Here is a 58,863-nt window from a genome sequence, read left to right as displayed (position 1 = left end):
CCTCCAGTGCTGGCAGCTTTGGGCAGCAATTCTGAGTTTGTGAGTGGGGCAAAAAATAATCTGAGGTGAATGTAAAGACTCCCAAGAGGAGCAGTGAAGTATAGAGGAGAAAATCGGAGACCCAGAGTCCTAGAGGCTACAGCTTGGGGTCAGACTGAGCCTGCCTGACAGCGCCAGTAGGAGCAGCGTGTGTGCAGCTCCTCGGCTGTTGTGAAATCCTTTCACTCAGCGCTTGGCACTGTTAGAGCCAGCACTCCTCGAAGAGAAGAAGCTGTGTGGAAGCACCATGGAGGCACCTGCCGGGAGCGACCCACCCCTGTGAAACCAGGACCAGGGGGCAGCCAAGGAGCTCCAGCCTGCCCGAGGACAGACCCGTGGACAAGCAAGGGGGCTGCAGCAGGCAGGAGGGCTGCGTGCCGCCACCCGGGAGCTGATCGGTGAGCGAGGGCTGCAGGATCCCTGCAGCAGCTCAGCCGCCCACCCGTGAGACACGCCAGGCCCTCTCTCCGGCCCAGAGCCCCCTCAGCACCGAGGCCCGGGTGAGTACTGCTGCTTCCCCACCCGCCTCTGCCGCACCTCCTGGCCACCCGTGACGGGCAACGAGCACGGTGACGGGCAACGATCACAGCGTGCGGTGGCGTTTCCACCCACCTCAGCTCTGCAGAGGCATCGGGCTGAGCCTGCCAGGTGAGAGCAGCCCCACGAGGAGGCCGGGGGGGTCTTGGCAGAGGCACCAGCCCAGTCTGGCTGTGGTTTGCGAGCAGCACAGCCTGGGCACCCAGCACTGGCTTGGGCTGAATCCACCGAGTGGTTTGCGTCCTCCTCTCCAGGTAGGGTGAGTTCCTCTGCTCCCCAGCCCTGTCTCGGCCAGTGATGGACCCACGGAGGATGTGAGATGCTTTGTAGGGAATGAACAGGGGATGCTCTCTTTTTGTCTCTTCGCTTACAGGTGAAGACTGCTCAGACCTTTGAGGTGTAATGTTTTGAGTTCTCTGTTAAATTGCTTACTGTCGTGCTGAATTAATTACCTGTCTGGCTTTTCTTGAGTCCTGTTTATATGTGGCCTTGAGAGTTTCCTATTCCAGCAGCCAATAAAGGGCACTGCGTGGAAACAGTAAGATCTCAATGTTTGCTGCATTGTGCACTGCCTATTAAATTTTGCACATGCGATGGGAGAAGTTCCTGTGTTTTCACTCTAGTTCATTTGCTGCATTATAAACTTTAACCTCCAGGTCATCAGCTCTTTATTTGGTAAACCTGTTGTGCTGCTGCATTCAATCTTCGTACTGTGTTTTCCTGTGCTTTAGGCATTCACCCTATCCTTTTTCAGAGGTCATTTTTTAAGTCTGGGATGGCCTTTTTGAAATGCGGTGAATGATACTGCATGTTGTGTGGGAGGCTGTTGTGTGTGCTAGCAATATTTCCAGTAATCTTCATTTTCACCTACATAACAAAACAGTTTAGTTTTATTGCATGCTTTGGTTGAGCCATAGGTATTAACATACAGGTCCCTCTTCAGAGATGAGTTGATTTGGTACCTTGATGTGCAAGTTGCTTAAATTCTCTTCTGCAGTACTGATTTATGTGTTATAAACTTTATTAACAGCATAGTGCTGTCATCAAGCCAAAGCACCATGCAGCAATACTTCTATAAAACTTAGTAAAATACTATATTGATAAGGCAAAGATTGGAATCCAAGGGAAAAAAATCTTGTTTCACCTGAGACAGGAGTCTCCTGTGCTGTGGTGTTCTGCCTCTGCTATAGCAAGGTACAATTTAACAGGCTTCATCAGGAACCTGAGCAGGCTTTTTTTGAAAAACCTTTGTGTGGTGCCTGGGCAATACAGCCCTAAACTCATTCCTTCTCTCCCAGCGGAGATCTCTGTAGGCTCAAACTACACCAAGCTGTGACCTGGCACTGTTGTGGTCCACATGTGGGATCTGTAAACAGACATTGCTCCAAGATTGCTTCTGGCATGCAGTGGGTTAATGGTTGTTGAATACTGGACCACTAAAAGCAGTGTGCTAGTTTTTTTTATTTCTTTTCCATATATGTGTGGATTGAATACACTCTGACCTGAGCAGCAGATACTGCTTCCTTGCTTCTCTTAAAACAATAGAAGATATGCCAAAGCTTGTGTCCAGGGAAGAAGGCAGGTCACTTTGTAAACCCACTGAATGCTGCTGATTGCAACAAGGGCTGGGAGAACAAGTGTTCCAACAGGAATCCAGGCTCTTTTTTCCTGGTCACTTTTCCTGAGTAGATGACAGAGAGGAACAGTTTTTCATGAAAGCTGATCATTCCTTGACAGCAGTAGCTGCTGTGACACTAACAAGCCTGAGCCAGCTTTTAATGTTTAAGAGCTCCAGAACCAGTGCCAGCTGCCTGCTCTTGGTGGGAGTACATCAGGTCAAACTGTGTTCAGCCCTCAATTTGTTATCAAAGGACAGCAACGTTGTTGAAACTTTTGGAGTGGGTCCTGGGTGAGGAAGGACTGATTAAGGTAGAACCCTTTTTTCTGGGAAAGAATTCAGACACACATTAAGGCAGAAAGGTAGGACAAAAATTTGCAAAATACCATAGAAAAGATTAGGAGAGAGATTTTTTTTTTCTGAAACTGGCTCCTCCTAACTTTGATTTGTACCTGGTTTTGTGCTGGAAAGACAAACAGGAGGAAGTTCTTCAGGCAAGCAACAGACCTATGCAATTCCTTGCCACAGTCTCTGCAGATATGAGGTTTACAGGGGTTAGGGGGGAAACAGGACAAGTACAAGGAACAGAGATCTATTGAGGATTAAAAATGCCTATTGGCCTCAGTAATCTGAAATTTGGAACACCATTTCAATCAAGTAGGCTCTACAGTTGTCCTGTTGATACTCTTTCATGGTGATCTCCTTATGGCCATAGTTGGAGACAGTTTATGAGCCTGCCAGATCCTTGTTTCCTGGTCAGTATGCCTGTTTTTTTAAAATGTTATTTGCCCATATCTTTACTAAATCACACGTTATTTCAGACAGACAGATATATACCCACTCGTTGAGTTTGTATGATCAATAGCTATTCCTCAATGGGAAAATTAAAGAACCTTTCTTTTTTCCATTTAGCATATTTCTTGATTTAACAATAGAACATGAACTTTTCTTCTTGATTGTTTTGCTTTTCTTAATTTTTTTTTCTTTATTAGGCTGATAGGAGCTTATATATTTCTTCAACAAACAAAAAGTTACAGCCACTTTTGCTTTGTATCTACCAACCCACCACTACTTCTTTGCCCTGTCCTTCTCTGGCTTTCAGGACTGGGAAGGATGAAAGCCATCAGCTACAGTGTTTACTGCAGTCTACCTCAAATCTAGCTGCCAGATAAATAATTACCTGCCCTTTAACAAAAATATTTTACTTCTGGCTGTGTAACTAAGTAATATTGCAAATGTGTTTGTGCACCTAGGTCTCTGGACAAAATGGGGAACTTGTCAATGAAACCCAAGCACCTGAGACAGCCAGATAGACACGTAGCAAACCTCTCTATTGGTTGTGCTGGCAACTATAAGTTTCTGAAGGACCCAGGTCTAGGCATCCATGTGACTGGGCAAGCTGATGTTCTTTGCAGCAGGGTGGTTGAACTGGAAAAGGAGCTGAAAAGAAAAGATGAAGAGTTACAAGAAGGTCAAAGTCTTGTTGCTGAGCTTCAGGAGCAGCTGGCTATGCAGACTAAGGTCATAGCAGAACTCACCAAGGAACTTCAGAGCAAGTGTATACAGCTGAACAAGCTGCAGGATGTTATTAATACTCAAGGAGAACACTCTCTTCAGCCTTCTCCATTTAGAGCAACTCCAAAGAATCAAGTCTCTGCTGACAGGAGGAAAGGAGCTAAGGAAGGTGTATCTGCAGAGCCAACAACACAGCTGTATGATTTGAGCAAGCAAGCTAAGTTTTCCTTTGAAAAATCAAGAGTCCAAAAGGATTTCAGGTAAGCTTATTGCAGAGGGGTTGTATGTTTGTGTTACAGGAATACAGCTGCGATCCCAATGATACTGTCTTTGTGAAAAATTACAATTTGAGTACCCAAATTTTTTTTGCATAGGTTTTGTCACTATGGTAGTTAGATGCTCGCTGGATTTCCATTTAGCTTTCAACCAAGAATCATCTGCATCCCCCTAACTTCAGATCAAGTGGTGGGTGGCATCTGCATCTTCACTTTTAGCCCCTTCAGTGTTTGTCTTTACCATCAGCTAAGCAGAACCCAAGTCTCAGGTCTGGGTTTGCCTACTGCTTAAAGTTTAAGCTGTTCTCTGCAGTACTGATGGGCAGAAGGCTGGATGTCTTCACATTGGGGCAGATTCTTAGTCCTGCCTTATGGATGGCTTAGGAAGGAGCAGGTGGCCTCAGTTCAAGTGCAGCATAGACACCAGTTCTCAGCTGTGTACTAGCTTTGTCAGCCCAGGGTCAACTCACTCTTGCAAACGATAAGAATTGTTTTTTACAGCATAATTAACCTGTTAGTAGCTTCCTCCTCTTCTCCCAGATTCAGTCCTTGTTAAGGAACCCATTTTAATTTTTTCTGCTTTGAATCATTACACTTCTAGCCTCTACAGAAGACAGAAGGAGCAGCAGTTACAGCTCACCTTGTGGACAATTTTCAGACTAGTATTCTTACCCATACTGTAGACCCTCTTTTACCTTATGGTTATCTGATTTAATATCATGATAGCCAGCAAATATGTGGACTTCAGCCAGCAAACAAAGTGTTTCCGCTTTGTGGGGAGCTTTATTATTTTGGGGAGTCCATGACACATTTGAACCTGTACCGCAGTAGAACTAGGAGTTATCAGGCTCAATGTAGTTGTCATCCATCCTGTGTTATATCCTCAAAGCTATCTTTCGAGCCTGAAAGGCTGCCTGAATCACCCTGAGGAGCTGAAAGCTTCAGCAAGCAGTGTTTTTCTGTGTATGGGAACTAAGGGAACTGTAATTACAACTTGTGATAAAATGTTACTACCTATCTTCTTGGCATAACCCTTGTGCTGAAGTCCACCAGATTGTTTTCTAGGCTGCTTTCAGAAGCAGAATTGTAATAACACTGCAGAGTGAAGCACAGGACAGGGTGATTTACCAAGTGCATCACAGACTTCACCACTCAGTACAAAAGCAAGTATTGCAGCTTATGCAGTCTAAACATAATGCTGATCATACAATAGATTAGAGAGCCAGGAATTTTCTGTCTTGATTCAGTGGCCAAGCAGTTCTAACACTGCCATTTTTCTTGAATGCCATCTTCATTTTCTTGTCTTCCTAAACAATGGCATGAAACAGAAAGGATAAAGGAGAACTGGCCATTTCATTTTCCCTCCCTTTTATCTTTAACAGTCTGGTTCAAAATAGTTATGGTAGGGCTCCCATAGATCCATAACAATTTAGAATACATCATTCCTGTATTGATTTGATCTTGACTTTAATGGAAACAACTCTTTTAGTATTCACTGCAAAAGCACTAAGAACAGACCACCCTATTCTCCTCCCCACCATTTCCAGCTTTTGTGTTATTCTTTTCACCTTATTTCCTTCTGTTCAATGCTATCCATGTTTCCTTCATTTGCACCTCATTTTTTATTTTAATGGCCATCACAGAAGATGAGAATTCAGCTTTCATTTGTCTGCTAACTACTGTCCTGAGTATAAGTAATTTTATAGTGAAGTTGAACTCATCATTTGTTTCATTACACACTGCTAGTAAGTGCATCAACTCTGCCAGAGTAATTAGCATGAGAGAATTAGCTATGTTGCTCCCTAAGCTGAAGTGAGAAAAAGTAAATAAATAAATAAATAAATAAATTTGGAAATGCAACCAAAACTTCAGCTTTTAACACTAAATATTGCTGGAACATTTGTTGTAGCAGACTCAAGAGCTCACATGAACTTATTTCTTGGCAGGATTATGAATGAAGAAAAGTATATCATAGAATCTTAGAGTATCTTTATTAAATCAGAAGAGCTAGAATTAGGAAAAATGATTTCTAGGGTATCCTCAGTATTCGATAGATCATGCCAGAGATTAAATTACCTTTTCTTACATTATTAAACTCAAACTCAACTTCATATTTTACCCATTGTTCTTAAATTACCAAGTAATCTTCCATAATTAACCATTTTCTAGATATATTTTTGGTAGGATATAAAATGGCAATATATCCAAGTTTTATTTGTAGATCTAGAGACATAGCTCAATAGTTACTAAGACAATTAAAAAGCTGATTATGGACTCTTAATAGCATTACAGCAACAAAAGTTATTTTTTTTAAGTGGTGCTTTGTAGTAGTTTTTTTTTTTTTTTTTTTTTAAAAGTCTGGAAAGTAAAGTAGAGGCATGTCAGAATAGTTCTGGTTTTATATACACTTGCAACTGTCTCCAAGAGTTCATGACTTTCTGGCTGAGGCTCTGAAACTTTAGCCTGCATTATGGGCAGAATTCTGTTATGCAGTTGAAGTGACTCTGTTCAAATATCTTGGGCTTTGAAAGGCAAGAAACTTAGACTAAAACCACCAAGAACTGGTGCCTTGAATTAATATAGGTGCAGTACACTATCAAAAACTCATTTCCTGTGGAATAATGCTCATTTGCAAGTTGGCATATTTTTTTTCTGTTGCAGTCATAATTTGTTGGATATATGTCCTTTGGACAACTTTTAGACTCAGAATGTTTAGTACCTTTATCAAAAGGCTATTTTATAAACTCACATACATGATACGCACCAAGGGAACAAATCAGACTTTACTCAGTGAATCAAGTAATGGGTGAAGACTTCACTAAGACTTCTGGGATGAGGTCTGTCTTCTGATGCAGTAGTGACCAAGCTATCTTTTGATCTTCCAAATGCTTCAGAAGTGAGGAAATAACACCAGAAGTGCTAGAGGCGTAGTAGTGCTGTGTCCACCACCTAGGTAAGCCTGTGATACACATGCACTTGTTGAAGTCATCCCCTTGCAACTGAGATAAAATGCGTAGAGGTTCAAGCGTTTGGTTTCCTTACACAGGTTGTAAACACTTCAGGTAGGTCTAATTCAAACAGTTGGCATTCATAAAAGGACAAAGTCTAACCTTGACTGTCTACAGAGTTCTGTCCATCGTGTTTTAAAAAAAATGTTTCTTTATCTTAGCAGTGGCAATAGGAGCTTTTAGAGTTGTTAGTGTAAGCAGCTGCTTCCCCTTTATAGAGTAAGGATTTAATGGAGCCCTGAGGGGAGAATAAAAACCTATCTCACATTTAACAGTTATGTCTCCTACCAGTCAATACCAACAGAAATCCAAGATCTCTCATCACTAGGACAAAGTTAGATTGAGGGAAATCAGTGCTTCCTGAAATATGTCATGCCCTTAACCTGTGGGATGACAGGTATCTCCTCGTGGGAGGGAATTCACTACTGTTCACGGAAAGATGTTTTTGAACTGTCAAATGGTATTTATGGGAGTGTGAGTGTTTTGACAAGGGCCGCAAGGAACATCGGTAAAATAGCTAACAGCAGGGAAGGGAACCAAGCCTGGACAGGAGCTCTATAGCAAAGCTCAAGCAGCATAGTAAAGGAAAGTCCTGCTAGTGGTGGGACCCAGAAATATCTCAGGAACACCAGAACAGTTGTGTGGAGCTGTGCATCCCCTTTTTAGCCTCTAGAAAGAACAGTGCAGTAACTGGTACAAATGCAATATCAAGTGTCACCTGTCCTTTCAGGACAAGTAATTATTTCCAGCAGGTCTTGAAGCTAAGGTAGGTGTAGGGGAAGCAGAGAAAAACAAAACAATATGTACTGTGCTAGATGCCTATGAAATGAGCAGGCAACTGACTGAAGAGCTTGAGGCATGATTATGATACTTCTAGGTCCTTTGCTTAGTAGCCCACTGCACTTCCTGAACCAGCAGCATCAGAAGGTTCAGTATTTCTGCAAGCTTTAGTGCTTGCTCTTAAGTATCAGTTTATAAGCCATTACTGTATTTTATTGCAGTATAATGTGCATGATGCAGGCCAGGATAAATTAAATAAGCAAGGTCATTTTCAGCAGAAAATCAAGTTAGAGACTATATTCTAATAATGCTGTTGCTTTCAGGAAAAGCTAAATTATTATCTCTATTTCTAAACACAATCTTAACCATTACTGCTTGATTTTATTTTCTTGCCTCTTGTCATTACCATTACTGATTTTCAGACATTAGATGCCTAGTAACATGTTAAGTCTACCTCTGTTCATTCCTGATTTCCCTCAGGAAACTTTCCCACATTACCTGTGTTTGATGAAAGCTTTGCCTTGTTTTACAAATAGAAGCAAGAGGAAGCCTTAGATGTTCCAGAAAGCTGTGAAGGTGTTAATTTTGTTAGGCAGTTTGCCTACACCATCATAATAGGAACAAGGGGACTTGAAAGCAGAATGTAACTTTCACTGCAGCAGTAAGAAAAATCACTCAGTAATTCCATAAAAGATTTATCAATGCAGCGTTTGTTTAAATGCATTCATTTCTGGCATGCATTCAAAGCACTACAAGGCTTTTTACAGGAAGCCCTTGACCTAGAGCATGTGTCAGTCAATCAGACTTCACAGGCTTCCCAATGTGTACACAGAGCCAGCTTTATCTCAGTTGATCGCTCATTGTTAGTCAGTTCAGCCAGCTTTGATTTTTCCACATTCTCTCCTTCTTAAAATCCAGCGGCTGAGATCTTCTATCAGCTGGAAAAATACACTGATCTTGTTTTTAAAACATCCTTTTCTATATCAACATTTCCCACTCCAGGAGACAGTGCAGAGACAGCATCGCAGGGAGCAGTAAGAACATGGCTGGTCCCCAGGGAAAAGCAAGCCAGGAGCCTCAGATGACCACACAGCACCCTCCCTGACCAGGATACTGTCCCACAAGGGCCAGACAGGTTAGACAGAGCAGGGTGGTGATGACAGCACCCAGCATAAATCTCATCCAAGAATCAATCAGTCCAAGTGCAAGCTCTAGCCGGGAAACATAAGCAAAGTACTAACAGTGTGGTGCCAAAATCCCTCTAAAAGACAAAAATAAATCCCTATAACATAGCTCAAATAAAACCAGACTTCCCAGACCTGAGTGTAAATAGGGTCTGCATGCCAATGGAGCAGAGGGTGTGTGGATGGAGGTCCCAGGTGAGGATGATCAGGGTGGTGACGGCCTGTTACTGCCAGTGGGGTCCTCACAGGCTGCTCCTTGATCTCCGGTGTGCCTGCTTTACATGCCTTTTGTCTGGCTTTTGTGAATACCCCAAAGCTTTTCCAAAGACATTTCAATGAAACCACCCTGTATAGTTGTACTTCACAAGGGGCATGCTTAGGGAAGACTTCTCCCCTGTCTGCTCCTTCTTAAGGAGACAGGGCCAGTTTGTCATCCCAAATGGGCAGACCGCTACCGCGCTTTTGCACAGGTAGGAGCATTTATGCTGTTTTTTTTTGTCATCCACACAGAGAAAGTGGATACAGCAGAGGTAGGCAGAGTTTTGTGTGTAGGAAGATAGAGGACAAAGAGCAGTGCTGAAGGGAGCTGCGTTAATCCCAGCCCTCACCCCTGCCCACCCCTTACACCCTCTATCCTGGGCTTATTGTGCAAATGTGGGGACAATGTTCAGCAGGTACTCTGCTAGCTGACCTTCCCATGGTGTCCCACTCATGACTTAGTTTAGTAGCTATGACAAGGGAATGCCATGGGATCAATGGCCTTTTGCAGGTTCAGGGCAAGTTCTCAGTTGTTTAATCACAATCATTTACAGCTTGCTTCATTTTTCCCACCACCAATGTCTTTTAACATGTTCCTAAGAACCAGCAGTGCCATGTTAGTCATGCTTTGGCATACTTTTTTTCCTTGCTGCTTACCCCACTACAAAGAAGAAACTCTTCATACCATCGGTGTTGAATTTAACTCTGTTACTATCATTGGTGTTTTGTTTCTGCTGGCTATTAAGAAAAAAATAGACAGGAATGTTAGAGAAATGGACCTGATTTTATAACAGATTGCCATTTCTGTACAGGCAGAGGAATGTGAAGACAGACCTTTCCCATTTCATTCCTTCACATAAGCAAGGCTGTGTATTTTGGTCACGCATTGCAGAAAGCATGGTGAGAAACAGTGCGAAACATCTGGGGAGTGTTCCTTCTGCTTGGAGGCTTTTCACATCTAACACGATGCTTTCTTTGATGGGATCGTGCAGGAGGAGAGAGGCCGTGGTGTGGCACTGCTTCTGGGATGCATGTTAGTTGCAAGGATTGTAATATACATCTGTGATACTGGTCATGCTGTCAGTGTTAGAAATTAGATGAAGCATGTTGAGAGGAATGAATGCCTGGTCAATAATATATCCCAGCAGTGCTTGATCTTTGAAACTTTGCTTTTTGATTGAAACCAGTGAGAAGAAGCTCATCACAGACGCCCTGAATAAAAATCAGTTCTTGAAGAGACTGGAGCCTCAGCAAATCCGAGATATGGTGGAATGTATGTATGAAAGGACTTTCCAGCAGGGGAGTTATGTCACCAGACAGGGAGAGCCAGGCAATCACATTTTTGTGCTCAAAGGTGAGTACTGCTTGCCTGTACAATGCGTAAGTGCTAAAACCAAGAAAATAATTTCTAAGTCTTTGCGAGAGACAGGAATGTTGATATCTGCATTCCTAAATCACTCATGCTGGCCCCACTGAGGGCAATGCAAGTTTTATCTGTGAATTAGTGAGAGCAACAAAAAATACCCTAGAAACGTGAACCTTGATTTAATGCTATTTCCTGGTAAAATAAATTGAAGTGCTTCTTCCAGCTCTGAAACTTAGAGGCCAGGAGAGGCTGGTTTATACCTGTGTTTCAAGGCACTGTTTGCATCCTTGCTGCTCCCATTTCTGTGCTTGAGGGAGTGGTGAAGCCAGAAATGCATTGATTTACTTTCCCTCCTCTCTGTGGAACAGAGCTCAGATTTAATGCATATTATCCTGCTGATTTTTGACAGAGGGCAGACTGGAAGTCTTTCAGCAGAATAAACTCCTCTCCTCAATACCTGTGTGGACAGCATTTGGTGAACTAGCCATTTTATACAACTGCACACGGACAGCTTCTGTGAAAGGTATACAAAGTGTATTATAACAATATGGTGTGGACTATTGTGAGGTTCCTGATATATCCAGTTTATCTTTGAATAGAGTATGTAGGAATTAGTTGCTGTTGTACTTTTTTGTTTCCATATCATTAAGTTATTGAGTCTCACCAAGATCCCTTTACATGTTGCATTTGTGACTGGCATTAAGGAGAATTATCCCTTAAATATCCCTAGATTCCTTTTCTAGTCTGCCATATTATTCTGTGACAGACCAGTAAGTGACCAAATAGGGTTTTCATTCCTCATCCCCATTTTTCCAGTCTCCACCATTCTGTGAAAATAACTCGTGTTTGGAGGCTCACTTCTGGCCTTGTCTCAGTCGAGGAACCTTGAACCACCAGTAAGTATGAAGAGTTCATGCTTACTTAAAAGGGAGCAAATGGAATAAAACAAAAGTTGTTTGCTTTAAAAGCTCATGGTCTTTCTTCCTGCACCCAATTTAAGTACTTAAACATTGCTGGCTATGTAGATGGAGTAAGCTCTTTTTCTCTCTCTCTTTTTTTTTTTTTTTTTTTTTGTGGCTGCCTGATAAATAGAACAGCATCACTAATGTGATTAGTTTTTGTCCTAGCATTTGAATCTGTTCCCTATTTTTCTTTTTTGCATGCTGTACAGTATTACCATTGTAAAGTGATGTTTCAGCATAGTAAGATGTCATGCTGTTTTGGATCTTGATTAGCGTGAATTGTTTCTGAGGTAGGACAAGGTCTCTCCAATTGTTGACAAGAAAGGGTATTTGTATACTTAAAATCCCTCCAGAAATCCACACCTCCCCACTAGCTTTCCTGCGTTTCCTTGTGCTGAAGGAGGAACACTGCAATGCCAAAACTGAGCACAGCTAGCAAATACGTAGGCGAAAACTCTGATGCGGATGCTGGATCTAGTCAACCCCCTTACCTGCAATGTTTGAAAAATGACAAGCGAAGGAGTTTAGCCAGACAGCATTTTAATGGCCATGGTTACCCAGCAGCATCTTTATATGCATTAGCTGTATTTGAAACTGAGAACAAGATTTACTGCTGTGTTTCTTTCTAGATTCCTCTTTTTCTGTCTCATCTTTGGAATTGCAGGTTTTTGTTTGTTTGTTTATTTTCTAGCTATGTAATTGGTTTATTTAGTTAAGGTACAAGATACAGGAGATGGAAAGCTTTAATACTTGTCGTATTTTCTTCATGGAAAGTAAACTGAAAGATGTTGTTTAGGAGAAAAACAAAACCAAAACAAAACCTTTGCTTTCCCTTCCAGCATCCAGAAACATTTTTTGAGCTCTTTTAATAAATGCCAGTTAAGAGTGTATGTGTACATCAGGATTAAGTACAATGACTGACAACTGACCTGTGCATCTTTTTAAACCTAGCATTGTTCTTTCCTGTAAAAATGGTTTTATGTTTCTGATAAATAGTCGAACTGGGGAAATCAGTTGTTATATTTTATTTTCCTATAGCTTTCTGCAGCATTTTTCCCAGAGAAAAGTTTTATTCCTTCAACTTACAGAAGGAAAACTACTGAGTACAATGTAGCACCTTGAGAGAGAGAAATAGAGAGAGAGTAGATTAAATAGAATCACCGTATTTTGCTGAAAGAAATAAAAAGTGCAGCGTGTTCTGTTGTGTCAGTGACTGCACACAGAGGCCGCTTAGTTGTTTGCATCTTTGATGCTGGGTCTTGTGCACACTTGCTGCATTAATATTTTTATTACCTTCCTAAATATAGTCAGTAAGCTGTAAGGTTTGTTTTGTTTGCTCTTCTTTCCCTTAGAAAATGGTTAAATTAGAGGAAAATATGTGTGAAAATCATAGGATTAAATGAAATCACATGAATTTCTTCACCTATGTTATTCCTATCTTCTTCCATATCTCACAAACATGGGCATGTAATCAATCTGAATTAGAGATGGATCTGAGCCGTAGCATTCAACATTTATGTCATACATTTATGTCACACATACTTTAGCCAAGTTTTCTTCCTTCAGATCATCTGTTTTACAAATTACATTGGAGTTTTCAAGTGCAAAGTCTATCCATGATTAGGAATATATTTTCATGGGCATTCAGCCCTGATTATGCCCATAGCAAATGGCTACTTGTTCAGGGTTACTCACTTGATGGGGCTGCTTTGAAAGCGCAAACTGAAGGAGCCATTTGGAAATCTAAGCCTTATTTTAGTGAGGGTTACTAATGTGGGAGCTGGATTCTTTTAAAAGTCTGATTTAAGGTGTTGCAGATTTAAAAATTTGTCCTTGGGCAATTTGTAAAGGCTAGTCTATTTTGTACCATGGCCTAATACTGTAATATCTGCCACCAGATCATAAGGAAACATTGCTGATTTGTTGTTGTTTTGTTTGGTTTTATTTTGTTTTCTTAAAGCAATCACCGATGTAAAAACATGGGCATTGGACAGAGAAGTGTTTCAAAACATCATGAGAGTGACAGCACAGACAAGGCAAGAACAGTACAGAAGCTTTCTTAGAAGGTAAACCTCATGCATTTGTGTTTCTAAGTACTGGTCTGAGCTACTTGGTAAGGTGCACAGTAGCATTGTGCGTGTTTCTTACAAAGGGACAAAAAGAGGTGCATTAAGAAATGCAAAGGGCCTTAATAACCTTAATATTTATGTCTTTCAATTTTTTTTAGGATTCACATAATTATTTTGTTTATTTTGACTGTCTTTATCTATTGCATTAGGAAACAGCAGTATCTGCTTGATGAAATGCATGCTTTTAAGTAATGGAACAAATGTATAGGCAGGTTACATGGCTAGAAGTTAAAAGGATGCATTCAATGAAGAGAGTTAATGAAATCGTCCTACTAGAAGTTCATTTGCTGCTGGAGTAGATTAAATAATATATTCTTCATCCCTTGGAGACTTGAATATGAGAACCATGTATCTTTATTTATGAACACTTTCCAATATAAATTACTACAAAATCTGCAGAGTGGTAAAGGAGAATAATACTCTCTCATACAGGGAATACTGAGGAATGTGCAGTTTTTTCCTTTAGAAGAAATAAAGTTAGAGGTTCCAAATCATAATTAGCTGATTTCATATTTTCTTTTCCTTTAAAAAGCATCGCCGTTCTGATACGGTTTCAAACTGAGATCTCAAGCCTGGCCCTGCATGTCTTTTTGCATCCATTGCTTGTCTCCATCTTTGATTTCCACCAGTATTTCTTTGTTGAGCCCAGTAGCTAGAGAGCTCCATGATTTCCAAACTTTTACCAGTCAGAGTGCTATGGAGGAGAGGTTTTTCCATGCTTAGCAGCAAGTTCACTAAGTCATCACAGTCGCTGAATTCTCTTCTAATAGTTACAAAAGTAATAGTGAAGTTTCTAACTTTGTCTGATTTCACAGTCTCCGCAATGCTTTTGAAAATACATTGCTGGAGTATTATAGTGTCTTGTTTTTGCAATGAATGGATTCTATATGACTTAATTTTGAATTTGGGCCATGTGCCTGCTAGAGCTTTTTCTACCTAACAAAATACAAAGGTGATTTACAAACTAAGCAATGTTTGCTACATTTCTATAATTGTGCAAGTTCTGCTTACCTAAAAAGCAAGATGTGAGAGTGTTTTGACCTTTTAAATATTTAGTGCATGTTTTATATGTTTTATATTATGTGTTTTGTATCACAACACCAGTTTAGCTAGTTATAAAGTGTGATTGTACAAATTATATAATGAGAAGAAATCATGGGGAAAAATGTTCGTCATGATTTTTTTTTTTTTTTTTTTTTGGCTTTGCATTTCTGTTTTCTGGTAGTGTGTCTCTCCTAAAAAATTTACCTGAGGATAAACTAACCAAGATCATGGACTGCCTGGAGGTGGTAAGATACTGTTAAGTTTTCCTGAACAGTATTACTGGCATACAATGTGGATATGTAATATTTTCATTTGCCTTGGAATACATACACTGCAAAATGTAAGGGAGAACAGACCTGTCTGTCTTCCGGATGCATCTGACAACAGCATTTGGAGGTAAAATTTAGGTATATAGTCATGGCTGTGATGTTTTGAAAGAGTAGTGGTAGCTATTGATATTATTTGTATTGGGAAAGTCTTTAGGAACTCCGGTCTTGGAACAGTTCTACAAATGATTGGAGGAGAAGAAAAAATTAAGTGGATTTTTAACAAATCACAAAATTGAAAATTAGCATGGAAAAAGTTCTTGACTGAAAGTTAAAGAATTGGGCAGTGAAAATGGGATTCCTTAGAGAGACAGAAAAGCTGGTGGTTTAATCCAAGCTGGTGCTTGGAATAGATGATTCAGGCACTGCCACTGTGGTGACAAGCCCCAAATTACTTTGAAAATGGACTTGGATTTGGAACTCTTTTAAGAGCTTTTTATATTTTATCCTCATTTTTTCCCTGCTTTGTAGGGATGATACCAGTGCTAATATTTTTTATTACATAGTACTGCATTTAGATATGTTACAGCCACCAAGCTTTACACAGTGGAATGCTTGCATATTATTATGGGACACAACCTATGCTGGAGTTAGGAAGTTAAACATCAATGGAACATTGAGACATATTGACAGCTCTGCAAACAATGCAATTTATCAAAGAAGCTAATGTTAAATCAGGCAATGTTGTCTCTCTCTTTATCACCCAACAGGAGTACTATGACAAGGGAGATTATGTTATTCGGGAAGGAGAAGAAGGAAATACCTTCTTTATAATAGCAAAAGGAAAGGTAAGATGTAATAAAACAAACTTATAACAAATACAAACACTGCTATTTCAAAAGCTATCTTGGGGGGTGTGGTCTTTGGTAAAATCTGTTCAGTTGCTTTTATGTTCACAATGCTGTGATAAAACCTAGAGTTGTATTGCAGAGATGGGAACCTTATTTTCTTTGGCAATGAAGCCATGTTACGCTGTTACAACATAATTCAAGTTTGTTCTGAAGTTTCTCAACTCTGTAGCAAAGATATAATGTCATTTTTTTTGTAAATGAGATCTGATCTTCTTTCTTCTGCATGTTTCATTATCTGACAGGTTAAGTAGACCATTTTACAGTCCAAACACCAGTAGGAACCATGTTTTCCTTATTCGTTGTATTTATTTCCTGATTTCACAATCCAGGAAACTAATTTGAAACAGTAAAGTGCTACTTGAGGAACTAAAGAATATAATTTGCTTCTTCCAGTATTTTAAACTATATTGGTGCTCGAATATGTGGTATGATAAGATATTTATTTTTTTAAAAAAAAAAAACAACACACACAAATATAAAACTCTGATTATTTCATAAATTCTCAGGGATGATTTATTTGTAAAGGTACAAAATGTTAGTTAATATTTCTGCAGGCTGTTTAACTGAGAAGCCAAAAAGATAATATGATGTCTGCCCACTGTGCAAACCTGAAGTATTTTTCTTTTTTCATTGAAATTGCATTTATTTTGCTTTGTTTTAAAAGGTGTGATGAGAAAATGTTAGAGGATGAGAAATAATACATAAGTTTGGTTTTGCCATTTCATCAAAAATGTGGGAGGGGCTGCAGGATGTTTACTGGTTTTAATTTTTGAGAGAAAGTAGAATTTACATTTATTTGTTAAATACTGCAGCTTCACTGAGTTTTAAGCATTTATGAAATATACAGAAAGAAGGGGAGACCATGGAATGCTTTGACTCTTACCTTCCTAATTTTTTGTTCCTGTCCTTTCAAGGTGATAGTTACCCAGAGTACTGCAGATCACTCACAGCCTCAGCTGATCAAAAGTCTACATAAAGGAGATTACTTCGGAGAAAAGGCTCTCATTAGGTTAGTTCTCACTGTCTGGTGTATAGTATTTCAATGGATATGTCACTGTGTCAGATTGTACATTTCATGGCTGTTTTGAATATAATCAAAACCATTTGAATATCAAATGAATATAATCAAAACCATTTGAAATGCCAGCAGGTCGAGGCAATGGCTGAATTTATCTTAATGTTTTTTGTTTCCAGAAAAAACTTACACTGTCATTTACCTTTGTTTTTTCCTGGAAAAAAAATAAATAAATAATAAAATTGCTGGCCCTCTCTTCATTGTTGCTTTTTGTTTCTAAAAAGCTGTGATGAAATATTGTTCCAGGCTCTCTATGACTCCTAGCATGGGTAAGTTCAATTGTTAGGAGTACAGAGAGTATGTGACCTATGAGTCAATAGCTTCTTCCTAGTAAATGTTTTCAGGCTTTTATGAGCTGTCAGAAGGTCCTGGTTTATTATTTCTGGGCTCCAGATAATTTTTACCCATACTGCTGCATTACTTGATGTCAGCCCTGTTTTGAAAGAGTAAAGCTCTGGCTTCTGGGGATCTCTTCCTGATAGAATTTTTGTAGTGGATTTGCCTAGCAAAGTTGCTGTGGTCACTCATTTAATTTTAAACCCGTGTTGGATAGCACTTGCAATAAGTAAATTAAAAACTTCTAAACTTTGAAGAACTTTTTTGTGCTCATTATCTTGAGCATTCCCTTTCTTTAGTTTCTTTTTGCTGTGCTTTGTTGGCCTTTAGGAACTGCTCAGGGTATCTGGGGCAATCACGTCTCAGAGGTTACATTAAGACCTTGAAAGGTCTTTTTTTTTAGTAACCAACTGTATGAGTAAATTCACATAAGACATAAATATTTTATAGTAAGCTTTCTTCATTCCCTCTCACAACTGAAAATATGACAAGTATGAATAATGCGCAATAAACTCCCAAATACATTTGGATGTAAAACTGCCACTGGAAAGTTGGGCCAAGAGAAGAAAACTGCACCTATTTTTACAGTTCAAAATTGTTGTGTTGTTTCACGTGTAGGCACTCATGTGTTTGGGCAATAAGCAGTCACAATTTTCAGGCTGATGTAAAAGGAATTATGTCTTAAAAAGACATTTACAGAAATTAAAATATTTACATACAGGCTACGAAAAAACAACAACAAAAGATTGAGGAACTTAGAAAATACTCAAATAATTGAGTTTCTGGGCACCTTTGCATCCATTTCTATGAATATTTATGTGGATGATTGAGTGGAAAATGTTTGGTGTGTGGAATGTTTTATCTCTGAGGATCAGTTCTGAAATGCATAGTTAATCTGTTTGAATGCTATTTACATCTCCACCTAATATTCTGGGAGGTTTCTAAAGAGTCATGATTCAAACCATATTGAAGCGGGAATACAAACTGTGCTAGACAATAGTAAGGACCTGTAAAATGCTAGAATTGTGTGTATTTGGTTTGACAATATGAATACAAATACAACCTACAGAGGCCTTGAAGGAGTTTCACCTCTAGCAGCTGTTACCCTCTGTGAATAAGTACAGTGTAAGGTACTTCAAGGATTTTGATATGCTTCTGAATTCTTCTCATCTGTTTCAATTCTTAGTGATGACGTCAGATCAGCAAACGTTATTGCAGATGAATATGATGTGGAGTGCCTTGTTATAGATAGAGAGTAAGTATCATGCTGTGCTTTAAGGAATGATCTGCATTCTTCTTAGGCAGAACAACAGTAAGAAGTAACTTCAGCATGAGCACAACCACAGTGTTTTCTTAAGTGAGTACTGAACAAGTGGTTATACTTTTGGTATTATGAGCTGTGGTCATGCTTTAGACAGAGACCTAATGAAGAAAGGCTCAGAGGGTGCACAGAGGGAGCAGAGAAACTTAAGAGTAATTCAGTCATTCTTTTCTTTCTCTCCTCATGGTGGTGATATTTGACATTTAAGTAATATTCTTTGGCTCAGGGGACAGCAAAATCCCTCACATGTCCCTGTTTTGGGTATGTCCATTTGTCAAGGGGATCATGCAGCCCAATTTGCTGCTTTTGTCCAGTAGAGGCCAATTGCAGACTTCCTAAAGTCGAAAGTTGGAAGATATAAGGAAGAAGTTTCCCAGTGGAAAGCAAAACAGCACACTCACGTTTCTCAGGGCTAACTGCTTCAAGGATGCCTCCTTGGAACGTGGACAGCCACCCTCCTCTTCCTTGCTGAATCCCCAAAAGGGTCCTGCTGAGGGCTAAGATTCTGTCCCAACCCAGGAATTGACGTCTTGGGCTGTGAATGCATTTTCTTCTTTAGTTCTTTAGCTTGTTTAAATGGGTTGAAGAGAAGCGTGCCAGAAGCTGGTGGTACATCATTCCCACTGTGCTGTCACTAACCTGTGAAGAAGGAGAGGTGATGTCACTTGCTTTGGCACTGCGTGCACAGGGTTCAGTCCATTGGAGGGAAGGAATGATAGCCTAGACTCACGCTATGCTAGTCCTTGTGGTCGGGATAGTGGAACCACACTTAATAATCGGTGTCTATGAGAGTCAAACCATGTCCAGCCTGCTCTGAATTATTTCAACATAACAGGAAATGATCTGAGATCAAATGCTCTGTCCCCCTACCCTTTCACAAACCAAATTTAGTACTTCAGTGGGTTAGCGCCTAATCAGATCTCTTAAAACTTGTACCATCTAAATAATAGTGTCAAGTTCTGCCTGGGTCATGGCTTAGGGGCAATGTAAAGTCCTGATACAGCAACACGAATTTTGGTTTCTTTCACTTTCCATAGTATGTACAGTAGTTTATACTATTTTATTGGGTTTTTAGGACATTTAATCAAACCGTTGGAACTTATGAGGAGCTCCAAACCTACCTTGAAGGCTATGTGGCTAACCTGACCCGGGCTGATGAAAAGCGACATGCAAAGTAAGTCAGATCATTTGTTCTTCTTCGTATCTTCTTCAGTAGATAATCACAAAAAAAAAAAAAAAAAAAAAGTGATAGGTACGTCAGTAAAGTCATGGATGGTAGCTGATGGAGTTGGGCCTTTGGAAACAATAGGAATCAGTACACTAAAACTGTGTAGGTATGCTTATTGAGTCCAAGGAGTTTTCTTTTCTGAAAATTAGAGTACATAGAATCTCAGTATATTGATTTCCAACCAAGAACTAACTCTATCCAAAGAAAACTGAACACAGAAAAGAAGTGAAAGTGTTTTCAAATGATGGACTTAACTTTTGCTTTCTGATGGTAAGTTGACTGGTAAAACCACTAAAAATCAACCTCAACCCCCAAAGGAGTTAATGAAACTGTATTACTGTACAAAAGATAAATTGCCAAAAGATAAAATTTCCAATAGAAATAGGCAGACATAGAAGAAACAGTCTATTTTTAATGTTTCAGCCAAGCAGTAGTGTTATTAAAGGGTTTGCTTCCAATGGTGGACCACACCTATTGTTTCTGTGCCTCTGATTTCAGCCTAAGCACTGCTGGAATAATAGCAGAGTATGTTTTTCTTCCATGTAAAAATAAAGATTCACTTCTGTTTCTGCTAATTCTGCTCGAACTGTTACACTAGAGAAATTTCTTCTCCAAATTAAGAAGGAATTTCACCTCACCTCTCCTCTCTTTTTATAGGAGTATTAGGGTACTGTGATACACATTGCTGGCAAGGAAAGCATTAACCTATGTTAATTGTCTTAATGCAGAAGAAGATCCTTCTGTGGACAGTCGACCAAAGAGGTGACTTTGGAGATGATACAGCTGCAGGAGAAAGTAGCCCAGTTCTCTTCTTCCCCATTCCAGAATTTAGAAGTTGTCACAACTCTCGGTGTTGGTGGGTTCGGAAGGGTTGAGCTTGTAAGAGTTTGTTTTAAACATATTCAAGTAGTTCTCTGTCTTAAATAATTGATTTAGGTGCTGAAAGATGTGGAGGATTTTAACATTTATTCTGCATGATGTGACTCCTGGACAGAGATAATTCTATATAAGGCTTATTAAACGGTAGTTTCAGGACTTAGATGTTCAAAAAAACAAATCCACTCTTGTGTGCTTTCACCTCTTGTTGTTAAAAGTATCTTCCTCATCACTACATGTATATTCATCAGTTTGTGCTTGTGATGTTTACCGATGTGCCTACCTGTATTGTGTCCCCTGAATTGCAGGTCCTTTCCCCAGATTCTGCCTGAAGTGATCTCCAGGGTCACATAGCCTTTGTTATTGGAATTGCTTTGGTATGGCAACAGCTACAGGAAACAGTGCGATCTGATTCTGAGCTGTGTTCATTTTGAATTTTCCCACAATTTGTAATGGCTCTTTTGGGTCATATTCTATAATATGAACAGATACGTTTCTGGGATGTGAAGAGCCTCATTAGACTTAAGTCTTAAAATTCCACTTTGCTCTGGCTGGGTATCAAATATCTGAAAAAAAAGTGTGAACACTTCTTCTATAGGTTGCTGGACTCAATGGTAAACAAAAGGTGATTCTAATGAACACATATAGTCTTTACAGTAGCTAGACAATCAGTTGTTTTATTCTGAATCACACTTCACCAAACAAATTTCCATGTTGGTTGACTGCCAGTTTGGGAATTCTACAGCTTCACCTGGAAAATAAGCTAAAAATTAAATTCTTAGCTAGCCATAGAGCACTGATAGCTGCTACTTTGATTTCCTGGAAGCCCTGTTTTATCTACCATTTTGGATAATATTTCATTGTAAACATTCTTCATAAACTACCTCTGCTTTTTTATAATTATTTGTATTATGCTAGTATTTAGAGACCTCAAACTGAAATTAGGACCCATTGCAGTATAAACTAATCTTAAAATACAGTGCCTATCCAAACTGCTGCTGTTTTCTCTACACATCAAGGACAAAGATAGCATTATCTTCATTATAGTGAAGTTCCCAAGTATGGACTGGGACCCTAAAAAGCTCTGATGCTTTACTTAAAATCATACAGAATAGTTGTGCAGAAAATCTGGCATTTATCCATCATTCTAGTCATCAGTTTCAGTCCCATGCTGTGTTGAAATGGACTGACACCAATATACCTATTGAGAACGAATGGACAAAACTTCTTTACCTCATATGTACTTACCATTTTTATTCACAGGTTAAAGTGAAAAATGAGAACATCGCTTTTGCAATGAAGTGTATAAAGAAGAAACATGTAGTGGACACCAAACAGCAAGAACATATCTATTCTGAAAAGAGAATTCTCGAACAGATATGTTCTCCATTCATTGTGAAGTAAGTTCACCATAGAGTTTCCTTAAAACCTGACCCACTGAACAGCATTAGAATGAGGTTTCGCATAAATGAGTTCTGGAGAAAAGACATAGTGGGTCTTGCAATTCATTTTGCTTGTCCTAAATAGCTGTTTTTGTGTCTCCACAGACTGTATCGTACATTCAAGGATAGTAAGTACGTATACATGCTACTGGAGGCTTGCCTTGGAGGCGAATTGTGGAGCTTACTGAGAGACAGGTAACAGCAGCAGAAATGGAACCTTGTCCTTTGAAATCACCAGTCAGCTCCGTACATCTGCTGAGTAGGTTCTCTGTTTAGCTTGACTGGTATAGATCTATTGCGGAGGCTGTGAATGGGAAAGGGACCAGATTTTCAAAATTCATAGGCCTACAATACTTTCTTCCCCCCTCCTTTCTAAAGTTAGAGAATTTGTTGAGCAATCATCACTTCTTTGTATACACAAGATGCTGAAAATAAATACTTCCTGCTGGTTTCACAGAAGAGCCATACCATTTCAGTCTCATTCTGTTAATTTCCCATTGGATTTGAAAAAAAGAGACTATTGGGGTATTCAAACTTTCTTGGTGGCTGGTTTCTAAGGAGTAGGCATGAGCCGATGATAGTACGGTTTCTGTATTCATGGCTAGACTTGCAATATGTGACTGCTTTTAGCAGAGCAGCTCATCAGTGAACATATTGCAAAATAAGAACCGGATAGCATAAACATTGTGCCAGAGGCTGTCTTTGAGCTGCCTGGAGGACTTAACCCCTGCAACTGTTTGTTCTTCAGGCTCAGCTTGTGTCCCTTGGCCCCATCTATGTAGGTAGAGGAAGAACATGTCTGTAGTGGTTCTAATGCTAGTGTCTCTGAGTTTGCTGCTACCCACCACCACAGTTCACCATCTCTCCAGGAAGCAGAGAACAAGTCCTATGAAAAACTGAGCAGCAACTTCCTATACAAGAGGATAGGGATCTGTAGAACTTGAGAAAAGGAAAGAGTGAAGTGTGTCCTCAGCTAAGACTACCTGACATTATCAGGTAACTAGCAGCAGAGCAGTCTTTCCCTGCTGACAACCATGGCATGGGCCACTGCCATAAGATTATTGCACTGAATGCTGCTGAAACGTCAGCAATGAGCCTGAGAAAGAAAACACTGTAAGCAGCCCTCTCTGACTGAGAGAAGGGGAATCCTTCTTAGCAACTAATGGAATCCCTGCTCTGGCTAGAAGTGCTGTGGGATCTCTGTTAGTATTAGAGAAGCAAGATGCTTGCTTTCATGAACTTGTCTAAAAACGATTACTTGGAGTAATTCATTTGTACATATCCACAAATGTGCAGACTGTAAGCAAGTTAGGAGAGATTGTCTCTTTTGGTTGTTTCTTTATGTACGAAAAGGTTGGATCTAATCTGTCAGCATGGGAACAACCAAATTCAGCAAGAAGTACAGTAATAATTTGTTTGAAGATATTCTTGAGTTATAACGGTACTGTTGCCCTAACACAGTGTTTGATTTATTTCACATTTGGAAGTGCTGTCCTTCAGGGAGGTAGGACTGAGGATTTTGCTCCCTTTCTTTCACCAGAAAGTGGTTAAAGCAAATTTGTTTGCAAGTGGGGTTGTTCTTTGTGATAGCACCTGGCATTTCAATTGGTTGAAAAATTCCTTGTTCTCAATTTTTATTTTTTTTTTACTGTGGTGTCATTTGGCTCTTTTATTATAAAGTGGCTGCATTTCACTGTTAGATGAGGTTATTGTGCACTTGCAGTGTATCTAAACCTTTGAGATTTTTTTTTGCAGTGAGAGATGAAGTATCACTCAAAATATTGTCAAAACAAGCAAAATGATTTACAAAATGTGATGATTCAAAGGCTGTCTCATGAAAAGATATTTGGTTTAGCTTCAACCACATGAGTGACATACAGAATGTCAATGCAAAAATGTTGTTCGTGTTCTGGGTGTTACATGTTATATGATTATTGAGTGAGGTATTTTTAGAAGTTAATACTATCTGCAAAGTTAATGATTATTTTTTTTCTTCCAGAGGCAGCTTTGATGAACCCACTACCAAGTTCTGTGTTGGGTGTGTGACAGAAGCTTTGGACTATCTACATCACATAGGAATTGTCTACAGGGACCTGAAGCCAGAAAATTTAATTTTGGATGCTGAAGGATACATAAAATTGGTAAGATGTACTGTTATCTTTTTGTGCCTGTATCCTGTTTCCTTGCAGGGGGATATAAATAGGCAGCATGTAATTATAGTACCAGGATCCTGGAGTTTAATATCCCTTACTTTTCAATAGAAAAGAGGGCAGGCTACTGGTTGTGTGGTGAGGAACAAAGACATTGCAAAGCTATTTCAAGCCACAAAATGGGGATCTGCAGCCTCCAAGAGCTCTTGCCACAGAGTAAACCCTAAAAGCACTGTCTCCCACCAGCCATTCTTAATGAAAAGGCAGGAACCATTTTTTCCCAGGACCAGAATGCCCTCCCTGTCCAGCCTCAAGCAATCATAGGTTCTACATTATCTCTGTAGAAAGGGAACACAGTGAACAACAACTGCTGTACTTGTCTATGACAGTCAAATTGGAGAGACATTATCCTTCAGAGAGCTTGAAACATCCACTCTTGAGGACAATGAACAACCCACCCTTTTCCATGGGCGGTAAATCTTGTATCCTCAAGGAGAACACGGGTTGTTCTGTCCAAAACAAGAAATCATCTGGGAAATTACTCATGAAAGTAAATGGGACTACTAATACTCAGTAATCCCATGGAATTACTTCTCTATCCTTCCCAGTAACACTGTAATTGTTCAGCTATGAACAATTGGTTTTACTGGTGACTGTGAGATCTCTAGAGGAGGTGTGGAAGCAGTTAGGATCTTAAACTTTCTCAGTGCAAAGCATGTCTATGTTATACAGCATATGTTCATTTTCATCAGGTTGATTTTGGATTTGCAAAGAAGATCGGGTCAGGACAGAAAACCTGGACATTTTGTGGAACCCCTGAGTATGTTGCCCCAGAAGTCATTCTGAGTAAAGGCCATGACTTCAGTGTGGATTTTTGGTCCCTTGGGATTCTTGTGTACGAACTCCTTACTGGCAGGTAAGTGCCTACTTCTGCCAAGTTCTTACCTTATTTATCTGTTTTGAAGAATACTTTAAAGGTTATTTTTAAAATGAATTTTGTTATTTTCCCCATCAGTAAACAGGAACAACTTGCAAACTGATATTTTTTTTGTCTCTTCTGTGTGTCTACTCATACATCATTTCAGAAATGTCACAGATGATCGAGGCAGGGGACCTATCTTCAGTTCTGGCTTATCCATCCAAGGAAAGAGCCAGACACAGGCTATAGACACAATTGTAGAGTTCCTTTAACAGATGCTCATGCTCCCTATAAGGAAGACCTAACAGCAGGCTGTTCTCACCTTCATTGGGCGAAGGGGTGCAGCAGGTTGGGTGAACTGTGAGCAGGGCTCATTCTTTGTCCCCATGCACACTTACATGACACTTCTTTGTGTCCAGTTGATGTTAGTACAACATGGAAGCTTCTGAGTCAGGCTTGGGGCAGGGTTAGCTTTGACAGACACGTGTCATGCAGTATCCCTGATTCCTACAGGCAGTTTGCCAACTTCACACCCTTCAACTATCTTAAACAGGCTGAAATGCAGGTTGTCAAGCTAGGAAGGTTTTGTTTGTTTGTTTGGTTTGTTTTGTTTTGTTTTTCCATATTCTCAAATGTTGGCTTGGATAAGAAATGACCAGATGTGTTCTTGCCAGCAATTTTATGTAACGTTGTTTTCTTTTTCTAGTCCACCGTTCTCCGGGGCTGATCAAATGGTGACATATAATTTGATTCTCAAAGGGATTGAAAAACTGGACTTTCCTAAAATAATAACAAGGCGGCCTGAGGATTTGATCCGCAGACTTTGCAGGTAGGAGGGGCAGTTTGTGACGGAGACTGGGTGTAGATAGTTTGAGCTATTTAAGATCCAGACTAAAGTCATAAATTCCTTACAACTCCATTTAACATTGTTATGCCTAACATGGTCCATTCTGATTATGTTCAGTACACATGCATGCCTCTGAGCATGTCACGCCTCTTAGTCTGCACAGCCTTAAATGCAGGGTGTGGGCTTCCTCTGTAAGTATGAATTTTTCTGTAGTTTTCTGAAAGACATTTTAGGGAAAATGTGTGTAGCTGAGGGCTAAGGAAGGAGCTAGAGAACTAGGTTTTATTACCAAGTGCAGTGTTTTAAGAAATGCTTCCAAAATTACTAAGGCATATGGCTCCTCCACAAAGCTTAGGTCCTAATTTAGGGGCTGGCTTAAGCCCATTCAAAAGTGTGCAAAAAGGTTCTGTTTCAAAAGGAGCTGCCTAACTCAGAAGCATTAGCACATTGTCACAGTCACAGCCTGTGACTGGTGACACTGCTGACTTTGAAGTCCCAGCTCCTGTGGGATTTCATTCACGGCTCTAGGAACACATAGCTGTGTTTGCGCAGTGGGATTAAAAGGATCTTTGAAGCTGCTAATTTTGGCCTGCCTCCTTTTACAATTCATGAACAGACCTTCTGGCCAAGAAGATGTAAGGTGTGCAACTAAAATTCAACCACTTAGCTTTCCTACTACTTCTAACAGCAGAGTGACACTGTCTTGGCTTCTAAATTGGAAGATTTCTCCATCTTTGGGAGAAAGGAGGAGAGAGAAACACCTCCTTATGTCTCCTCATCTGACTATATGTTGTATGCAAGCTTCCTCCCTGAGTAACTGTTCAGGGCAAGCAGTCAGAACCAACGCTCTTTTCCAAAAATTAGAACATTTTCAAAATTTTTATTCTTATTCTTTTTCTGTTTTTAAGGCAAAACCCTACAGAAAGATTAGGCAATCTGAGGAATGGAATTAATGACATCAAGAAGCACAGGTAAGTGAAAGAAACTGCCAGGAAGAAAATTTGTTTTTTAATTTGAGAATATTTTTGGTATTTTAGAACCCAGTCCACTAACTCCATAAGGCTTCAGACCATTCCAGACAGATTGTGTAAGAGATACTCGATTATGTTTGCTACTTCAGCAAGCAACAATATCAACATAAATCCTCAGCAGGATCAGCTAGAAACATCTTCTTGTTGACTGTTTTTTGTTACAGGTTGCTGACATAGAAGTTTAATTCCATTTGCAGAAAAATGAATGCCAGTAGTATTCAGGATTATCTGCCCTCTTAGATCTCCTGAGTCTCTGATCTAAAGCCAAACAGTTGCTGTTCAATAAGAGTAGTTAATGGCTCTGGAGCAATATCAGATTTATGTCCTCTTTCTTTTAATCAAGAAAGACCTCAGTGGATTAGACATTTCCTGCTTTTTCTTTTCATCTTAGTTATTTCTAAGCCCTGCAGTCTGTTCTGTGGAAAAGAAGTGCTTTGGCTCTTCTGTTTGTCTCCCTTTTCTCATGTTGTTAAAAGAGAGCTGAATCCCAAGGTGACAGACACATACATCTTTGTGTGGTACTGCTTTTGCATATGCATCCGTGTGCACTAAACCATCTACTTTAGCCTGCCTGCTCCTTCAACACTTCTGCAGAGAGGAGATGCCATGTACCTGCTGGTTCTGAAGCTCTCCCTGCTACTGCTTCCTTGTATGGCAAAGACAGTGCTGAAGCTTCCCACTCCTAACAAGTGTGTTGTCACATGGACTGTTGTCATGCAAAAATGTTCTATAGCCCTTGTTCACATGCATTTAAACTTTTAATAATATAATGCTTCTAACAGAAAATGGTCTGTTTCTCAGTCTCTCCCTGTCAGTCTCTCATTTCTTTTTAATCAGGTGGTTGAATGGTTTTAACTGGGATGGTCTGAAAGTGAGGAAATTAACATCACCTTTAAAAAGAGAGGTATTGGCTCTGGCTTTCAATATCTTCATGCTTTACTAATATAAAGGTGTTTGACTGCAAAGAAACAGCTGATGAGAAGTGCAGAATTTCCCCCAAATGTATTTGCATTATTATAGCTCTCCATGTTTAATGAAAACTGAAGGAAGGAGAGAGAGACCCAAGCGATACATAACTTAAATTCGGTTAGATAATGGAAATGTAGTTCTGCCTGTGTACTTTGCCGTAGTTTTTCACCATTATTATAATAAATGGTGATGATGAACCAAAAAAATGTATTTTCTTAGATGGGCATTTTAAGATGCACTGCTCACTTTACTGTGCAGAGTACAAATTCCTATATTTTCATGGTATTATGGCACATCCATAAATAAACTTCACCTTTTAAGTGGACCATTTCTCTTTGCCATAAAATGAAAAAAAGATTGAGGGTAAAGAATCTGAAGCTGACTTTGAACACAATTTGAAATAAACAATTCCACGATCTGCTTTGAGTAGTTACCCCATGTTTGTAGATGAGGTGTTAAACAAATTTGAATCAAAACTGAACTTAGCATGGCCCAGTTTTCTTACTAACTTTATAGGCCTCTGGATGAAATCCTGGATTTCATAATATTTGGGGAGTGTTTTTGTACATGGATGCTAAAGCTATTGTTCTGTTGTACAAGTTAATTTCTAGAGTTGTAGCTTTTAAAGAAGGAGGAATTTAATCCAGTGAAAGAAATCATCCCTTGTCATGTTAGCCTTTCCTCCCTCCACTGGCAGCAATATAAATGATGCATAATCAATAGAAAGTATTTTCAAAAGGTACCTTCTGAAATAACTATTTCTTTGTGTTTTTCATGTCATAGTTGTCTGGACCAACTGACTACAGCTACTTTGATAGCTATCCACCTGAAGAGGGAACCCCTCCAGATGAACTTTCAGGCTGGGACAAGGATTTCTGATACTTCCTTCTTCCGGGACATTTATAGAGACTCATAGGCATCAGTTCTAAACCAGTTCTCATGTTTCTTGCTTAAAATCAAAGCACGCAAAGTTTTTGACAAGCATGATGTTCCCTGAAGAATAGAAGACAGTGAAGCAACCAGAATCTGTTTGGGTAACACACCAAATTCTCTGTGTGCCTCTAGATAACAAGGGCATGCAGATGCGACCTGAATACTTTTTGATATACGGTGTCTCTGTGAGCATTTTCAGGCACTGTGGGTGGGATGTATGGTTTTGCTATTGGAAGTTTCACTAGCTACTTTTGATATTAAAAAGGTTCCTACGTGTCTTAATTTTTTAAAAAAGGGTTAGGATTAGAGGCCCATGTGGCATTTGTCAATAGATGACACTATAGGCATTTATTTTTCATTCCATTATAAGTTTATTGTTTTACTTTTTCCAGTAATGGACAGAACCGCTTTCATCTAGAAGCATGTAGAAAAGACTTCTGCAACGTTGATTTGATGCTGCAGTTCGAAACTGCTTACCAGTTTAGTTTTGCTCTGGGTTAAGTATGTGAGACAGGCTGTAACACATCAAAGGAAAATCCAGTAAGAAATGAGTTGTATGCATAATAGAAGTTTCCTGGAGAAGCAGACTGTAGTATGTGTTTCTCTAACTGCTTCAAAGAGCTATGTCCCTTTCTTAAAATGCTGTGCTTTTATGTAGTGTGAAGATAAAATAGATGGACAAAAATCATTTACCTTGCAAGAAAAAATACAAAAGTACAGAATCCTGTGTTCTCCTTCAAACGTTCTTTCATTGATATTTTAGTTTTCATTGGTATTTTGCAGAAGCACTAGATATGTTTACATCAGTGCTAAAACTCCCTCCCATTTTCAATGTTCTGCTTGTTCTCACTAGATGTGAAATACCGTTTCAAATCATATTTCATTAACTTATACCTATTCTTAGTTCTACATGTACAGTGGGAAAATAAGAGAGTTTTTTTTTTTTCTTTTGTAGAAAATTCTGTTCATGAATCAGTTTAACTATTGTGTTCTATTTTGACCATCTTCCTTTCTCCCTCCTGGCTGCGAATGACGTTTAGAAAGGCAAGAAATGATAAGCTTTTCTCAAAAACAATATAGAAATATGATTGTTTTTTGTTGCTCAAATGTTCAAGCTCTATTTTCACCTTCTTTGGCACAAGGAAACAAATTGTGAACCAGAACCACCAAACAGCTTGAGCAAGGAAGGCCAGCAAAAAGCAGACAAGGTGGTCAGGAAGCTGCGAGGAGAGTCTGAGGGACATGGACTTGTTCAGCCTGGAGGAGGGAAAGCTTTGGGGCACCTTATATGATCAGGTAGAGCCTTGAGAATCTCAGTCTGAATCCATTGTTGGCCCTGCTGTGAGCAGAAGGTTGGACTGGAGACCTCCCGAGGTCCTTTCCAGCCTGAATGATTCTGGGATTCCAGGAAATAATTTTAACTGTCAGCCAGTGGTGTAAGTAGAATATAGCAAGATGTGCTTTCCCATATGACTTTATATATGCCTGATTTTTGTCACTTATCCTTTAGATCATGAGAACAGGGGAGTCAGTCTGAAACATTGATTGGATAATAAATGCAGTTGGATGTTGTGTGTTCATGGTTTAAACGGAAAAACTCTGCTGCACTCTGTTATGAGCCACGACTGCTATAGGAACAGACATGTTCCTGGGGGTCATGCTGGGCTTCCAAGCTCAGTGCATCTGCAGCCCCTACTAGGATTTGTTTCATTTCCCGCTAAAGCAAAATCCAATCTAAATGGAGATAATGAAGATGCCTCAGCATCCTGCATTTCACATGCTGGATGGAAAACCTCCCAGGAAACTTGTAAAATGTGCTCAGGGCTTAGTTACTGATGACTGCTGTATGCTTAGTGGCTGGTCATGACCTATCCCAACTGGGCAACAGAGGGACTGCCCCAGGGACTGTCCACTTTCCCCATTTCTGGTAAGTGAAGGAACCTGAACCTCCACTTCCTAAGGCCAGTGCCAAACTTCATTTTGCCTTTAATAGGAGTCTACAGGGACCTGGGGCTGGATTCCCTTAGTAATTGGTGAGGAAGGAATGTTCTTTTTGGGGGAACTTGTTCTTCACTGAACCTCTGCTGGGTGAACTTCTGGTTGTGCTGTGGCAGAATGTTAATTTGGCTGGTTTGGGCAGAAGGCTAACAAAATGCTTCCATAAAAAATTGTAACAAACAAAACAATGTAGTTATTGAACTTATTTATTACACTGTGTGGGCTAATTGATTTTTCCATGTTAACAAGTATTTTTTACTGCTGAGTGGTCATTGGTTTGACAGCAAATCACTTTACGTATTCTGTAGAAATTTCAGTCCAAGTAAAGTAGTATTTTCCACTGAATGTAAAGGAGGTTGGATGGGGCCCTTGGAGGAAGACAGCACCCATTTTTCTGATTCTGTTTCCCTGCCTGGTTGTAAGCTATCACGGGAGCTCGAAGCCAGCAAAGCCTGTGTGAAGTAGTGGTAAGCATACACAGCCAAGAGGGTGGAGCAGAGGCTTTAAGCTGGGACGTTAGATGCTTCAAACTCTTGCAGCTAACTCTGCTTAGTGACACCAAAGAGCAGATTCTCTTTTCAGGATTTAGAAAAGCATTAGACATTATGGTGTGTGTTTCTCTGTGTGTCCGTTTCTGTCTTTCTCTCATAAATATGTTTATTAAAATACTGTTGAGCCAAGTTTTATAAAAAGCTTTCAAATGTATTTTTCCATTGTATTTATAGGTAATTTTCTTTTATATATATAAATAAAATATATATATATATGTTTTTTAAGTGAAGAAATAAAAGTAGGATGTTTAGTGCAGTTAGCAATTAAGCCTGTGCAACTGTAGGATGTTTTCTTTATACAGCAATCATATATTTTGTTTAACCTGCAGTGTGTGCAAATAAAAGAAGTCTACAGTGGAATGTGCAGGACTTTCCCTTTGTACAGTCTCATTCCATACAGCGGTCTGGATTCTTAGTCCTGAATTGTGCTTGGGGTCCACATGTTTCAGAAGAGACTGAGGCAGAATAGACTACCCTGGGCACAGAGTCGCAGATGTTACTTCTTTCAGCATCCCCCCCCAACTATGCATTCCCTGGTTGACACTGAGAAAACATAATGAATGCATAAGACGCTACAATAAATGAGGTCCCAAGCCCTTTTGTATTTATGTAGAGGTCCCAAGTACATTTGGTTCATTTCTTTTCTGCCATGTATGCAGATGACTGAGCTGTAATTTTCCAGAAACAGAAGCTCATACAGTACAAACTAAACATGACTTGAACTATCCCAAACTGTCTTTAACAGCTGGAAGTACTTCAGGATTCATCTCCAGCCCCAGGGGAGTTATGATGTTGTAAAACAAGAGCTCAGACTGGCAGTTCAGGCTCAAGTACCTCCATGGTGCTGGAGATGGTGGGAGATCTGAATGGACAGCTATGAGTGTGATCACATTATCACTTACTGTTGCACTTCGCAGTCTTAAGGTCAGTTAAAAACAGGTTTTGATACTCAGGTTTTGGGCACACTGTGGATACGTCTGAGGTCACTTGTCTGAGGTTTTTCCTCGGTGCTCTCACTTCTGTTACACCTTTCTGTCAAATTGCTTTTATTTCATGGCTCTGAGCAACCTGGGTGTCTCTCTGCTTTTTTTCCATTAACTTCTGCCACTGGAGGCAGGAGGGGTGATGATTCTTCCCAATGGAGGACTGAGTTGAAGACCAGTTGGCCTGCGCTGCACAGATAGAAGCAGCTCTTCTCAGCTCCCGCATTAGAACAGAGACGTGGGAGCACCTCAGAGGGACAGACGGGCAAGAGCAGCAGCAGAGCGTAAGCCAAGATTCCCAGGTATATGCTATTTCTATCCAGCTAGTGGGAGTGATTAATCTTCACCATGTCCTCACAGCTGCCCCATCGGGCCTCAGGAAAGGGGGGGCTAGCTACTCTGTGCCCTGAGATAACAGCCTGGTTCTTTACATTGTGCACAAAATCACACCAGACAGAGAGTTACAGTTTCAGAGTAGCTTAGCCTGCACAGCAGCCACAAGGTGGCTAATTGTTTTCTTCCAAGTCTGAGGTTCCTTGTTTGCCCCACTAATGTTGCATGACAATCTGTTTGGGGGATAGCGAGACATCAGCAAGATTTCCCTCAGCATTCAAGTGCATCCTTTCGCAGAACTCCTCAGTGTTAGATCACTGTGACTTCTGACACACGGGGACTTCGGGCTGGTTGGTGGGAGCTGGCACAAAGCTACTGAAATAAGGTGAGCTCCTGATCCACACAAGTCAAGGGTAAACTGTGGCTGACCTCCTTTAGCCAGTATTGCATTGATGCACAGCAGCTGAGAAGTGGCAAATGTAATTTTTAAAAGCTTATCTGATGTTCTTTGCAGAGCCAAAAGCCATTACCTTTACCAAGGCTGCTGGCCAGCTACATCAAAAGCCAGAATGAATATTCCAATTAAATTATTGGGCTGATAGTAGCAGGCATGGCTGCTTAATTATCTAGTAAGTCACTAGGGAAGTCCGTCCCCAGGAAGATGGCAGGACACACCATTTTGCTAAAGAGAAAATGCTCAGGAAAACGAAAGCTTAAATACACCCTGGTGTGTCTCGAAAAGGCCCCCAGCAATGTTGTATGGCTACACAGCTTTAGTGCCTGGCTGCCGAGAGCTTACATTGCTGGCGTTTGCTGTCATGTTTCCTTTTGGTTAGGGAAGCCGACAGAAATGTGCTGGACCTTATCATGAGCTATGTCCTCTGTGGCACGTTGCTCTGCTGGGGACCAAGCGAGAGGGGACGGTGTCCTTGTCCTCTGGGTCAGCGCATTGCACTTTACGCAGGGGATGTCGGAGGCAGGTGTCTGTGCTGGGGGACACTTCTCCCAGCCCCTTTGCATCCAACTTCATGCTCGTGCTGTGCCTAGGAGGTGCCACAGCCAGGCAGGCAGGGATGTGGGAGCATCCTCCATGCTGAGTTTAACACTCAGGTGGTGACAGAAGGCATCGACTGAGCTGAGCTGAGCTCAGCCCTAACCTTCTGCCCCAGAGCCAGTGGCTTCAGCTTCCCCAGGTGAGTGGGATGCTGGGGCTTGGCCTGGTTCCCCTCATGTTTCCTGGGGGACTGACTGCCCCTCTCGGAGGCAGCGGCTTCATTTGCAGTTTGAGGATGCTCCAGCTCTCCTGTGAGGAGCTGAACAGCTCTGAGGTACCTTCTCCTCTGTGGTGGGTGAAATCTGTTTTGCAACAAGGTCTCTACAAATAGAAGATTAGATTGGGTTAGGTTTATTATTTGAGCTTGCACGCTGTTTAGCAGTAGCCATTACCGTGCAGAACTGCATAAACAAGGTATTTATCCATGCAGCTATTGCAGAAGGCAGCTAGGGGAAGCCCCTACCTCTGCTTGTGCTTGCAGGGCCTGCAGTCTGAGAGCTGGAGCCATCTTCCAGCTCAGCCAGTGCCCCCCCCCCCCCCATGTGCCCTGGTGACACTGGGCCCTGCAGCAGAGCGGGGGGTTCACAGGTGAACCCTGCAGGATGGGCAGCCTGGTGCACGTTGCTGCTTCCGACTGTCCTTAAAGCCATGGCCACATTTCAACCATCTGTCAAAGAATAATTCATCAGTGTCGACATCCTGGGCCAGTAGCCTGTAATAGACTCCCACAACGACATCCCCTCTGTTTGATCATCCCTTAATCCTTACCCAGAGGCTCTCAACTTTGGTGAGGTGGGCAGGGACAGGGCTCAGGATTTCTATTTAAGCAGAGCTCGCTGTGCTGCCTGATTTAAGTAAGTTAAGGGCCACTAGCACCATCCCATAGCAGCAGGGAGGGTTTAATGTGTGAAGGAGTAAGGGCAACAGAACTAACAACTGGTACAGCCACGTTGTGGCCGGGGGTAAGCCACTGGGAGACTGAAATCTGCAGCCGAGGAGCCCGGCAGTCAAAGCAGAGATCTGGAAATGAACCATCTGCAGAAGGAAATACTGTGGAGGGCTGGCCGGGCAGTCGGGTGCAAGGAAGAAGCCAGAAACCAGAAGTCTTTTAATATTCCCCCGATGCCACCCGAAAGAGCATTTGAGCTAAGTTTTTTTTTTTACAGAAATGCACTCGGATGCCATCAATAACCATACAAACGAGCTGCTGCTGCCTACAGGGAGAGACAGACAACAGCCAATCGGTTAAATATTTTGCATAAATACTTACAAAAGTGTCAAAAAAACTTATAACCGCTTTCAATTTATTGCTGTGGCGCTTGGGCTGGAACAGTGCTGGAGGAGGAGGAAAGGGAGTAGCGAGCAGTGGTGATAGCACTGCTGCCACCCTGCGACAAGCAGCAGCACGGGTAACTGCAGCTCTGCCCGCATCCTGCACCGGCCTTCCCAGCCCAAACTGGGACACCGAGCTGGAGGCTTTCTCCCAGCTGTGGCCGGCACTGAGGGCCCCTGGTGGGGCGAGTGGCAGCGCCGAGAAACCACGACAATGGACAGACCGGGAGCTGACGTTCAGGCACCAGCACGAAAAAGGTACAAATTTTACTTGCTTTCTACCCAAAAGGAGCCCCTCTGCAGGAGCTTCTCCACCAGAGCCTCTACACAGGGGTCTCCCGGCCGTGGTGTGTCTTGTGGATGGGTGCACACGGGCATGGGAACACGCACAGGTAAGAGCCCAGGGGCACACACGTGCTTCAAGAGCTGAATTCTGAATTAACTTGTAAGGTAAGCACCTGCTCTGCTCCTGTAACAGATGCTGGCCTTCCTAGTGGTAATTTGGCCCTAATTGATGATACATTGACACCTGGGTCTCCTAAGTGGCATGCCTGCTAACTGGGGGTGACTGAGCCCACGGACACGGGGCCTCTCAGTCCTCACACACTGCAGGCTCCTGAGAGGCCCCGTCTCTGCTTTCATGCACCCTGGTGGCTGTTGCTGTGACTGCTTTGGAGGGCAGGGAGCTCAGGCAGCATCGAGAGCTGTGTCTTCCCAGCTGCAACACGAGGCTGCCACCTCACTGGGGGCTTCTCCAGCACAGCTGATGGCACACGGGAATGGCCAAAAGCTAGGAAGCCTCAGCCCTGAGCCCAGATGAGGAGCATGGACCTGGCAGCACCAGGGGATATCGGTGCTAAAGGCAATGTCTGGTGAGTGCCCTGACAGTGAGGTGTGTGGGGGCAGCTGCCAGGGTTGGGCAAGCAGCAGTTCCCCAGGGAATGCCAAGGTGAGGGAGCTGGCACTGGCTAGGGGTTAGGAGGAAGTGTTTCTGCTTGTGGTTTCGTGTTTATTGGTCACTGATCCATTTGCTTCATTGGTCTTTAGCCAGCTTGCTTGGTTTGTCTGAAAAGTTGCCTTCCATTCTAGGGGCAACACCTTCCTGGCTTTATTGCCACATAGCCAGTACCACCCCTTGCCATTTGGGACAGGCCAGCTGGTTACAGGGTTCTCATGTTTTATCTAGTGTGCCTTATGTATATTAGCATTCCCGTGGCTACCATATTTAGTACAGTATGGATTATTCCCTATTTCATGGATATTTCCACACCCAGGGTCACTAATATTTCCCCAAGTTTTCTATCAATGTTGTTTAAAAGGCACCTTTGATAACACAGTATATTGTAGCCAGGACTAGGTGTAGGGAGCTCAACTTCCTAAAATCTGTTCCTTCCCAGGACTGGGTATGATCTGTCATTTTTATAAATCTAGAGAATCCAGACACAGTTGCTGCTGGGAATAGCAATCAGGGACAAGACCTTTTCAGTCTTTCTAGGCATCTGGGTACAAATCCAACAATTATTTCGAGATAGAACTCAAGAGATGTTCTGGATTAATTGGAAATGCTGATTTCATCCTATCGCTATCCCACTGAGAATAGGTATTACTAAGATAAACTTAAAATACATCATTTCTATGTATATACATGTATACACCCCTATAATAATTAAAAAATAATAATTAAGAAAAACAATAAAAATCACAAACTAATAAGGATTTTTCTGGTGGGGATTAAACACCCCCCTTTCTCCCACTTTCAGGGACTGTTCCCTGGAAGCACTCCAAGTCTGTGTAATTCAATCCCTTTTACTCATTAATTCATGAAAAATTCTTCTTAGGAGAAGTTAAAGGTTTACAATAGACAGTTTTAACCATAAAAGTCTTTGCTAATGCAGTCTCTCAGGGTCAGCTGATGCTTCTACCCAGGTATGAGTCCACCGTTTCTCAGCTGTTCTTGCTGCTGTCTCAGTAGCCAGGAGCACTTGGAACAGTCCCACTCAGGTTGCAGTTTCAGTTCTCTCCATGTTCACGTCAGATCCCAATCTCCTGCTCGGAGTGGATGGATCAGGGCTTCCAAGGGTGGGGTTTGAGCTAATGATCCACAGGTCCTGAGAGATGACAAAGAGGACGACAGCCCGAGTACATAGTTCTTAAGAAAAGCATCTTTTGTCTCAATTTGGGGTAATCCATTCCCTTTGTCCATGTGCAGCAATCCAAATCATATTTCATATGGTGAAACTCACACATCTTTTCTTGGTGCAGTTTGAATTTATAGAAGTGCCAAAAGTAAGCACTTCATTTGGGGAAGCTGAGTTTCCAGAACTTAGTCAATTGTTGCTTATTGTCTGATCCTCTCCACCCTTCCAGAAGAGGACAGATGCCAAGGAGTGTGAAATTTCCACTTGATTCCTAGAGTCCACATTAGCCCTTGCAGTATTTCTGGCATAAAGTGATTTCTTTGATCAGAGCCAATATTTTCAACAATTCCATACCCGGGAGTTATTTGTTCTAGAATTACTTTCGTTACTATGTTCGCAGTAGCAGATACTGAAGGGAACACTTCCACCCACCCTGACAAATGATCTACCAGGACTAACAAGTGTTCAAATCTACCTACTCTAAGGAGTTCTGTAAAAGCTACCTGTACATTTTGGAAGTGTTGAATTCCTGGCTCTTTGCCCCTTTGGGCTGACTGCTGATAATTTTACTATTTACCTTTTGACATACTACACAACTCCTGCATACTTGTTCAGCTAGAGTATACGTATTCCTGCACATACATATTTCCATAGCACAGCATCACACATTGCTTGAATTCCCCAATGACCCTCTTGATGTAAAACAGTTAATATTTGCCTCATTAGCACTTTATTCAGCATTTCTCTCCCATCAGGGAGTATCTATTTTCCTTTGGACTTCATGACTCCTAATTCCTTAAACACCTCTTCCTCATAAACTTTTACTTCTTTTTAGTTTTGGGTAGGGGTAGCTCAACAATTCCCTGAATCCTCTCTGGATTTATTCTTCATTCCCCCTCAGATACTAGATACCCTAAATATTTGACTTCTCTTTCTATGAATGGAAAGGCTTAAGCTTTTGGGAAGTTTCAGCAGTTCCCCCATCCTCTAGCTTGCAGCTGCACATCCCTGGTCCTTCCTGTGCCCCTCAGGGAAGCCCAGCACCACCTGCTGTGCCCCCCACAGCACCCCAGCTCGGAGACCACAGCGGGCAGGCCGCATGGCTGCAGGGCCACAGCTCCACAAGCACAGCACACCCCGCGTGGCCTTGCTGTGAGTGCTGGGCAGCAAGCAGGGGACACATGCTGGGGCCTTATGGGAGTGGAGCCACCACAGCAATCGCTCCACTGGCCTTGCTGCTGGCACCATGGGCCGGGATGCCCTTGGCTCTCAGGATGCTGGCGCACGTGGCCGGCTCGTGCCCGGTTTTCGCGCAGCCCCACAGCCATCCCTTCAGCGTGCTCCCTGCCCAGCCTGTGCTGGGGCTCGGCGCTGCCCCGCCTGGGTGCGGGACCTTGTACTGGTTGGACTCCAGGCCTTGCATGGGGAATGTCACCGAGTTCACTTCCCAGCCAGCACGGCGCTCACTGTGGCTCCGTTTCGGAGAGAAAGCAGCCCGCTGGGGCGCAGAGCGAGACAGGACGTGGCTTGTGGTTGTTAGAAGGAGCTCGCGATACTTCGATACCGGAGCAGCCTTCTGACACAGCAGACAGCCACCTACCCGCTGCTCTTACTGCCTGCCTCACCCTTTCCACGTGGCTTGCAAATGGGACTGCTCGTGCATCACGTTTGGGTCCACAAGGCAGAACAGAGGCAAGGCGATTGTAAGGCCAGAGGACCGCGGGGCCCCAGACAGGCCCACCAGGAGGCAGAGCATCAGTGGCACTGACCAGATATCCCTGCACCAGGTAATAATACATGTGATGTTTACGTCCTGGTGACTTAACTGGCCTTTTCTGCAGCACGGATAACGTCCTGAGGTGTGTGAGTGCTGAGCCTTACCCCATCTTCATCTTGTTCTTGGTGCTAAGAGCTTTATCTGCGATATCATGGTGTAATTGTCACCCTGCTCCTCAGCTCAGGAGCCATTCCTGCTTTGCATCACCGCAGGTAAAATCAGACTCAGGCTCCACAGCCCGTCCTAGCCCTCGCCACTGCAGGCCTTTTTTTTTAGCAACAACTATTCTTCCCAAATTAACGCTCATCTCCTCTTCCTATGTAACTACAGTTCCTGTTTCACAAATGTTCCTGTTCCTGTTTTACAAATGTTGCCTCCAGGTGCTGGGGTACCGGCACGGAGCCCTTCCCACCTCGGCAGAGCCAGAGGCTGCCCCAGGAGCCTCGCAGCTGGTGGCTGCAAGGACCGCAGCTCCTGCCCAAGCTGTGGGATGCCGGGGGTAATGGCCCTCTGTCAGATTTAATATTAAACAGCACATGCAAATGGCTGAAAGCTATTCTGAAGCACTGTCTGATAAGGCTACGCCCCACTTGTGGTTTAAGATGAGACATCTCTTGCTCTGTGTATTGTGAGCTGGCCAAAGGTCTGCTCTGTGACAGGGCTGTGTCACACACCTGACTGCACAAAACACAGGTCTGAAAGGCTGAACTCCCTACTTAATCAGTTAATAATATTCAGGTTTTTATTTTTTTTTTTTTCTTTTTTTTTGTGATATGGCCACAGGTTTGTCTTGAAATAGATGTTGAAAAATGTATGAATGTTTGTCATGCGTTCTCATCTGACAAATAAGTGTGCCAGGACTTCTTAGCAGCTGACAGGCAGATGGCAGGCATGGCCTTGAGGACAGTAAGATAAATAAATTGATTAGGGTGGAAGCTCCTTATCTCTCAACATTCTTATCAGTTACTTCAGAAGGAGCAGGTTTCAAGCCCTGCAGCAACATGAGGTCTGGATTCAGCTGCTCCTGCCAAGACTTTGTATGACTGCAGTCACAGCAAACCCCCTGAGATGTCAGAGTCCCCACTGATGAAATCTCATCTTACTGCTCAGGAACCATGTGCCCACACTGTTTGTCCTTCTTTTACTGCTAATTTTAATGGAATTACCTCAGTACTATACTCCTACAAAACTTTCAAGCATCTCTACAACTAGTGAAGTTCATAGCTTAGTCCCAGTAGCCTCACTAGATTGACTCCCCACTTGATCCAAACAGTTTATGTGCTTGCTGTATGCGAGGAAACCTCCCAGTCAAATTAAATAACTCCCATCCACCCCCACAACACTGAAGAAAGAGAGGTTGAATGCTTTTCACTCCTTGTTTCAGACTGCAGCTCTCTTTTAGGTGGTCCCAAAGGCAGGACCAAGCACCCACTGAGCTGCTTGGAACTGATCTGCACGAATGATTTGTGACCTCAACTGGAAAACAAAACAAAACAAAACAAAACAATCACATTGCATTCTAGGGGTGAGTATCTATGACAACAAGGGTTTGTCATCTCCGTTTTCCTTCTTTGCTTTATCAGTCATGCTGATGATAGTGATAGCCTCCTCTGGGTCATGTGCTCTGGTTTTTGCTGACTCAACAGGGGATACCCAACCTGATATCAGGTGAGAGTGCAGATGTGCTCCCTGCATGAGATACTGGTATTTATTTAGTCATATATTAATTTATTTATATATTTATTTAGTCGTTTATTTAGTCACATAAGTACCTTGTCAAGCACTACTGGGACCACACTGTGGCCTTCACTAGTTGCTAGGACACTTGCAAGCCTTGTATAAATTAAAAAAAAAAATTAAATCATGTTAAAATTAGTAATAAAAAGAAGGGTAAGAGCCCAGGAATGCGATTCCTGAACATTAAGAGATTAACTCACTCATCTACAAAAGCTGGCTTGGTGCCGGTGCCGGGGCTGCAGGCACATGACAGCAGCCCGGCTGGGCTGCAGACGGAGCTTCTCCAGGCACGACTCGCCTTTGGGCGTGCTGAGCTTGGGAACTGCAGCGGACCTGGCACAGGGAAGCAGGACAGGCAGCAAACCTGAGGAACAGAGTGCTCAGCACCACCACCACTGTGTGTCTCAGCACAGCTGCTGGAAAGCCACGGCATCTTTGAGAGGATGTCCAGGCACGGCCATGGACTCAGCACGTGCCAGGGACCAAGTTGCCCGCATCAGGCTGTGCCAGGCTTGGTTCCCCGCACAGCATCAAGGACATGCCCCTGCCATTATCCCACAAAACCACCACCACTTGGCGGGCTGAAGTAAGAAGAGGTGAAAGTCCTGCCTTGCCCTGGCCCTGCCCTCTCCATACCCCTGCAGAGGGTGGAGACTCCCTGGGGTGACGGCGCAGGGGGAACCCAACTTGAGCAGAAGACGCGATGACGCCGGAGCCACAACCTGTCCCTGCCGGCCGAGCCAGCGGCTGGGGACACCGCTCTGCTCCCCACGGCTCCCACCACCCTGCCTCCACCCCAGCCGTCCTGCTGTCCTGACCCAGCGCTGAGGGTGAGTGACTGGCCACAGCCCCACCGCTGTGGCTGCAGCAGGCACGTCTCGGGCTGGGGGCTTGCTCTTCTGCCCCCGGGGCACGCAGGGGCTGCTCTGCCACTGCAAAGCGTTTCCGTCATGGTGTGCCTGGGTTTGGTTATCTGTTTTATCCAGAGGCTGGGAAAATGTGACAAAACACCTGCCTACTTTTTCCTAGCTCTCCGAGGAATTGGATCAAGAAGTTCGGTGTGGAATTCATGAGTATATGATTTGTAAATGGGGGGAGAAAGCTTCGAGGGTTAAAGTAAAATTAGTGAAATGGTGAAAAGTTAAAACTATTTTGCAGGAAGAGCCACATTCAGAGCTTGTCTGTGTGTTTTGATGCACCACAGACAACACTTACCCAAGTGCAGAGGGCTGCTTTGCACCGAAGGCAGGTTACAAATCCCTGGTAAATCAGTTTCCAATTAACATGCAGATTGTCCGAATCGCATTATCCTTACTTACTCAAGCGGTTTTATTTTCCTATGCGTTTTCCTGAGAAAGAAGGCTGTGCAGCCCTCTGAATTTATATTTATCCACAGTTTAAGATGCATGTCTATAACAGAAACCATTTCAGCTAGCACGCCACAAAGCTAAACTTTGCACCCGTTATCGATAAGAGAAATTAAAGCTGTTTCAATAGTAGTTTCCCTGGCAGGCTCAAGGATTCAGAAAAAGGAGGTCAGGTTATGACTTGAAGGCTTTGACCTTAGTCTAGAAAACTTTGCCAAAAGCTGCCGGGGTCACCAAAACTCTTCCTCCCTAAGTAATTTCAATTCAAATTCTCTATAGAGATAAAATACTTACAGTAACCAGACAGATTTTCAAAAATCAACCAAAATGCACTGCTGAATTTTGCCACTTGAAATTTTGCTGCCACTTTACTGGGATGTTTTTTTTGTATTTGAACTGCACATTTCGCCGGTGCCACAGCTTTGAGGAAGACTGGCATGAAGGAATGTCATTTAGCTTTTACACATACAATATACCTTAAGCTTTCAATCAGATTCACTAAAACTGTTTGAAATACTCCAGATAGGGTTTGGTACAGTTAAAAAGTTAAGGTAAGTTTAAGTAAGTGGTAGTTTGTGGTATGTTTAGTTGTTTCTAGTTTTGCTTTGTGCCATTGCATATGAACAGAGAATAAGACGTTGTACTTTATAAGTCTGAGAAGCAGACACAGAAGAGTGAGCACAATGAGTTTGTCTTTGCATTTGAACATCAGGCAATGAGATTTCATGGTATATTTAAGAAAGTAATTTCATTTTGCCACTAGTAAAATGTTAAATCTCAAGATCCAATATTTTGTCTCCTGAAAAAATTTTCTGAGACTAAGTCTCTCTGAAGGAAAGTTTTTTCAATTAGGCTTGAACTGAGATCGATGCTGAAAGCAGTTGCAACAAAAATATTTTAGAAGATTTGGGGAAAATAAATATGATTTGTAATGTTCCCAAAGAGTGCATCAATTTTATATTCAACTGATGCAAAAATAATGGATTTTAAGCAGAGCTGGTTTGATGAGGATATGAAATATTTCATCGTATTAATGAGTGTTTCTGAATACGGCGGCCAGTACACAATGGCATTGACTCTCCTGCTCCTTTCTGATCTGAAGTATTTGATATTTGAAAGCAGTTTGCAGTGAATTCTAGGCAACTTCATTGAGGGAATTCTACATTGCATGTGAAGCAATTTGATTAAGATTTTGTCAAGTTTGTTTTTTGTCCTGCAAGTGTTCTGAATTAGTATGTGTCATAGCTCTATCTCACATTAAGCTCGATAAATTATTTTCTCTACAAGAACTACAATAATATTTACAAATCCATTCTTAAGAAGCAATTACAAACAGCTAACAATTACACTTGCCATAAAGGAGCATCCTCCTGTATTCCTATGGAGAAGCTTACTGATAGATCAGAAACGGAAGGGTTTGTTTATAAAACGAGCATCTCACTGGCAGCACTTACCCTACAGTAATGTAAAAAAAAAAATACTACAAAGTCTCCAAAAGAGAGAACCAAATTACAAGCCTCATGCTGGGGCGCACAGACATTACTTCTGCAGGTAGCACTTGCTCCTCTCCCTGCGCCGTGCCAGCCATGACCCAAAGCACTGCTGGAACAGCCTGCCAGTAAGCAGCAAACCCAAACAAAATGAAAATCAGCGAAACCATTCCACAGACTCCCACCTCACACAGCATGTTCACAATGTTTCATTGGGAATACTGAAACACTAAGCTGAGAAAAATCTGGGTGAGTAAAATCCTCATCTAGGTGCCGTACAGATGCATCAATATACCTAGGGCAGTGCTGCGCTTTCTTCTGGCGTATTCTGCACCCACATCGTGCAGCTGGCTGCCCAGTTTTGTCAGAAGAGGTGGCCTTGGTGGGACCATGCTGCTGGCCACCAGCCCTCCCATGCAGAAAGGCTGGTCCTGAAGGCAGCGCTTCACTCTGCTCATCGCTGCCACGGGTTTGGCTGGCTGTCAGACAACCACAACAGCATGCCAGCATCAGTGGAAAAGATGCTGGAAAAGAAAAGGGCTGGGTTTTTATGTGACCATATGACTGCGATAGATTAAATGGCTGTTTTGGAGAGGCTCGTTTTATTAACTGCTCTCCCATTTATTTGGCATGCCTGAGAAGGTCTCGCCATCTGTGTTCCCTGCTGCAAGGGAACAGCCACATTAACGCAGGGGACTGACCTTCCCACAGCTCCTGGCAGCTCCTCTTGCCTCTCTGTTTCCCCAAACTGCTGTGTTACCAACATTTCTCCTGGGGCCAGCTGCCCTAGTTAGACTCAGAGCAGTCCCCCCGATATACATGGAGGGGCTGGATCCTGCCCCTGTCTCAGCTAGCCCGTGCCACTTGGCAGCACAAAGGGGACGAAGCTCTGCCTGAGCAAGGCTGGCAGCATCCCCCAGGAGCATGTTCTCCCTGTACTGCCTGCACCTTGAGATGGGCTTACAGGTAGGAGCCTGGCTGACAAGGGGTCAGTCAAGGAGGGGTAATGATGGCTATTACACTGCAATAGCCTTCTAGATTTGACATAAAAACAAGCCCAAGGAAAATAAAGCCTTGGGAACGGTGCCAGTTGCTGCGTTCCTGTAGCCTCACCAAATTATTTCGATTAAAAACATAAACCAGCGATTTCTAAATTTTGCTGTCACTGCACAGGAGTGCCAGGGGTGAGAGGAATATCAAGCCAGGTCCCCCTGCCCCTCACGGGTTGCAGCTGGCCTTTCAGAGAGCCTGTTGCGCCGGCGGTCTCAAACATGCTGGCAGGATTTACCTGCAGAGCTCCTCTGTCCCAGACTGCCCTCCAGGAGGAGCATCAGGTCAGCAAAGCCCTGCAGTGAAAGGTGCCTGGAGCCCAGACAGGAGAAGGGCTCGCTAGGGCTGGGAGGCTCCTCCCCAGATGGAGAGAGACTGGGATGGATGCATCTGCAAGGCCCCCAGCAGGTCCAGTGCCACACACTGGGCCAGACACATCTTTCTCCTCCATACCTAACCAAGTTTTTTTCTCCCCTCCCCCCATTTTCTTAATTTCTAGAGGAAAAATGGCAGGAGGCCAGTCCTACATAAACATTCAGATGTCAGAGTCGAGCACAAATGGCATCCCAAGCAGCAAGCTCTCTCCAGACCCGGCAGACCAGGGAGGAAGCACACTAACTTTCCACAACATCTCCTACAGTGTGAAGGTGAAGCCCAGGTTCCTGTGCTGTAGAAAAACAGCGAGCAAAGAAGTTTTGAGAGATCTCAAGTAGGTATTTTGACTTCTCTTTGGAGTAAGCCCATCTTTTATTTCCGTTCCTGGCAGCGAAGCCCGCTGCCATCACTCAGCCACTGATCACAATGCGCAGAATTATATAAATGTTACATATAATAGATATCCTTGCTTTCACCTGCCTGAGTTATGGCCATGGCCAGAGTACTGTGGCTGTGGCAAATGAGCCACTTGTGTACTGTGTGTGTTTCTTAATCTGTAGAACCAGAAATTTCCACAGTAAGAAATTAAAGCAGAAGAAGCATGGGTCAGAAAGCAAAACCAAGCCTCCAAGGCTGCACAGTGCTAGACCACGAGAATGGCTGTCCTGGCCAGACCCTAAGCCCAGGTACTCACAACAGGGACCAGAGTTCAGTGCCTGACAAAGCTGGCATCACAACACGCAGGCATTTGCACGTGCAGCCTGCCTCTTGTGTACACAAGTACTCGTTGAGTGCACATTTAGGGGCTAGGCAGAGCTATCAGCACCAACACCTGTGCGCACTCCAGCAACCAGGAGAAAAGGCAGCAGCATCCCCATCCATCATTTCTACAGGCTCTTCTCCCCAGCTCAACACTTAAAAGCTGTTTCCACCCAGCCTCTGAGTGTAGCCTGCCTGAAAATCAGACTGAGAGAAACTCTGAACTACTGATGTCATCTATCTATTTTGTCTTACAGTGGCATCATGAGACCAGGACTGAATGCAATTTTGGGGCCCACTGGCAGTGGTAAATCTTCGTAAGTGTCCCCTCTGCTCTATGCATCATTTACACCAAGGAGAAAATGAATCTGCACATATTTTGCAGTAATAGATAAGACTTTAAGGGAAAGATTTTGTTTCATTTACAACTATGCAAATCTCACTGATTTCTAGAAATACCTGAAATCAAAAAGACAGCTTAAATGACAAATATGTAATTTAAGTGTAGCACACTTCAGTGATACACTACGTATCTTTCTGGGTTAAGCTCCTACTATTGAGTGAATGGACACAAACCGTGAAATTGCACAGACCTCACTTCCTTAAGAATCCAGGAGAAAAGAAACTCAGCTCCTCGAAGGCTGTTGGATGTTTTCTAAATAGCATGTTTCTACCACAGAATGCTTACACATCGCTGTCCATCTTGTGTCATCTGGCCTTGTACATGCCAATTACACAAAGTGACCTCCTTCTCTTCTAGGCTGCTCGACATTTTGGCTGCAAGGAAAGACCCTCACGGGCTTTCTGGTGACATTTTGATCAACGGAGCTCCTCAGCCTGCCAACTTTAAATGTACCTCTGGATACGTAGTGCAGGTAGGACAGCGGTGAGAAATGGCAGCAGTGCTGCAAGTGCACAGCTCTCACCTCCACTTGCCCAGGGGTGGTGTCACCAATGCGTGGTCTGTCCGGGGTGGGCTGGGGAGCAGCACATGCCAAGAAGTGAAGGAAAACAACATCCCTCAGGGCGTACCTTTCCCTCCTTCCTCCTTGGAAGCTCCTGCTACACGTTGTGGCAGTTGCCACCACCCCTCTCCATGCAAGGACCACATAAAACACAGCTAGATGCAGTTATCAGGGGAAACACAAATTGCCGAGTGAACATCGAGTATCTGCTCTTTCTCTTTTGAAGGATGATGTGGTGATGGGGACCCTGACCATCAGAGAAAACTTCCAGTTCTCAGCAGCACTCCGTTTGCCAAACTCTGTGAAGGAGCAGGACAGAAACGAACGAGTTAATCAGATCATCAAGGAGCTGGGTTTGAGCAAAGTGGCGGACTCCAAGGTAATGGCATTTAAATGCAGTGCTTAAATCACGAAGAAAAATGAAGTGATTTAATTAGTCACGTGGCAGATGAAAAAAAAAAAAGGGGGGGAAAAAAAAGTAAAGCAGCCCAGAGAATTTCAGTACTGTAAGAATTAACAAGGCCTCTGCGTGGTGACTGGTACAGGCTCTGCGCTGCTACTGCATGTGTTATCACACCATGGGGACGGGGAAAGGTAGTGAGGATACTGCAGCTACCTCTGATGTTAAGAAATTTCTTACAGCTCTTCCAGAATGCCGCTGTGCAAGGAGGATGCTGGTCACTGCAGCATGTGTTATCAGGCCACCTGACCCAAATTTCTTGTTCCGCACCAGGTTGGCACCCAGTTCACTCGTGGGGTGTCCGGGGGAGAGCGGAAAAGGACCAATATCGGGATGGAGCTCATCACAGATCCCACCATCCTCTTTTTGGATGAGCCAACCACTGGACTGGATGCCAGCACCGCTAACGCCGTCCTGCTGCTACTGAAAAGGTGATGTCCTAGGAACCAGTGCCTGCACTTGGTTTGCGCTTGGATCGTGTTTAGAATAAGCAGACAGGGAAATCACACGTATCACTGTTTTCCACCGAGCCAAAACTGAAAAGGCAGGAAGAAAAGGCAGTCTGGTCTCCCAGTGCCAAGCAATGTCCTAAGTGCACACCTGGGCTGCTGTCTGTCCCTGACAGCTATGTTCTTAGGTGCAAGTGTTTATTTTCACATCTGCCTTGGCCAGAACAGTGATAAATACGCCTGCCGTACAGTCTGACTGTAGATGTTAGAATGCAGCTGGATTCTTCCCCATCACAACATCTCAGCCCTATCTTTGGGAAAACAAAAACTTGCAAATTTTACATCATTTTACATTTCTTACACTTCAATGACTTAAACACCCCTCTCCAGAGCCTTCCAATTTGCACCAGAGCCTTCCTGGACCTTATCCCCCTGTGGCCTCCCCAGCAAGAGGGAACTTCCCTTTTCTCACAGAAGCACTTTAGGTATCACCCATAGATTTCCTCTGCATCCTTTTTCCTTCCCCCTTCCCCTTTCTCACATCCTGACTTAATTGCCCTTGACCAAACATTAACTGACCTTGCAAATTCTCTGTCTAAATGCTGAAAGGACTCTTGCAGCTAACACCTCTGTTACTCTTCACTCTCCATTCAGGATGGCAAAGCAAGGAAAAACAATCATCTTCTCCATCCACCAGCCACGGTACTCCATATTCCGGCTGTTTGACAGCTTGACACTCCTGGCTGCGGGGCGGATGCTGTACCATGGCCCCGCTCAGCAGGCCATCACCTACTTCCAATCTATCGGTGAGCATAACACACTGTGGTGACTGCTGCACCTAGATCCGCAGCTTGCATGAGCACTTAAGCAAGAAAAACAGCAATAGCACGTGATGAGAGCTGGATGTGGTATGGATTAGCAAGTCCAAGATTTAACGGGCTGAGTGTTTCTCTTGGGGTTCCACCTCTTGACCTGTATATGTTTTGGATGATAGGGCTGACTTCTAATCAGCTGTTCCTGGGCACGTGTTAATCAGACAAAGCATGGGGTGAGGTTCAGCAGGCATTCAGCAGGCTGGGGTTCAGCAGCGCTGCGCATCCCTCGTGCAGGCGTGCGAGCCTCCTGCCCATCACCGAGCTGCCACTTAGCGCTTGTCACGCTGTCACTGCAGGCTACGAGTGCGAGCCCTACAACAATCCTGCCGACTTCTTCCTGGACATCATCAACGGGGACTCCACGGCGGTGATGGTGAACAAGACCAACGAAGACAACTCAGGTACAAGGCAGAGAGCTGAATGCAATATCTGCCTCGTGTCTGCAGCCAGGTGTCCAGCCCAGCACAGACACATCCCTCACAGTGCCAGACGAGTAGTAACAGTGTTGTACACGCATACGGTTATCTGTGTGCCTCGGGTTATTATGTACTGCTGAGCCCTGCTGCTTTAAGGCTATGACCTTCCTACATACTGTTTGTTTATACACTGAAAATAATTAACACTTCCTGAAGTAAATACCAAATTCATGTACAGCCCTGCTATATAAAATATTCCTGTCTCTGCAGTAGTTTGCCTCTAATAAAGAGGTATTTATTCATTTATTGTTGCTATCCATTTCTTCAACAAGCTGACCTGCATGCTTTTGTGTCACAATCAAATTAGTAGGTGTTAAAGGCAAAAGAATATTTGCCTGTGCTGAAGCTGTAATGTCTGGGAATTTAAGGAAATCTTGTTACAGCTCAGCACAGAGAAGTAGCTGGTTTCATCTTCAAGGCAAATCAACTGAAGTCCTGCACTAGCTCTAATGATAAACCAGGACAATTTTTCTGGTTAGGAACACATTTGGTGTAGCTATGCCAGTTAGTTTTAACATAATGGAATGGCTTATCTGTTCTGAAATTCCTTTTTCTCACCTCCAAGTAATCCGGGAATAGGGACAGGGAAATGCTTCCCTGAAGTTGGGCTATGGCTGAAATCAGCCCCAAACCAGCAACTCTCACCTGCATTCACGCATACTTTTTTGCACAAGGCTGAGTGCAGCGGGTCTCTGGAGCTAAACAAGCATATCAATTCTTCTCCTTCGTTAGTAATGCTCCCACCCCAACTGTGGAACTCTTTAGGCCTAGCTCCTAATGCATCTTCCCATTCCTTACACTACTCTTTTTTTTTTTTTTTTAATCTTTTTTTTTTCAACCTTTCCAGCAGAGAGCATTGAAGAACACATTGAATACAACACAACCTTGGCTGAGAAGTTAGCAGAAAAATACTGCAACTCCACCTACTACCAAGAAACAAAAGCAATACTAGAGAATATTTCTTTGGGGAATACAAAGAAAACAAAAGCATTTTTCAGACAAATTACATATACCAACTCTTTCTGTCACCAGCTGAAGTGGGTGTCCAGGCGCACATTCAAAAATATGGTAGGAAACCCTCAAGCTTCCATAGCTCAGGTAAGGTTATTTGTATCTATCTGGTCTGTAATAAACATTCACTTTCAGCTGCTCCTGTATTAGACCAGCCGTGGGGAAGAGTTTTGCCTCTTGGTATTTTGACTGAAGGTAGCATCTGAAAAAAAGTGTGTGCAAAAGTGTGTGCTGGTTGACAGCTCACCAGAGGATGCCCTGAATGCTCCCGCATGAACAGCGCAATGAGTTCAGTGATGTATTTTGGGCTACATAAAACCTCGGGAGGCAGAGTCTTCTCCAGCAAGGTGTTCTGCTCCCTGCTGCTGGCCAGGGACAGACGACCTCCCCACAGTTGCACACCTTGTCTCAGGAGCATGCCTCAGACTCTAGGCTGATTGTCCAGCCTTATCACAACAGGATTTGCTCTCAAATCTTGCCCCTCACCTCCACCCAAGGATAGTTCAATGACTATGATTGCATAATTCATTATCTTAGCTCACTAAGTGTTGGCTTGCATGTAGAGATACTTTCCCATCTGTTCCCAATGAGTGTGATACCTTCTGAAAAATAAGTCATGAAAACCAGAGCCTAGCTCTTGATACAGGACATGAGTAATTTCTACCAACTGGCCCTGTTAGTGCTGCTTTTTCAGCAGAACCAAAGCCAGAAGTGTGGTCTGGTTCAAAGTCGTGTGTTGCCTTCACACACGAAGGCTACCAGGCCTCAGGAATCCCCCAGTGCTCCAACCAAACCCTGCAGGCTCTAGGCCATCAAACCTCCCACAGCGATTCACAGCAGGGGAAGCAATAGAAAAATCAGGCCCAAGGCAGGGGCAGGGACTGCTGCCTTCATTACATTCTACATAACAAGTGAACAAAGCAGCCAGTGTGGAGTGGAAATGAGCCCAGAGTCGCCAAGGTTAAAAGGCTCCGAGTACGTGTGTGTGTCTGTATGCTGATCTGATGGAGATCCTTAATAATTGCTTTGTAAAAGCTTGACCTTGTGACAAGAATTAGACTCTCACCCATCTTGTAATACCCCAAGGTTAACGGTCCTGACTTTTTCTCACAATCTCTTTTCTTTCCCCACCTCGTTAGGGATGGATTTTACACGCATGCCTTTACAAGTACACGCTTCATTAAGCCTTGCTCATTAATCTCCTCCAAAGGGGTCTTGCTAGGAGCCTTGCTTTCCCGTACACTTGGCTTCGGAGCTCAGTTATCCCTGACATTTGCTCCTGTCGGCAAGTTCTTGGGGACAGGGCTCCCCAGACCAAGTGATTTAGTGTGGAAAGGCTCAGGCATGGTTGGGGCTTACAGATGACAGAACTGCCTGATACCAATGCTGTTAAGAACAAATCCCGTGAATAAGGTGTGCAACTGAGCCCCACAGTTGTACACTGGGGAGAGTGAAAATAATTGCTGAGGCTTTGAAAGCAACGAGAAAAATACTTTTCCTGCTCTTTTATTTCTTTTTGCATTTAGGTGGTTGTTACAGCTTTCCTGGGACTGGTTGTAGGTGCCATTTTCTTTGGACTTAAAAACGACACCGCTGGCCTCCAGAACAGGTTAGTCAGTTCACTCACTGGCTTTCCAAAAGCTCCCTCATTATTATGACAGGATACGGGACAGGATTGGATAAGCAACCACTGAGAGCTTTAGGAATCTATTGGCCTCATTAGAGCAAATGCTCCTCCTCAGTACGTCAGGTCATGCTGCTTTTGTGATGTGGAGGTGAGGGTGGTCTCTCCTTCCTCCCTGCCCAACAGCAATGCAGGAACCCAGTCCTGCCCGGTGTGCTGCAGCCCGGTCGAGCCGTGCAGCTGAAGGGAACAATGTTCCTCAGCAGGATGACATTTTTCAGTGCCCGTCAGGCAGCTGAAAATGCAGAGCAGCAACAGACTGCAGGGAACTGCTTCAGAGCACTGACATATCCACCGTCTAGTTTTAAACCACTTATAAAAGTGTGACAGCAAGGTTTCCTTGTCTTTTATCAGACATATGCCTCGCAGCCAGAGAGTTTTTGAACTCTCAGGAAATTAAACTAAAGAAAATAGGAAATTCATTTTCAAGCTTTTGACTGTATCAAAGAACAGACCATCCTTGCCCTCGTGTAGCAAAATGCTGTGCGAACCATGTCAGCTTTGCTGTGGCCCCGAATTTGCAGCCACATGTTTTGCTGGGGAACCCTGTATGGGAGGTCAAACGCTGCCACACGCCAGGGCCACAATGTGCATGTGTGCCTGCACATGGCACACTGCAAAAAAGCTGCATTTGTATCACGTTTTTAATGCTGCCTACCGTTCTGCTGTTTGTAGAGTTGGTGCCATGTTCTTTCTGACCACCAACCAGTGCTTCAGCAGTATTTCAGCTATTGAACTCTTTGTTGTGGAAAAGAAGATATTTATGTAAGTAAAACCTATTAAAACATGAACACGGTCTGTTGTTAGAGAGGTCATCTGTTTGCTTATCTTCCTGGACATTTAAGTATGCCTTGTGTATGGTTTTCAAATTACTTCCCTGTCAGTGCTCCGTGCGTACTCTTAGCCTGTTAGTGAACTGTCTGCAAATCCCCCAAACCATATCTATGATTGCATATGCCTCAGAGTTTTAAATTAATATTTATGGGAAAAAATCAGTGAACACTCTATTTAGGTATTGATTAGTAAGATTGTGACTTGCTAGTGACAACATTAAATAGTGCCTCACTGGACTCTTTAAGGCTGTACAGATTGCACTACCGAGAAAAGGAAAGTTAATTACGCATTACTCTCTCTGTTTTGCCAATACAGACCTTTACTAAAAAAACATGTGCACAAGTATTCATATTGATTTGCATATGAAAACAGCACCATTACTGTAGTGAATGGCTTACTGGACACTAACATTTCAGCCTATCCACGAAAGAACTTTTTTTTTTTCCTTTTTCTAGTTTACACCAGGCTTCTTTTGTCTCCAAGTTAAAACAAATTTACTTTAGTGATCAGATTTTGTGACGTGCTGTACATATTTCTGTGTTCCAGACATGAGTATATCAGCGGGTACTACGGAACAGCTGCATATTTCATCTCAAAGCTGATGGCTGATTTGATACCCGTTAGGACTTTACCAAGCATCATCTTCACCTGCATAACATACTTCATGTTAGGCAAGTATTGCCTTCCATGCTTTCGTTACCAGCCCCCCAACAAATTAACAAGGCTCTCACTTGTATATATGCACATGTATATACGTAGATTTATATTTGCTAGAGCACTACTTTGGCATGGCACCGGTTATTATGCTTGCCTGCGGCATGCCATGCTTTTACAGACACACTTCTTAAGATTCGAGCATTCTGGTCAGAACATGCAGTGTGTTTCTTCTCCACTGCCCCTAGAAAGAGGAGAGTCACAGTCATTACCATACGTGTTTGATTTCTTCCTTTTCATTTATAGCTGTTTTAACTTTCAGTGACTCTTACGAGATACTTTTTTATACCTATCAAAGGAAAAGTGTTTTGTTTTGTTTTGTTTTTATAAGAACATCATGTAGTTTGAGTTACTATCAACTTACTCTTTCTGGTGAAAAGTCTTCTGGTTAATGAGCAGAAATTTGAAAATTGCTAGCACCGACTTTTACAGCACTGTAACACCTTCAAATGCCATGCTCAAACATGTCCCAGGCAGACTGATTTCCTAGCATAACTCTGCTGACAGGGCATGCACATTTTGGATGTCACAGTCCAACTGCAGTCTTGGGTCTCAACCACACAGCCTATGCTGGCAGACAAGACATTCTGTAGGCAGCACAGCACTGTAGAGCTTGTGGTATTACTTTTGGCAGGGTCATACTGAAAACTTTCTTGTTTTGCTCTTTTAGGTTTGAAGCCGACAGCAGAAGCCTTCTTTATAATGCTGTTTACCCTTACGATGGTGTCCTACACAGCCACTTCCATGGCTCTCGCCATCGCAACAGGACACGATGTGGTCGCTGTAGCCAACCTATTCATGACTATCACATTTGTTTTTATGATTGTGAGTAGCATTGTTTACTTCACTAGGGAGAAATCCAAACTGCACAGATTTCAGCCAAATTCTGCAGAAAGACTGTGGGGTTGAGTTTGGATTTGTGCTTTCCAAAACAACCTGGGGCTGGGTGCAAGGCGGGGAGAGTTTCCCTGCGGTATTCTCAGCAGCTCCAGCAGGCAGAGTACTGCCAGCAATGTGGAGAAGTGCTCGCAGCAATGTTCTTTATTTTCACTCTAGATTTTCTCTGGGTTGCTGGTAAATCTCACGAGCATCATGTCCTGGCTTTCCTGGCTCAAGTACTTTAGCATCCCTCGATATGGAATGACAGTAAGTGCTGTAGTTTCCTGTGTACTGACATGAAAATGATTTGCTTAAAAGGAAGCCCTTTACTAGTGGTAGAAGAAATTCCAAATTTAATGCATTAATGAGCAAAAGGTAAGCTAGTTAAAATACAGCGATCTTCAAACTTAGTGTGGTATCATCTTGAAAGAAGGGCTTCTCATCAGGTAACACCCACGGCTGTTTAGAAGAGCTAATTTCAATAAGAAGGAAGGACCTCAAATGAGAGAGAGACAAAGCTAACTAATTAGCTTTGCACTGGAACATAGAGGGACGAAAATGATACATCATAAAGAACAACAGTTTTATCCCTCAAAAAGTGTTTTTTCTCTTTGCCATCAAACAAACCCACATCAAGCTGACAACTTTTCTCCCATTTTTTGATAATTTAAGGCATGGTGGTGTTTCACTGAGAAATTGGGGCTGGGATATTCCTGTGCAAAAGCACTCTAACCCATGGGTGGTGTTACAGCTTACAGACACTCGAGCATTGTGCTGTGTGGACTGCACACATTTCTCTCTTAACATAAAAGACACTGAGCTGCTCTTGGTAAAGAGTAGATTTGGCCAACATAGTAAATAATTATACCATCATACTTTTACAATATATATCAATTGAATTATGTCTCAGCTTGCTAACTTATCGTTCCTTTACCTGCTAATTTCTATTGTCATTTTTTCTTTTGCTTTAAAAGGCATTACAAATTAATGAACTGTCTGGTCTGAACTTTTGCACCAACAACACAGGGTTTCCTGGCATGGATAACTCTCAGCCAACAATCCCGATGTAAGTATTTGGGTGCATTAAAATGAATCCCACCATGAGTCTTAGTCTGTTCATGGACATTTATCAATGACCAGCAGAATTCACAGGAGCTTTTATATGGAAGATGGACTCTTAGTGGGTTTTTGCATTGGTCTGCAGAGAACGGTCTGTGCTTTGTCACACTTTGTTAACATTAGACATACCTGCCATTATGCTTTACTTTTTTTATACTGTATTTACTAAAATGCATATGCACATTATGATCATGAAGCCTAATAAAATCAGTTTCAGCCTCCTGCAAGAAACTGACTGTAGCTACCTGAAAAACAAACTTATAAATAGAAAATAAAACAGCAACATTTAACAGAGGTTTGCCCAGCTTCCTATTGACATGAAATCAGAGGACAACTTCTAGGGATCCTCCTAGATACTTAAAACAGACAACGTTTATAAATCTGTTTGTATTTATCTGTAGGTGGTGTACTGGAGACCAGTATCTTAAAAGTCAAGGCATTGACGTGAGTACCTGGGGCCTGTGGCAGAATCACGTGGCTCTTGCCTGCATGACAGTAATATTCCTTGCAATTTCATACCTGAAACTCCGCTTCATGAAGAAGTTTTCTTAAACCAAGAAATAAAAACTCAACTGGCTCTGTTCAGCAGCCTGATAAACTGACCATGCAACTGACTTGATTATTTTTATGATACCTCCTTTGTACTTTCCTGATGGCAAAGCTCTCTGATGTAACGCTGATCTTTGTGTAACATTAAAGACATAGTGTTGATGTACTTCACTGAAACGTGGCACACTTCACTTCCCTTTATTGCTGTAACAAGCGCACAAGTCCTCATTTCCTCAGCAAACCACCCAGTCCTTCAGCACGTTCCTGTTCGAGATTTAACAAATGAAACTAACATTTAGTGGCTTAACCCGACAAAACAAACCCTGTACTCGCACCAGCAGGCACGGAGGGCAGCTTTGGTTCTAGTCACATAGTGACTTTACACAGCACACTGAATTTAAATATTTGGAAGTGCTTCTGTTTCAGAAAGTGCCTGAAGGCCCAGTCCTAAAAACAGTATCTTTTTTTTTTCTTTTTTTTTTTTTAAACAGTAGGATTTAGTATGGTTTCTTTGCCATTGCTATAAAGGCAAAGATTACTTGAATTAGCAGCTGAAAACCATTCTTTAGAAGTGTCTTTCATGGCAGACAAAAGATGGACATGATTTCATCTACAACTTCACCCACACTGAATCATTCATACATTTACAATTCTGAAAAAGTTTCAAAACTCTTAATGACGTAAGGCCAATATAGTTTTAAAAACACAATAATTGGGCACGCTTAATCACAAATTTATTGCCAGTCCTCAAAAAGTACACATATGCAATCATACAGGAAGGTGTTAAATGTGACCTCAATTTTACAGAAAACAAAAACAAAAAACAAACAAACAAAAAAAAAAAACACATGACAAAGAACACATGCAATAAAATAATACACACAAAAGAGATCCATGACATTGCCAAGAGCCCTGAAAAACTGAGAAAAGCTAAGTACTTGGAAGATCGTTAATATTTCTCTGTTCAGTTACTTGAACATATTTGGTTTTCCCAAAATAGGTTATGATCCTTAGTTTTAAAAGCAGCCTGCCAGTTTTTCATTACAACATATGCTGCCATCCATTTACACTTGGATAAAACAACATTAGTTTTTCAAACTGAAAACTTCTTGTTCTTATCATGAATTGATCTCCTTATTTAAAAAACTATGCAAACATTCTTTGTTTTTACACTGTTATGGGTGAACCGAAAGTCCGCCTTCAAGCATTTCCATGTATGTAACACTAACAACTAGAACCAAATATGAATAATAGTTTTGTGTTACTCAGGTCCCCTATTAGTTGATTTTACCACATTTTGATTTTACCACATATCTGTTTTGATTTCATCACATACCTGCTATTTTGATTTTTATCACATATCTAAACATACAGACTTCCAAATTAACAAAATAAATATACAAATAGAGTATTTCTGGTTTTGTTTTATAGTGGGACGATGAGGCCCAGCCTTGACACAATCTTACAACCCAGTGGCGTGACAAATATTTCTGTGTTTAAGCAAGAGATTTATTCTATATCATCTGTATTTGCAATAGAGATATCTCATCAAGCAGCATATGGCTCTTGTAACCAAACTTAAGTTGCTCCTGTTTAAGCCCTGAATTTGGGATGTGCACATTCCATCTTCATGGCACTTCTTTGCTCAGTATAGGCACTTGCTACTCATGGACATTTTCTGCGGAGCATAAATATTAATTGCAGTATAAGTTTGAGTCTTTTGCTTCATGGGAGAAAGAAGAGATCAGCAAAACAAACCTCAGGTTTCTCAGCATGGCAGTTTGAGCTGTATTTTGTGGCTGAACAGGTTTTGAGTTTAGACAGATTTCCACCTTATACACAGAAGCTGGGTGAAGGTGTTAAGGATTAACCCCATCAGGAAGCCAGCTTACTTTGCTTTTATCTCATTTCATTTACTTCTATAGATTCTTTTCAGAATTAAATTTATTACATAATGCCTCTCTATACTACTTTCCATATATTGACAGACATATACAAATATATACAATATTTTATTTACACTGACATATCAATTAATATAAATCGAATTGTGGTCTAATTCTTTTAGGAGTCAGGTCCCATCTGCTCATCCATAATTCTGTAGAAAGGACTGCATTTAAACCAAATCAACACATCATTTAGGACAGCCCCACTGGAATAGATATATCTCCAAGTTGATGCTTATTTGCTTTTTCTTCAAAGTGTGTCTTTTGTCTTTGAGGTCTGGGAGCATAGTCGTGGTATTATTTTGTTCAGGGAGATGTGACCATACCCAGCTCTCTCTCTGCTTTGGTTTTAAGATAGAGCCAAATGTCTATTTTTGTGTGCTTTCTGCAAAAATTCATACATAATTATTTACAAGATATAATTATGTGAACAAAGAGATCACAAATATTTTTTTGCAAAGGAAAATAAGTTAGGCAGTATTTTCCGTAAGTCTTCTTTGGGACAATATTTATGTTTTTTTAAGTAATCAAAGCGAAAACAGGATCACGTAAAATTTAGTTACTTGCCAGGAAAATAATTAAGAAATATCATATAAGCACTAAGTTCTATCCTCCTCTTTTGCTCAGATTTTAATTAAGTGAGATCCCTTCAACATCAGTGACAATATATTTCATAAAAGCTATTTAAATATGGAAAAGGACGTCAGGATTCAGCCTGACATAGCAGAATTTCTCATACAAGGAATTTGTGGAAGGAAAAACGCAGAGGTTGAATGTCATTCCTATTTTTGTTTACATTCAGGATGCCAAGGCAAGGGAAAACAATATTATTTTTTTTCCCATTCATCAGTCTCAGTAGTCCATATTCGAAGCATTTGATAGCTTGACAGTAAGCCTGCTCTACCATGGCCCTGATCGTAACACTTTCCAGTAACTTCA

The 58,863-nt window shown here is 42.3% G+C and overlaps 2 protein-coding genes across 9 annotated transcripts; both read left to right on the top strand.

Annotated features, from left to right (window-relative positions):
* Window positions 1-840: 840 nt before the first annotated feature.
* Window positions 841-31,924, top strand: PRKG2 (protein kinase cGMP-dependent 2). Of its 3 annotated transcripts, XM_038178895.2 has the most exons (19): window positions 841-949; window positions 3,448-3,969; window positions 10,402-10,568; window positions 10,990-11,103; window positions 13,503-13,608; window positions 14,897-14,960; window positions 15,752-15,829; window positions 16,807-16,901; window positions 18,490-18,558; window positions 19,700-19,798; window positions 20,581-20,731; window positions 21,992-22,128; window positions 22,276-22,365; window positions 24,170-24,311; window positions 25,073-25,236; window positions 25,946-26,068; window positions 26,995-27,057; window positions 27,955-28,021; window positions 28,870-31,923. In XM_038178895.2, the coding sequence occupies exons 1-19, from the start codon at window positions 921-923 to the stop codon at window positions 28,963-28,965; spliced, it is 2,376 nt and encodes a 791-aa protein (XP_038034823.1). In that variant the 5' UTR covers window positions 841-920; the 3' UTR covers window positions 28,966-31,923. The 3 variants fall into 3 exon arrangements, with proteins under 3 accessions (XP_038034823.1, XP_038034824.1, XP_038034834.1); XM_038178896.2 differs by lacking the exon at window positions 27,955-28,021 and having other exon boundaries at window positions 842-949; XM_038178906.2 differs by lacking the exons at window positions 841-949; window positions 3,448-3,969; window positions 10,402-10,568; ... (5 more) ...; window positions 18,490-18,558; window positions 19,700-19,798 and having other exon boundaries at window positions 20,581-20,708; window positions 28,870-31,924.
* A 3,404-nt stretch (window positions 31,925-35,328) lies between these two features.
* Window positions 35,329-56,144, top strand: ABCG2 (ATP binding cassette subfamily G member 2 (JR blood group)). Of its 6 annotated transcripts, XM_027456975.3 has the most exons (17): window positions 38,991-39,195; window positions 40,588-40,710; window positions 45,329-45,538; window positions 46,221-46,280; window positions 46,724-46,838; window positions 47,155-47,307; window positions 47,662-47,819; window positions 48,492-48,643; window positions 49,009-49,113; window positions 50,036-50,286; window positions 51,726-51,808; window positions 52,559-52,648; window positions 53,264-53,388; window positions 54,102-54,256; window positions 54,488-54,577; window positions 55,285-55,376; window positions 55,831-56,144. In XM_027456975.3, the coding sequence occupies exons 3-17, from the start codon at window positions 45,336-45,338 to the stop codon at window positions 55,979-55,981; spliced, it is 1,983 nt and encodes a 660-aa protein (XP_027312776.1). In that variant the 5' UTR covers window positions 38,991-39,195; window positions 40,588-40,710; window positions 45,329-45,335; the 3' UTR covers window positions 55,982-56,144. The 6 variants fall into 6 exon arrangements, with proteins under 6 accessions (XP_012948706.1, XP_027312776.1, XP_005012827.1 ...); XM_013093252.5 differs by lacking the exons at window positions 38,991-39,195; window positions 40,588-40,710 and adding an exon at window positions 35,329-35,528; XM_005012770.6 differs by lacking the exon at window positions 40,588-40,710.
* Window positions 56,145-58,863: the final 2,719 nt, after the last annotated feature.

This window comes from Anas platyrhynchos, chromosome 4 (assembly GCF_047663525.1).
Source record: "Anas platyrhynchos isolate ZD024472 breed Pekin duck chromosome 4, IASCAAS_PekinDuck_T2T, whole genome shotgun sequence".
NCBI classification, from domain to species: Eukaryota; Metazoa; Chordata; class Aves; order Anseriformes; family Anatidae; genus Anas; species Anas platyrhynchos.
This window is presented reverse-complemented; position numbering and strand designations above follow the sequence as displayed.

Bases quoted from the DNA above. Each gene is read 5' to 3' on its own strand.
- PRKG2 (XM_038178895.2), top strand. From the start codon at position 921: ATGCTCTCTTTTTGTCTCTTCGCTTACAG. The intron at 22,129-22,275 runs GTAAGTTCACCA...GTGTCTCCACAG, and splicing joins TGTTCTCCATTCATTGTGAA to ACTGTATCGTACATTCAAGG. The intron at 22,366-24,169 runs GTAACAGCAGCA...TTTTTCTTCCAG, and splicing joins TGGAGCTTACTGAGAGACAG to AGGCAGCTTTGATGAACCCA.
- ABCG2 (XM_072037550.1), top strand. From the start codon at position 40,771: ATGCTGATGATAGTGATAGCCTCCTCTGGGTCATGTGCTCTGGTTTTT. The intron at 46,281-46,723 runs GTAAGTGTCCCC...CTTCTCTTCTAG, and splicing joins ACTGGCAGTGGTAAATCTTC to GCTGCTCGACATTTTGGCTG. The intron at 52,649-53,263 runs GTAAGTAAAACC...TCTGTGTTCCAG, and splicing joins GTGGAAAAGAAGATATTTAT to ACATGAGTATATCAGCGGGT.